Source organism: Centroberyx affinis, unplaced genomic scaffold, assembly GCF_046629955.1.
Source record: "Centroberyx affinis isolate AG114_WGS23_722 - 3 ecotype Tasmania unplaced genomic scaffold, CSIRO-AGI_Caff_v1 ptg000873l_1, whole genome shotgun sequence".
Classification (NCBI taxonomy): Eukaryota; Metazoa; Chordata; class Actinopteri; order Beryciformes; family Berycidae; genus Centroberyx; species Centroberyx affinis.
This window is the reverse complement of record NW_027279465.1, coordinates 1-72,089: the sequence shown is the minus strand read 5'-3', so window position 1 is coordinate 72,089 and position 72,089 is coordinate 1. Positions and strand designations below refer to the sequence as shown.

The 72,089-nt window shown below is 41.5% G+C and overlaps 2 protein-coding genes across 3 annotated transcripts; both read right to left on the bottom strand.

Moving 5' to 3' along the window:
- Positions 1-3,531: 3,531 nt before the first annotated feature.
- nab1b (NGFI-A binding protein 1b (EGR1 binding protein 1)) lies at positions 3,532-23,414 on the bottom strand. Its single transcript, XM_071521208.1, has 8 exons — positions 22,924-23,414; positions 17,459-18,261; positions 16,461-16,594; positions 15,636-15,687; positions 13,327-13,446; positions 10,932-11,100; positions 8,066-8,209; positions 3,532-7,260 (listed from the first exon to the last, which is right to left on the bottom strand). Exons 2-8 carry the CDS (start codon positions 18,257-18,259, stop codon positions 7,184-7,186), a joined length of 1,497 nt encoding a protein of 498 aa, XP_071377309.1. The 5' UTR covers positions 18,260-18,261; positions 22,924-23,414; the 3' UTR covers positions 3,532-7,183.
- A 22,199-nt stretch (positions 23,415-45,613) lies between these two features.
- Positions 45,614-70,997, bottom strand: LOC139645487 (major facilitator superfamily domain-containing protein 6-A-like). 2 transcript variants are annotated; one of them, XM_071521206.1, is made up of 7 exons: positions 70,792-70,997; positions 68,010-69,525; positions 63,841-63,938; positions 58,732-58,893; positions 57,928-58,026; positions 51,414-51,703; positions 45,614-49,545 (listed from the first exon to the last, which is right to left on the bottom strand). In XM_071521206.1, exons 2-7 carry the CDS (start codon positions 69,521-69,523, stop codon positions 49,312-49,314), a joined length of 2,397 nt encoding a protein of 798 aa, XP_071377307.1. In that variant the 5' UTR covers positions 69,524-69,525; positions 70,792-70,997; the 3' UTR covers positions 45,614-49,311. The 2 variants fall into 2 exon arrangements, with proteins under 2 accessions (XP_071377307.1, XP_071377308.1); XM_071521207.1 differs by having other exon boundaries at positions 70,937-70,989.
- Between the last annotated feature and the right edge of the window lie 1,092 nt (positions 70,998-72,089).

The following is a 72,089-nucleotide window of genomic DNA, read 5'->3' as shown; positions in this document are numbered from 1 at the left end:
GAACATCTTAAGAAAAAATGTCACATCCACAAATCTGGAATCCATCAGTTATATCTATATATTAAGTTATAAAGTTTGATATTTATACCTATACTCTGTTTGTACATATATATATATATATTTACATACTACTTATACCTATTTTTATGCTCTGGGTATACTTCTATAATTATTTATTTTATTTGCTATTCGTAAAATAGACCTATTCCCTAGATTTATACTTTTAAATGTTTTATATACTACTTGAATAGGCTAATTTATGTGTTGTGTTATATTTAAAGTGACCCACCAAGTCAAATTCCTTGTTGGGTCAGTAAAAGTGATTCTGAATTAAAGGCTCTAATATGATAAACTGCATGTAATGTATTGAATGCAGACCTGAGTCAGATAGTGTTTTAATGTTATTTTAGCCTCCTTGGAGTACCAGGTGGGTGGAGTTTGCCACACAGTACAAAGTAATGATTGCAAGAGAGATTACTCATAGGAAAATATTTTGTAAGTCACTGTAGTTTACTTTTCTGTGGTTCCCAACTTATCTGACCTTATCTCAATTATGGTAAACTCCACCCATCTGGTGCTCCAAGTAGGTTAAAACAAGCCAAATATTACTGACTGAGAATTACTGTGACTGATAATTCAACATGAAACGCTCATACCTCATACTCAGCATGAATTTGAGCAAAATATCTTCCAATAAATTAGAACCGCAGATACGTATCTATTCAGGTCTGGAATTAAAGGGGAATTCCACCACAGTTAACATGTAGGTAGTTATTCTGCAAAAGTCAACATTTTCCAAAAAAATTCCCATGTTTTTTCAGTTGTTGAATGAGTATTGAGTCAAGATGGAGGAAAATGCAATCCTATCATTTTAACACATCCGGGGTGGAAAGAGTAGACCTACTAAAATCACCTACTAGAACTAGGCTACTGTAACTTTTACTGAAATTTACTTAAGTAGACTTAAACTTAAGTAAATAGTAACTGATTGAAAACATGTTCAAACTAAAAATTGAGTAACTTAAAGAAAAACAGACATGATGTCATATCTCGTTCCTTCTGATATTTCCCATACAATGTCAATGACAGAGTATAATGATATTGCAAATTTTTATAGACTGTATGTTCTGCATAAAAATAACATTCTGAAATTCATGTCTTTATTCAATCTGTAATTAGAAAAACCCTGAAAATCCCATCCCTAATACTCAATTACTACACTGATTTATTATCCAGCTCGCTAGCAAGCTAGCAACAACCAAACTAACGCAAACCAATTTTAGTGTGGTTGATGGATGTTAACTAAGATATTATCAGGGATACATTTGACAGTTTTGACATTTTTACAGTTAGCTTAACGTTTCCTCCACATGCTAGCACAGGATTGATCCAGATGTAATTTAGGGTTAGCGATTGCAATACTAATGCTAAACTACAAAATTTGTATCCTGTAATGGATGTGAAATGCAATATTTAAAATAGGAAATACTTGAGGGTTATGTAATTCTCAAAACTCCGAAAAAAATAGGGGAATGTTATAATCTCTACCTTTGAAAAAGTAAAGAATTTTTCATGAAAATTCCCAAGATTTCTTTCAGTTGTTAAGTGAGTTTTGAGTCATGAAATGGAGAGAAATGCAATTGTATCACTTCAACACATTGCATAGATTAGGGAGAATTTTACAGTCTTTATCCTGTACCTACATTCAACATGTAGAATTATGCAAAACGTATTTGTTTAAATGGCCTTCCTTGATTTTGCAGGCTGATAACTAAAACTTTTTTATTCAAATTCCCAAGATGTTTCAATGAGTCGTGAGTTATGAGCTTTCAAGATGGAGGAAAATGCATGAATAGTGAAGATCCCTTTGGTAGCCTATGTAAAGTTTATTTTTTATTTTTCACTTTAACTTTTCCCTTTTCTTTCCATGTTTTTTTATTTTTCATGTGGTCATGTGTTCATTACTACATGTATGTGAATCTTTCTTGAAAAAGCAAGGTTTTAAAAAAAACTAAATAACTCAACTCGGAGAGATAACCTCTACTTTTGCAAAACAACAACCATCAAAGTCAGTTTTGGGCATAAATCCCTCATAAGCAGCTGCATCTTAACTGCAGCTCTCCATGCATGGAGGGGCAAAGCACAAAACAAAGAAAGGAAGGAAGGGAGACAAACAAGCCGATCCCTAACGAAGCTGCAGGGAGGAGAGGCGATAATTCACCAACACCCACATCTTCTCAAAAGCAGTCAGCTTCCTGCTCCTTTCAAAACGAGGGTGATGGGTGCGCTCGGCAGATCCCTCCCACGCTGCTTAGCGGCTGGCTTCCGCCCACCGCCCGTGGAGCCGCCCACCTCCAGCCGTTGCCACGGCAACACATCATCATCGGTGACTTGCAGTGGAGGAGGAGGAGGAGAAGAGGGGAGGGGAGGGGGGGAGGGAGGAGAGGCCGTCGAGCGCCGAGCAGGGCTGCCACTGCGAACAGCAACCAGCGTGGGTGTTCATGAGCTGAACTATTCTCCAGAGAAAATCTGTCTACGTGCGTGTGTGCGTGTGTGTGTGAGAGAGAGAGAGAGAGAGGAGGGCGGGTGAGAGAGAGAGGAGGGCGGGTGAGAGAGAGAGAGAGAGAGAGAGAGAGAGAGGATGATGGGAGGTATGTGAAAAGGACCTGCGTCAGAGTGAGTCATCAGCCAGTTTCACAATGTGTTGATGTGACGCTGATGCAAATGGCCTGCCCAGGGATTCATCTCAGTAAAAAAAAAAAAGAAAAGAAAAAATAAACAGAAGAAAGAAAAGCTCTTCGCTCGATAAGAAGCTGAAATCTCCTCTGAGTCTTTTGCCAGTCACCATTTTCATCCCATCTATGGTTAAACCAGCCTGCTGTCTGCCAGAATCTCTTTATTTACACAGGGAGGACTGCCAGGCACTTCTGCTCTTTTCCAGCTCCACCCTGCTTCACATTCACACAGGTAAACACATTCACACTGGGAGCAGCTGGGGGGTTCAGTGCCTTGCTCAAAGGCACCTCAACCCCAAACCCCAGATTATTCAGCAGGTTTTTTACTTTTTTGTACCTGCAGACGGAGTGCCGTGGGTTTTTCTTTGGGGAATTCATGCCTCTGCTTTCTCAAATCTACGTGACTGGCAAGGAATATCCCTGGTATATTTTCTTTTATGGGATTCAAACCAGCAACCTTCCATTCACAAGCAAGCTTCAAACCCCCACCCTGCCTAAGTGTCCATGGGCAAGACACTGAACCCCTACCAGCTCCACACCCTGACCTCTGACCTCTCTGTGGAGGAGGGCAAGTGTACAATACTTAATAAGTATTGTCATTATATTATGTTGTTATTAAGACTTATTATTAAAGGACTACTCCAACTTTTTGGGAGTTTGGCCCATTGGTCTCCTTACCCAATATCTGACAAGAGACAATAACATTATCACACAAATACAAATATACATAAAAGGTAATAACACTGTAGGTTTGAACTAGGTGTAGATGACATTGACCAGAGAACGCACCTCACAATAGAGTTCAAAAAAATAAAGTTTAATGTTTATGTGCTGTATAACAAATAAAATATATTAGTGTTTAAAAAACAGGTGCATAACTAGGTGAAGCCTAATCTATCTCTATCACTTTACAATAAACAGTGAGGAGAACGGTGAATCGATCAGAACTAGTTCAGTGAGACGGCAGGTCAGACATGCGCTATTCTCTGAAACATTGTACGACAGTGACGCTAACTAAGCATTGGAGCCAATCAGGGCAGGAAATGAACTTCTTTTTTTTTTGTCCACCAGCCACAATGGCTGGTGTCTTCCAAAATTCACCAGCCACTTTTACGATTTTACCCAGCCAACTACTTTTTTTTTTAGAATAGAACAGGACCTGAATCCTTGTTGGTTACCTGCCATAGTGGCTGCTAGAGTAAAGACAACAGCCTGGTCTCATAAAATTTTGAGAAATGAGCACGATGTCTTAAAATGCAAATAACGTACTCTGTGTGTGAAAAGTCAGAGAAATACGTTTCCCCAGCAGGAAAGGATTAGGTGGAGGAGACACAACTAGAAACAAGTAGTTCGACATTGAAATAGCATGGTGGAAAGTAAGGGGGTGGAGGTCAATTCCCAACTCATGACAAGTTTTCATTTACTGAACCGTGAGCAAAACCTGAACCTAACCTGAACCAAACTGTTTTAGCTGCTAAACTGAAGCATTAGCTAACCTTTTCATTTTCACCAACAGGTGAAAATGTCCAGTCTGATTCCTGTTGTCATATAATACTTTCATGGTGGAGGAACGTAATCTGAAACATTATTCGCGTCCACAGCACTTTTCAGAGTTCGTGCTCATTTCATGAATTTTTGTGAGACTGTGTTGAAACATTTCCCAGCTTGGTTGGTGGTTGGTGGTGATTTCCCACCCTGATGCCGATGACAGACAACACTCATTGAGCACATGACAAAATGACGGAACCATATAGTATGCAAATAGACTTATTACTTACATAAATATTGCATTGGTCTGTCATTACGGTGAGTGAGGCTAAACTATCTGCAGCGAGCAGGGAGAAGGAGAGCTAGACCAAATTGTCTGGACATTATTATCATCTTGGACCTACAGAGCAAACAGACATATTTACACAGTGTGGCGAACACGTAAAAACACAGTGAACACTTATCTGTTATGTATCTACCTCTAAACAGCAAAACACATCTTTGAAATATGCACTGATGGCCATCACAGGTGGATTAAACACTGTTAAGAGCTAAGGCTAATCAACATTATCATCTTGTAAAGCATTTTTTTATATACCAGACACTTTCACACTGTTGTATTTTTTCGCAATGACACTTAAGATTTCTTTTTTTTTTTGCTCTACATACATAAACACTGTATTGACACCAAAATCTACAGCAAAGTTACACTTGACAAAGAAAAACCCTGGTTGAGAGATTAGGCTAGCACTATTTGTTATCATGGTACTATTTACAGACCCCAGGCTGCTGCTCCACGAACAACAGCAATAAACAGGAATTTTGCTTTTTCTGCTGTTGTGGAAAAACCACGTATCTGCAATCTGTGTTTTTTTTATTGTTCTTCAGTTGAAAGTATCCATGGTCATTTATGTGTTGAGTGACTTTCATGACCCATGGGGCCTTTTGAAGCCTGCTAAAACCCTGTGGGATCATTTCAGAAACTCACAGGCGTCAATGTGAACATACGCCTTCCTTTCTTCATTCCTGAAATACTCACTTTTTTTGCAGATGCGTGGTTTTGGTCCAACAGCAGTGTTTTGCTAAATTACAAAGTGAAACGAACCAATTAGCGCGGCCTCCGGCGTGCCAGCCCGGCCATCTTGCCAAGACGAATGACAGAGGTCCCCTGCTGTTATTCCCAAACAGCTCCTATACATCCTCCATTTAAATTACCTCCCATAAATATACACAAGACAAGAGCGAGGAAGGGAGGAAAACAAATTCCACCTCTCCTGTTTTCCCATCTGAACTGAACAACAAAAAAACAAATCCACTTGAGGGCTGAATCGTAACTCACTCTCCCTACAGTACTTTCATTTTAATATTTCCCCATGATTCCCTTGTTTGCACCCATGATTTATACAACAGCGTAAGTTACAGTACAAATACAAACGTTTAAGTTAGATTTGGGAGAATGATGCAGGCTCAGAAGATGTGGGGTGATGGCCAGGGAAATGACCACAAGCCATCAGCCAAACGCTGCTAAATCTTTGGATACTGCTGGTAAGTTTGTCTACACTCCCAGACACTTGGTAAGACTGCCAACCAGTGTCTTATTCTAGTCAAAAATACTACTTAGCTTGTGAATTTTGGGATACCAGCCACTGTGGCCTGCAGACAAATAAGTTCCTTCCTCGGACCTTACTAGAGATTTAAAAACAAGGTAACACTTTCTATGTGTATCATATCTATACTGCATTATGACTAGTTATCTATCAGAGGTTTTCCCTTTCTGATTAAAAGGTTGTCCAACAACATTCAGATAGATAGCTAGTCATAAACATTCCCAAAATGCTTGTACATATAGTTCATTATCAGTTATATCTATAATGTTTTATGAGTGCTCATATAAAGCATCAGTAAGCATTATGTGTTCTTATAAGCATGGTCATAAGGCTATGAGTGCATTAGATTTAATTAGGAGTTCCCTTATAATGCACTATAGAAATAAGGTTTATTTTGATAAATTGGTTTGTTGATATTGGCCTTTTATTAAATATCAGTGTTGTCCACCTCTGATATGATGGAGCTACAGAAAAACCTTTTATTGTCTTTGCATATTTTATTCATTTAATTGTTTGTGATGTTATTTTTTTTTTTTTTGTAAATGAATTCTTAATTTAAAGCAGTAATGTATCCCATAGTTTTTGCCTTAATTAGTCTGGCTTACAATGGAGAGTTTTAGTGTCCGATGATGGTCTAAATGCTGTTTCAGAGGTTTTTCCACCATAATGAAAATACAATTATTAGGGAAACACTGAATACTGGGAATGTTTGGAATCAAAATGGAAAAATTGTAAGATATTGAATATCGGCACAAAATATCGACCATCAGCACCTTCAGTCTAAAACCATTGGCATTGGCCTTCAAAAAACCATATCAGTTGAACCTTAATGTTACTCATAGAAAGTGTTTCCAAAATCAAGACGCTCAACTCGCCACAGTGAGGCTATGCACCAACACTGGCATGTCCGCTTGCTTCAAATTCGTCTGGTCCCATCCCTGAATCTACCTCTGAGTTAAGATTCAGCCCTGCAGTCCAAAGAAAGCAACAAAAATAACACCCAGGCAGAGGTAAAAGGTATACAAATGTTTGAAACAGATCACTCTTAAATTACATGTACATCTTAACGTGTACAATTAATCAACAGACAAAGACCTGCAGAGCATCGAGGGGATCGCCCTGTTCGGCTTCTCACCATGCTCTCTAGGTGCTTTGGCAAATACCTTTTAAAACAAAAAAAATAAAGAAAAATAAATGCTATTCATGAGGCAACATTGGTTGTTAAGGCTCTACTGTGGCTGTGCTTGCTTAGTATCTATTGACGGGTAATATCTGCATACTGTCAAGTGTGAGTAGAACAGAGTGGGGGGGTACTAGGGGTGGTGGGGTGGCGGGGGGGCGAGGCGGGAGGCACTATGTGGAGTCTTCCGGCTCTGATTTGATGGTCTTCTTGTCTGCGTTGCTGGACGCCCGCTGTGACGTCCCGTTTTCTGAGGGTGAAGATAAAGAGAAAGGACGATATCATCAGCATAGAGCTTTATAAAGCCTTTTGAAGCCTGGTAGAGACTCATGAAGTAATGACTGCCACACAGTTGGAATAATTGGTCAAAATGTCTCAAAATGGGTTGATAAAGTAATAAAACCTATTAATGTAATAACTGCCAAATAATAAAGTCATCAGACTGGTATTATGATAATTTAAAAACACAGAGCAACCCTAGTAATTAATAAGCACCAGTTAATATAATAATGTATTGCAGTACAGGAAGAAAATACAATTCACAACATTGTGAAAACATCTGACGATGTTATTACATTATCCAGAAATGTATTACATTATCCGGTATTATTATATTTTTGACTCATTTAAAGAGTTGTTTTATTACATTTCAATAAGATATCATATTTGCATCAGTTTCTACATTATCAGTTGCTACAAGCCTTGATTCAACTCAACAAAACAAGTCAAGAGTGTCATTCCATGATATGCAGGTTTCATATTGTAATCATAAAGATCACATCTTCTGAAATACACATGGAACAACTTCTGACTTTATATACAAATAATTAACCTAACATCACTCACTTAGTTTAAATAATAGTAACTATCATATTGAAACTAATCTCTAAGAGTATATAAGAGTCCTGCAACTGAAAGGTCACAAGTTCAAATGCTGCAACAGCTAAAGTATGTTCATCAACAGCCATGTATCCTGTCCAAGTGTCGCTGAGCAAGGCAGTGAACTCTCTGCCTGCAGGTTTTGTTGAGTGGTTTCTCTTCTCCTCTCAACTGACCTGTTGCTGGTGTTTTGGTCTCATCTGTGTTGTTGTTGTTGTGGTTGTGATGACGCTTCAGCTCATTGGCTAGCTGCTTGCCCAATGGGAGGTCGCCTTCCTGCATGTTCTGACTGACAACCCGCAAGTTGATTGGTCGCTCATCTGAAAAATAGACGAACACACAGACAGACACAAAAAAACAAAACATTAGTACATGACTGCAAAGTCTTAATTTTAACCCACATAATTCAAATTTTATTCCTTTATTTATCAAAGTCAACTGGGAGAGCATTACTCATTCACTCTCTGCAACTACATTTTCCTAGTTGATCGTGGGATTCAAACCAACGACCTTCTGGTCACAAGCCTCTCTAACCGTTACTCTACCTCTGCAACCAAAACTTCAGAAAACAACAGAGACAAATGTTGGGAAACTTGATGAAAATTACACCCTCAGTGTTAAATTCAATGGAATCATCATTTAATTCCAGAAACAAAAGAGATGCTGTCAATTACGATTCGACTGATACGGGTTTCTGAAGGCCAGTACTGCTATTTGGAAAAGCCTTTAAACATTTAGACCATCACGGGACACAAAAACTCTCCATTGAAACCCAGGATATTGCCACTAACATATTGATGCATTCTTGTGTTGAATCTGATCAAAATGTCTCATTAGAATCAGTTCAGGTTCAGGTCTTCCCATAGACAACCAGTATAGTATTAATCAATTCTACAATAAACATGGAATCAATCAAACTGCATCACATCAGCCTGGACCAGATCCAGTTTAATATCGACCCATGTATCGGTCTAACACTAGCATCAATGTAATAATCCCTGTAGCAACAACATTTGTGTGTGTGTGTGTGTGCGTGTGTGTGTGTGTGTTGTGTAATGGAGTTAAGCCGCTGATTGTTCAGCCTTGTGTTTGCCTTTTATTCCCTTTACACTCTAAACGCACTGGAAGCCTTCAGCGCCACACACACACACGCACGCACACACACACACACACACCTCTCCTTCAACTTGAATAGGAAGCTCATAATAGCTGCTGTAGCTTTGCATTTCGTTTCCCAGAGAGAGAGAGAGAGAGAGAGAGAGAGAGGTTGAGAGACACAGAAAGAAAGAAAGAGAGAAAGATAGAGGGAGAAATATTTTTCCTGTAATTTAAATTCTTCTATACTCTTCTATACTTAACATTTACATTCATCTGTTCTTTAGTTTACATAGATTGTTATTATTAACATTATTCTAGCAGTTTCTTTGATGTTATTATTGATTACTACCAAAGATTTGGCAGTATATACTGAAATGTACTTCAGGACAATAAAGCTGCAATGAACTGAACTGAATTGAGAGAGAGAGAAAGGAAGAAAGGGGGAGGAGAGAGAAGTAGAAGAGGAGAGAGAGAGAGAGGGGAAAAAAGGGCAAGAGAGAGAATAGAGGGAGGAGGGGGAGAGGGAGACAGTAGAAGAAAGGGATGTGAGAGAGAGAGAGAGAGAGAGAGAGAGAGGGAGGAAAGAAAACAGTGAGAAGTGGGGGAGGGGAGAGAGAGAGAGAGGTAGACAGAGAGAGAGAGAGAGACGCCCCCCTCCGGGCAACTGGCTGGAGGTAAACAGGCGTGGGCGTGATAATTACAGGTGCATTGTGGGAATTGTGGGAACAGCGATATAATGAGCTGTCGGGAGTGGGTGAGGGAGGAGAGGATGAAAATGAGATGAGGCCCGGAGGAGAAGGAAGATCCTGAATAATGATGTTTTCTTTTTTTTTTTCTTCTTTCTTCCCCCTCTATTTTTGAGAAGTCGGAGCTGAAAAACGGAGATGAAAAAAACGTGACAGCTGCCAGGGCTGGGTGTGGAGAATCAGCACCCATAGGTGTTGTTTCCATCCAGAGGAGCCGAAAACGCTCCGACACACAGACACGCCTCCTGTGGCATTCCTTACAGTGTAATTTTGTTTTTTGTCATAAATATACATGATATAATATAGTTTTCTTCAAATTAGCCGTCTTAAAACATTGGTACACTGTAAAAAAAAAAGTCCCACAATGCCCCGTTGTGTCTGTCCGTATATTTAACTTTTTGTTCATTTTCAATAAAAAGGGGCTGATGATGCATCCGCTTCTGCCAGATTCCCATCCGTTTTGACGGAGTGAAAGTTCTGGACAGATGGATTTGTCACCATCCGTTTAGCCAATTAGAATCGAGAGGCGTTCCAGGGCTTGTTCTGGAAAAATGGCGGCGAACACCGACACCTTGGAGGAGGCTATCATTTTGTTTTTGTATACTTTTACTGTCAACTTTACATTTTGCAATTTTTTTTACATTTTGCATATAGCGATGATACCATTTTCTACGTTTTAGAGTGAGTCAGCGATTGTTACGTCACTCACGCTAACAAAGAAAAAAATGTGAATTGGGAAAAGTGATAGAGAATGAGACAAAACAAGGAAGGAGGCTGTAATTTTTCTAAAAAAAAAAAAAAGTGAACAATTTTGCTTGTTTTCGTGATTTTTTTTTTTTTTAAAGTGTCAATATCTTGAAACAAGGCAGAATAAAATTGATGCTTCATTCAAGAATATTACTGAAACAAGGTGATTTTTCATAGGAAACAAGTCGAATGCATTGCAACCTTTGTCACTGTGTCTTAATATTTGTGACTGTGATATTTGTGTGTTTGTTCTCTCTGGTTTTTTAAATCAGCATTTCTATTCTCTGTTCTGTTCAAAACAAACAAAAACAACACCCCCCCCCAAAAAAAAAAACTCATAAAAAAAGAAACAAACAAAAAAAAATCTATTCTCTGTTCTGTTTGTGACCCGCATGTTAAGTTAAAAAATGTTCCTTGAATAAGAATCGGACCCGAGTCGACTCGTCCCTACCTTGGTTGTCTCTGCTGGCGTCGGCGGCGGCTCCGTTGGTGCCCTGGGTGTCGTTGAGGTACTTTAAGGCGGCGGGGGGGATCCTCCAGTCCAGAGCCTGCAGCCGCTCCTGCACCGCGGCGTCCTGCAGGATCTCCATCTGCCGCGCCAGCAGACGCTCCAGCTGCATCTGCAGGACCAACACACTCATTTTACACCTGACAGTACAGGGGCAGTGAGGAAGGTTTTCTACTGTCTCGAGTCCCTATTTTGATGACTCATGACTCGACTTGGACTTCAACATTGATGACTTGGACTTAGGTTTGAATATTGATTACTTGGACCTGGACCTGGCTCGTGCCTCAACTCAGGTTTCAATATTGATGACTCGTGACTTGACTCGGACTTGAATATCAATGACTCGGACTTGAATTCAGGTTTGAATATTGATCACTTGGACTCTACTGACTCGAATAATTATGACTTGTGATTTGACTTGGACTTGAATATTGATGACTTGGACTTAGGTTTGAATATTGATCACTTGGACTTGGACTCAGGTTTGAACACTGATGACCTGGACTCGGACTTGAATACTGATGAGTTGTGACACAACTCGGAATTGAATATTTATGACTAGGACTTAGGTTTGAATATTGATGACTCAGACTTGGACTTGTGTTTGAATATTGATGACTCGAACTTGGTTTGAACTTCAATATTGATGACTCAGACTTGGACTCTGACTTGAATTGTGATGACTTGTGACATTACTTGTATTTGAATATTGATGACTTGTGACTTGACTTGAGTTGTGCGCTGAGGACTTGAATTTAAACTTGGGACTCGATCGCCTTCGACATCTTTTCAGCATTGTCCTAAATTTGATACCAGATCATGTGTGTTACAAAATCTGCTTCCGAGGCATGCAGCCTAAATGCGACTTGTATTTGAACACCTAAATAGGAATTTCCCAGCGTTGCCATGACAACAAGTAAATCTGACATCATCCACCTGAGCCAGGTGTCACTGAGCCAGGTGTAGTCAGCTTGTCTGATTAGCAACGAGACAAACAGACGACTTGACGCCTCAATTCAGTCCAAACTGGAGCTGAAATGTGTTGAAACAGAAACAGATGTGACGTCTTTTGTTATTGTTACTCTGCTCATCCCTGTCAGTTCATATTATTATGGGATATTATTATGGATTACATCCTACACTACAGTCATCCAAAAATATTAGATATGAGCAGGAATTCAGACTTGAAATCCTGCAGTGTGAACGGAGCCATAAGAACCACAGCTTTGGAATCTGATGTCAAAAATTACATTGAAATAACAAGTGCAGCTGCAGCCACAGATACTCACAGATATACAACCAACATACATAGGAAGAGGCATATGTTCACACACATACAAACAAATGAAGGAGTATGCATTCACACACACACACACACACACACACACACACACACAGAGTTAATGTGAGCCTGCTGGATGAGTGGGTCTGGGTAATGAGTTATCATAAAGCTCTCCTCCTACACTCCGGTCCTAATTAGGAACTAGCCATGGCAGCAGCAGCAGCAGCCAACATGGAAACCAATAAAAAACAAGACTGGGATCAAACTGGATCCCTGCAGCACGCTCATCTGGAAACATCTGCTGACACGCAAATCTGTCGGCGCTCGGCGACATATGTCAGCAATATGGCGAGAATCCTTTCAACACAACGGGAGGTTACGGATTCGGAGTGTTTTTGCACAAACAAGATATCGTAACTTCGTTTTTCGATACGTTACATTTGCCGCATTTGTATTTTTGTGCGACATTTGTTTTCGTTACATAAGCGCTTATACAAACGCAGTATACAAACTCGTACTTTACCACTCAAATGTTGTCAGTCTGCCTTGTTTACAATGAAACAGAATGAAGCCAGGATTTATTTTTTTTGTTTGTTTTGTTTAATTGTGTTTGAATTCAATTTATTTTATTTTTTAAATTCGCTCTTTGTACCTTGATTTGAGTCTGCAGTATTTCTTCTTGATTTTTGTGTTTAATCCCATTTTGTTTCCATTTGTATTTTTTGTTATATTGTATAATGTTTCAGGTGCGGTTTTGCGTTAAGCCTTTGTGGGTTTGTTTTTACCTCACCTGCACAATATACTTTTTCTTAATTTTAACTGCCTTTTCTAGTTCGTCTTCTTCTTTATAATGTGTGAATATACTAAACATGTGAATGCTTCCAAGTTGTAGCAACGAGACATAATCCCGTTCTTCCACTTCTTACGATACGACGTTAACGCAGCATCAGAATGTTTTAGCTATCTGGATCATTTCTGCTTTAACTAATAGCTTATACCACTGTAAGAATATTACGGGTGGAGATTTCTAGCCGATATGAGAGATCGTCTGTTCACCTGCAGGTTTCGCCCGACTGTTTCCTCTCCTTTCGACTTGGCGCAGGCCAGCTGCTCCCTCAGCATCTCCTGCCGCATGTGGATGGCCTGCAGCGCCTCCTGGATGTCGAAGAAGTTCTCCTGAAGGTGTGGAGGAGAGAGAGAGACACAAGTTTACATCTTACACCTTTAGGCATTTAGCTGACGATTTTATCCAGAACAAGTGACGACTGAGCAGGTAGAGGTTCAGCGTCTTGGAAGTCATCGGTGAACTTTCTCTGTAACTAAAACAGTACATACATGAGGGTTAATTAGGTTAAGAGTGATAGAGTTACCGACTGATTTATCGATTTTTTTTACTTATTAACTTTTTATTTATCCAGGGAAGGTAAGCACACATGGTCTACACCCTCAAACCTAGAGTTCCCATACATTTCCAATCATTCATACTGGAAGCTGCCCAGTACAACCACAGTCTTCTACTGGTGGCCACTGAGCAGCAGTTGAGGATGTTGGTAGAAAGGAACTTATTCACTTTCTTGGCCAAGAATTTGATTGATAATCATTAGCCATGAACATGGACAGCAGTAATCCGATATCAACCCGGTTAAGACAACAGTCTGAATAAGAAATTGCCAAGTAAACATCATTTTCTAATCACATTAACCTGAATATGACATGTGGTGTATTCTGGTTTCAGTCTCATTATTGAAGCGGTTCAGACTGTAAACACCTGGAACCAGGATTCTGACGCTCCTCTGCCTTCACAGGCTGAACTGGTTTCCAGAGGAAAACGAGACTGACAGCAGAAAACAGAAGAAGAGGCTGAAACTGAGCATGCTCAGGATTTAGAGGGAAACGGAGATCATGAAGTGGACAGTCACTTCCCTGTATAAGGAGCTTATGGTAGGAGAATCAGTATTATTTTTTAAAATCACTTCTTAAAACATACTTTCATCGACTTGCTTTTGCTTGTATATTTTTATCCTCTTAATTTTACAATGACTCTGGTTTGTAACCTCTGTTATCTTTTTATCTGGTGGTGCCTTCTTGTTTTAATGTATTATAACTGTATTATTATCACTTTTCTTTATTTATTCATTTATGTATTTATTTATTTACTTATTCATTCACTTATTTATTTAAATCTACTTAGTTATTTACCAATATTTAACATCAATTATTGTAATTATAATAATTATTATTATTATTCATAGTAATAGTATTAGTATTAAACATCTAGAATTTTGTTTTTGATTTTTAATTGTCCTTGATCTGATGAATTTAAAACACAAAACAACCAGAAAGAACAACTGGAAATTTTAGGAAAATTTCTGCTTCTGCAGAACAGCATCTTAACTGAATTTGGCTGGAATTCCCCTTTAGGAGTCCAGAGTAGTTTTGCTGAACAGGTGTTTGTTCATCTGCATCTCAGCTGAAATCCCAGCAGAGTTTGCAGCCACACGTGTTTTCGATCATTTGTATACGAACTGAGAGGAGCCATTCAGAGCTTAAAGAAAACCTGTGATCAGCCAAGTGTGTCAGGAGATTAACACTGAGGTCGCTTTGTACTCCGTTCAAGGCTGTTATGTTGTTTCTGTTGATCGACTCACTTTTAAAAACCTCAATAAGAACTTCATCTGTGAATGCTGTATCTTCACATTTTAGGTGTTTAACTGATGCAAATTTATCCAGGTTCCAGTGAGTAGAAACAGTAGAATCTGCTTCAGTTCCAGGTTCACCAATATTACAACCAACCAAAACCAAGGAGGTCAAGGGTCAGAGGTCACACTGCTCACAATTCGTCTTTCTATCTGATTCTATTGGTCTTGTCTTTTTAATAATTGTACAAATAAATAAACTCAACTCAAAATAAGATTTTAAGACTCAGTAATAAATAAAATGCTGCCTTAAGATGGATGTTTTTCTAACATGACAGTAGATAGAATTTGTTCCTGGGCAAATTTGTATGTCATTGTTCATCAAATCACAGTATTTTTTCCACTGGATCTTTTTTTAACTGCATAAAGTAGCCATCTGTTTTCTGTAAATACTTTCTGCCAAACTCCAAGATGTGTATTCCATAATCCATAAATCATGTTATAAAACTATCTAACCCACTAAGAGTCAACACACAACACTACATCACTGTTTTCTGACAAAAACCATGCAAGAGGAGAATGCTGATTTTCTAATGGACATCCATGGATTTTGAAACTCACTCTGCACATAAATGACCATGGAAATATTTAATTTGAGTAAAAGAAAAACATTAATATCGCAATTACATGGTTTTAATCTGACTGCAGTAATATTTCACCTGACCTTACCTCTGTTTTAATCCTTTTGGGGGACGGTTCGTCTCGGTCTCCACAGCGAGACCTGGACAGAAAAACACAGAGCAACACAGACAGTTCATATAATATATTTTTATAACTAAATATATTTTTATATTTAGTTATATGCTACAACTGAAAGGTTTCCTTCCAAAACGCTTCATATTCGTTTTTGTAAAATAAAAAAATCTTATGTGATGCTCAATGTTGAATATTACAAATTCTTCTAAATTGTCACTTTTTTCCAAGTAAACATTTTGGGGTAGCTAGTAATTTCATGAGATTTATTTTCATGCCGGCAATTATATTGTCACAGTAGGTGTCACATTTTTCAAAATGTTGCTACAATATCTTTGAAACAAAACTCTTCAATTACGGTATGGGAGGAAATATATTTGAATAGGAAATCAATTATATTATAATGACAGTAAAATATTCTGTTGACCTAACACATGATGGGAAATGGAACAGTATTGATAATAATTGGTCTAATTGCTCATATAATGATAGCTGTTATATGTTGATGTCTAATTTTGATCATCATCAATCATCTCTGACCCCAAAACAAGACAATTTTGTGTCTTTGAATTTCACCAAACAAGACCTTGAAGTAGGCCTACTTGTATGTATTTATATATATATATATATATATGATGTATTATGTTTATTAAGTTGATTGTTAATTGTCCTGCACCTGTCAATGACAACCTAGCCCATATGTAGCCTACTGGTAATTTCCATGAACGCTGCTTTGAAAAAGGTCTGTAACGGAAACGTTGCACTGAGATTTGGAAGTAGATGGTGTTCCTCAGCTCTTACTTGCTGGTGCGGTAGGTGTATTTGTAGGTGACTTCTCTGGAGATCTGGCGGGCGAGTCCGAAAAGCTCGTCCCGGCGGGTCAGCAGAGCCATGTCCCTCATGCACAGCTGGGCCGCCGCCTCGTTCACCGTCAGCTACACATGACAGACAGACACACATCCTGGTCAGGTTAGATCAGACCAGAGGAGACAAGACAACTCCTCCAGCATTACAGTAAATACATTTGTTTGTTGACTATTCACAGATTTACAGATGATTGCAGTTTAAAGATTAACACATTTATATTTCACTGCAGGAGCGTAAATACAAGGTGTGTAAAACTGCATTGTTGGCTATCCACATTATCAGATTTAAAGAGCAGGTGTGCAAATGTGCATCTTTAGTTCTTCACATAATCAGATGAGATTTGGGGTAAAAATAATATTACGATAATCATAAGAAAACATTTCAATATCATGTTAAATAATCAAATTGATCACATTTAACTGCATGGTAATATAAAGTGTGATGAAACTAATTTTCAAATAATATTCCCAAATTTGATCTCATTTCGTAGGAGATTTTAATTAGTATTTGCTTTTTAGCAATAAATTATAGGACAAAAATGTTTAATATTTTAACTCTATCCTCACCATCACTCCTGTCTTATCAGGATAACTCAATATCTTTATTTATTATTTATTTATTTCATAATATGATTCTATTGAAAAACGATATAATATTGAATTATTGCCCAAAGTAGGGCTTTGTTGAAAAAAGGCAGGAGTGATGGTGAGGATAGAGTTAAAATATTAAAAATGAATCTATTTTTGTTTTATAGAATAATGATGAAGCAGAATAAACCAAATTCTTAGCTGGTATAAATACTAAATATTGTCTGCCTCTGTTTCACATCTTACGCCTGGCATTTCATTTATCTTATTCTTTTGTTCTATAATTGTTTTATTGCCTGTAAAGCACTTGAAAATTCGAATAAACATATTTTTGTTGCAGACAACCTCGTGCAGCGTCAGGTGTTTGCCGTCCCTCCTCTTGGAGTCGAAGCGTCCGTAGATGGCGCTGTATTTGCGGATCTCCTCCTCCCTCCTCGGGTCGTCGTCGCTCATGTCGAAGATGTGGCCGATCATCTTGGCCAGCTTCTTGTTGCTCTTCAGCTGCTCTTTGACCTCGGCCGGGTCGGTCTTGGGAAGGCCCGGCGCCATCCTGTCCACGCACTCCAGCACCGACTGGACGGCGGCGGCGTCCAGGGCCTCCAGCCCGTCCCGGGGCGAGGACGGGGAGCCGAGGTCGGAGGGCGACAGGCTCTGCTCGCTGTCGTTGCTGTGGCCCGACCAGAAGCGAGCCTCGCTGCTGCCCTGCAGGGGCGACCCGGCCGACACTTTGTCCCGCGCCACGTCCAGCTTCCCGGGGTCCGAGCAGGCGGCCGCCACGGCTTTGGGCATCTTGACGCTGCCGGCGTTGGCGCGGTCCTGGGCGTTCAGCAGCGTGGGCGAGCCCTCGGGCAGCTTGTAGACGGGGATGCTGCAGACGGGCAGCGAGGTGAGCGGCTGGTTGAAGAGCGCCGGGTTGGTGACCCAGTCGCGCAGCGCCTTCTGCAGGCGGCGCACGTGCAGCGGCTTGCTGGCCATGCCCACCAGGGCCATGATCTCCAGGAACTCCTCCTCCCCGGCCTCGCACAGCTGCTGCACGTCGTCGCCGCCCTGCTGGATGAAGGCCTCGTAGTAGTAGAGCAGGTTCGCCCGCTGCAGGATCCGGTAGAGCTGCAGCTCGCCCAGGGTTCTCGGCAACACCGCCGCCATACCTGGAAGAGGACGCAACACAGCAAACGGTTTGTAGAAGACCTTGGATTTACAGCAGATGTGGGGAAAAACATATTGGAAAGTGGCTGATGTCCTGTTTAACTCAGTGAGAAGAGCATGGTACAAACACTGCCAGGCTGAGGGGGAACCTTTCTTAAAATGCGTGCACTTTTGGTTCGGAAAGACACTTTGGATAAAACTGCCCACCAAATGTCACATGTATTTGCACTTTAAAATATTTGCATAACTTCAAGAGCGTTTAATTTAGCTTGTCTGGTAGTTGAACAGTATCAAAAGTGTAAGTGGCAGATAAGCCATTTGGTGAACACAGGGTCTGACAGTATCACCTGCCGGTAAAATTAGTTCAGTTTGAATAAATCACCGGTAACTTTACAGACGATAACATTTGAACACTTCAGTTATATTCAGTCTTTGGTTTTGCCTGTTTCCAAACTTTGGCTGGCCACCGTACACTCTCTCTAACTGTCAGCCAATCAAATCAAAGCAACACAATGTTTCTGTATCATACAGGCTCCTGATTGGCTGGCTGGCCACCGTACACTCTCTCTAACTGTCAGCCAATCAAATCAAAGCAACACAATGTCTCTGTATCATACAGGCTCCTGATTGGCTGCCTGTTACGCTGCTTTACACAAAGCAGTAGCGTCCGAACTTCATGTTGTTCCCATGTGGAAACAGCTGGAGTGAGGCCACTAACAAGAAAAAACATTCTATAAATTAATTAGTTAATTTATTAATTAGTTGTAAATTTGTTTTACAACTAATTAAAACTCTAAATCTGCTCATTCTTTATTGGATGATTCACACAGAACCTGATTCTACAAAATAGCACCGAATACAGGTAGGGTGACCTATGACAAATGTATTAATTGGAACTGGAATTTCATATTATTACATTCATGTTATTATCAGCCATTGGCAGGTGACAAAAAGTTAATTTCAGGCACTGGGTGGACGACGTTATTGACAAAAAAAAAGTGCCTACACTTACACAGTACACAGTATCAATGGCACCAGTGGGAATTGAACCCCAAACCCCGGCAGTGCCTTGCTCTACCTATGGAGTTCCACATTTTGTTATACAATATCACTTCTTATATGAGGTGAATGAAGCTCTCCTGATGTTTCCCTGCCACAGGACGGTTTGTAGTTTTGTTTTGACCTGTGACGTTTATCCCATACATAAATCAAACCATGCTGTTTTTTTTAATCTCACACACCTGACAACATGTACATTATCAAACAAAATCTTTCACTTGGTGGAGAAGGAACAAGATGAAGGCTGTACGCACTCTTCCCAACCACAGGTGGCAGCACTGAGCGCCGTGTTGCTCGCGAACGCCTGGTTTTGGGGTTAGTTGAATTATGTATAGGATCGGATGAGCAGAAAAAGACTTTGCATGGGTCATGAATAAACTACAAATGCACAGTCCTGTGACAGGACTATCCTGATGTTTGAGTCTCTGATATTCCAAGCAGATTAATAAAATATCCTGCAAAAGTGATTCTGCTGAAACAGGCAAATACAGGACTGGATGCCATGCTGCCTGAAAGCTGAGTGATATTTATAATCTACTGTCTATATATAGTGGTACAGTCTACTGTCTATATGTGGAGTGATAGGTATAATCTACTGTAAATACAGGTTATAACTATGTATTTACACCTTACATATACACTTATACTGTCCTGTTGTTCCTGTATCATGTGTTTCATTATTGTGTTGCTATTTTAGTCAGTATGTCTCTGCATCAGTGCCACCAAGATAAATCCCTCTACATTCACTGGACTTGGTGAATAAAGTGTCTGGTTGGGATGTTTGGCAGTTTGCCGTCCTGACAGCCCATCTGCTCAGATTTGATTGGTATTTATCTGCGAGAGCGCCGCCGTCATTCTGCCTCCAGCCTCGGCCCTTACGATGCAAAACACTCAATCCTGAGCCACACGAACACAAATTACGTGTCATTTTCCGCCTCGAGACGACAGGGAGCGACAAGAGGAACCGAGCGCGAGCGAGCGAGCGAGGAAGAGGCTTGTTTTTGACTCTGCAGGCTTCAGTTTTCCCTTCCTACGTGCACGTGAGGCCCTGCGGAGGCCTGCGAACAGAGGAGTGGCAGTCAGCAGGCCTGGGTTGCTGGGAGGACCACATGCCTCTCTCCACCCCTGCAGGATGTGTAGGTGGCGGGCTCGCCTCGCCCAGAATAGGCCCGGCTAGCCTCAACCAGGGAGCCAGGCCTCGGCCCGGCCAGCGGCAGGCTGACGGACCTGGGAGACTGACGAGGGAAATGCTGCCTGAGTGAATATAGACACTGAATGAGTATCTGTATGTAGACTGATGTATAGTCTACTGTTTATATCAAGAGAGATGTAGTATACTGTGTGGAGTGACAGTACAACTAATCATACTACTACTACTACTACTACTACTGCTGCTATAGTACTACCACCACTACCACTACTACTACTAATAGAGGTTTTGAAGTTGCTTCACCAATCTGCTCTCAGCAGCTGAGTCTCCAACATGGAGGAACATTGTAGAACTGTGTGTTAGTTAATAAAGTGTAACCAGCTAGAAGCAGAGAGCAGCTGAGTCAGCTTGTTGTGGTGTGGCTGTAGATCCATTCAGTAACGTTCTCAGTAAAAGTGAATAGTGTGATAAGGTGGATTTGTTTCCAAATATAGGTTACTGTGACACAGTAAACTGTCTTGTCTTTGGCCCTAGTCTCTACTCCAAAACATGAAGAGTTGTAGCTTGAGAAGAGTCAGCTCAGTTAACCTGAACAAACTGTTAGCTAGCTAACTAGCCAGCAAACACACTGATGTTAATGTGAACATGCTAACGCTAGCTGCTACTAGATACATTAGCTAGTGTGCTAATCAGATGTGTTAACAACAAGACAGTGATGGTTAGCTGACCAGATGCTATGGTTAGCTAGCTAACAAGCTGACATTATCTAAACACTAAATCAATCAGATGGATCAGTGATGAAATGATCAGAAACAGACAGAAATTAACTGTCAGTCAGCTGTTCACAGAGCTGAAGACCTCCAAGATGGCCGCCGGAGGGAACGTTACTTCACTTGAAAGCTACAGTCTCATGTGTAGAGTGACATTTATTCTAGTGTCTGTCGTCCTCCATTCCCTTTGTTCTATATGAGTTCCCATTATCCCTGCATCATGTGTTTTAGTAGCCATGTTAATATGTATTGTGTTAATATGTAAGTGTCTCTGCACCGTTGCTGCTGAGACAGATGTCTGTACGTTTACTGCCTCTGGTGAATAAAACGACTCTGACTCTGCAGCAAGCTGAGCTCCGTCCATTAGCTCTGTCAGCGCCGCACTGTGAGTATCTACTGCAAATAGAAACCCTGGATCCATTCAGTGCACATGCATGGTCCGTAACAGGGGAGGATACCCATGGATTGTTATCGACAGGGAAGAATATCTCATGTCATCCTGTTAGTTCACTGGTAATTCAGCTTTACAGCGCAGCCGTCTGTGCAAACACACCCCGACTCATGCCGATATCAAACAGCCTCCCATCTTACTCCAGTTTTATCACAGCAGATGTGTGTGTGTGTGTGTGTGTGTGTGTGTGTGTGTGTTATGGGTGTAATAGCCGGTTGTGAATGCAGGCCGTAATTGAAGTCCTGCCTGCAAAAGCTGTACGGCAAAAGAAAAGCGAGTTTGGCGAGTTCAGCTTTTCACCTGGATAGGAGAAGCGAGAGGCGTGCACTGCCACACACACACACACACACACACACACACACACACACACACACGCGCACTGGTGTACTTTTCCAGGTGAGGTGGCATGCAGCGGGCCAGGGGTTCCCCCAGAAAAATACATGAAGAATAGTTTTATTCCACTGTGATTTAATTCAGTAGAAACTAGCTCTGCTATTAGATAATGAAATATCTAAGTAGAGAATGAAATTAGAGGATGACTGTTGTAATCCTGGTTTTCAAACAACAAATACAATCCTCTCAGAAAGGGGGGGTGAGGGGTGGGGGTGGTCCTTGAAAACATTTGAAAACCCTTGAACTAGTCTACTTACTAAAACAAACAAAACTACTGAGTGAATATTGCTGAAATGAAACAGTTTCATCACAGAAATGACAATAACACAGATATCACAACTGACAAAGACATACAGCTTATGGCAGAGTGTGCAAAATCACTGTATTAATCCTATAATATCCCTAGAGGGCCTTATAACGTGTCGTATGGCGCTCTATAATGACTTTATAGAGACATTTTGCATTTCTATCTTCTATAGTAATGCTGTAATATTCCTATAATATTCCTACAGGGACTTACAGTGTGTCTATGGTACCGAACTGTGAGTTTAGAGTTACATTTTGCCCTTGTGTTTTTATCGCTTATGGTATCGCTATAATATTCCTATAGCATGTGTATAGCTACTCAATAATGAGTTTACAGTGAAATGATGATACTCTATGGTATTTTTGGTTTATCTCCTATGTTGTCAGTGTACTTAAGAGTTTTGCGGTGATATTTGCATATTATCTTTGTAAATGGATTGAGAATAATTGAGAATAAAAGCAGCAGCAGAGACAAAGGCTGTCGGCTCGCACACATAACAATAATACAATCTGATTCCAGTCTGAACGGGCCTACCTGGACACTTCTGGCCCCCTTTGGTCCGCCCTGGTCCGCTTCTCCTTCTCCTTCTTCTTCTTCTTCTTCTTCTCTGTTTGTATACCGGGTGAAGCAGAGCCTGGCTGTCAATGTCTGCAAAAACCCTGGAAGACGAGAAGTGTAGATCCAGAAGCCGGGTGTGTAAATTAAAATAAAATAAAGTAAAAAGAAAATCAGAGCGAAAGGAAGATAAAAAATAATTTCCAAGACAAAAAGCCAAAGTGCGCTTGCTCGACCCAGCGCCGCTCCTCTCTCTCTCTCTCTCTCTCCCTCCCTCTCTCTCTCTCTCTCTCTCTCTCTGGAAACTTTTTCTTTTTCTTCTCGGTGAGAGAAAACGCAGAAATTAAAGCGCGAGAGAAGAGAGCGATCTGCGTGCGTCGCGTGTTTTTTTGCGTGTGTGTTGCGTGTGTGTGTGTGTGTCAGTGTGAGTGTATGTGTGTGCGTGTGTGTGTGTGAGTGTTTGAGTCTTCTCCCAGTCTCTCCACTCCCCTGCACCCTCCACCACTGTCAAACCAGACACCATACACAAGGCCACTTCCCGTTGTGGATTTCAAAATAAAAGCCACGCTGATGAGCACGCATGTTGCAGCAAGATAAGTGAAAATAAAGGTTGTATTTAAGGTGGAATCTGTAGGAAATTAAATTAAAATTGTTCTATTTCCTCACGATATCATTTTCACGGCAATAAGGAATAGTTAGGCCTATATAGTCTGAGTCTACTTTGGCAACCCAAAATACCACAGAGTATAATAATGTCACTGTAAACTCATTATTTACCATGCGTGTATTCATATAGCCTACAGTATAAATATATAAGAATACCAAATATACTCAAAGACTCAGTCTATATGGCTGTGTCTTTATGCTATGGAAATGCCATTTTGGGGAAAAAACTACTATTTTATTCCACCTTAGATACAACCTTTATTTTCACTGTAATACTTTCTATTATAAACTCAACTCACTGTAACATGTTTGTAGTAACAGTGCTAAAATTAAATACACAAAGAATTACAGCACTTATATTCAATGACTTAGATGGGCTATCTTAAAAAAAAAATTTTAACACACAGTTGTCACACAATAGCTCCTAACGGCTGTGGAAGCAGGTTTATAATTTTTTCAAATCATGACATACAACATACTGTATATTTCATGTGTTTGGAATATTTTCACACACACAGAAATATTCTGCCTCTTTTTTTTCATGGTCTTACCAAGTTGTAGGCTACTGCTGGTTTTTTCCCACCCTCATCCTGCTATAATTCAGACTTTTTCTCATACTTTTCTTTAATAGATTCTATTGTTAAATAGAATAGAACGTTCTAGTGTTGGACTTATCAGTTGTGTTATGCTTAAATTCCCTGTATTTGCTCTATTCGCATTTATAATCTTTTTTTTTTTAGCTACAGTTTCACTCTGGTTTTAGTATTTTAATATGTTTTATTACTCGGCACATCCCCAATACTTAATGTTTTAAGTGTCTGTTTCTGTGGGCGGTTTGTTAGTCTGTTTTATTGTAGGAACCTTTGTATTTTCTTATTTTACATCACTTGTATCCAATAACTTTTGTTTTCTCTCCAGTTGTGTTTTTAGTGCCTAAGGACAAACCAAAAAAAGCTAGTAAACATGCAATAAAAAAATAAAAAAAACCCCACCGACCTTTATTTTGGAGTCCGCCTCGCCGCGCTTCCGGTGTGTCGCGGGCTGAGTGCGCGCAGCTTGACGCATCAGGGTAAAGTGGGATATTCCGCGGTTGCCACAGAGCTTCTCTCTCTCTCGCCCACGCTGCTCCCTGCGTGACGCAAATCCGCGCGTGGGCGGACACACGGGGCGTGGGAGGCTTTCTGCACGGAATACCAAACACAGGCAGGTTCAACACCCACGGAGAGAGAGAGAGAGCGAGGGAGAGAGAGAGAGGGAGAGAGAGACATTAGATGCGTTATAGATACTGATCAGTTTGCATTATTATGACACGGTAGCCTACATGTTCTCACTGCAAATACTTATCTGCGTTGTAGATATTGATCACTTTGAACTGTTGCACCGTACGTGTTTTCACACAGAATAACTGATTATGTTCTCAAGCTACATGATTAATATTTTGTATTATTGATCATTATTTGTTTTCAAATCAAATCATAGCCTAAATCAGTTACTGTATGCATATGTATACGTCATATGTGTAGGCTATATGAGTATTTCCTCTATAGGCTATGCTATGTATTTATGTATATTTTCTTTAAGTGATATGCATAGAAGTATATTTTCTCTATGTATATTTTCTCTGTGATATATATGTAGCCTATATTTTTTCTATGTTCATATTCTGTGATGTGCTTATTTATATATTTTCTCCAAGTGATTTACATGTATGTATATTCTGCCTATGTGATAGCCTATATACACTATACATATGTCTAGTTTCTCTATATAATAAGAGTATATGTACATTTCTTCTGTGGGAAATGTGTAGGCCTATATAGCCTATATGTCTTTTCTCAATGTAATATAGCCTATATGTGTATTTTTTCTATGTGATAAGTAGTTTTTATCACAGTCTGTTTGAATAAAGCATGTTGAGTTTCTTTGTGTGAAAAGTGCCACACAACTTTTCAGGCTTTTCACCTGACTTTCTTGTTTTGAAAAATTAAAGGAAAAATAAAAAAAATTCAGCGACTCTTTGAGAACAATTGACAAATCTTAAATATTAAAGAGCAACTTGTTTCGGCTGCAACAGCCTGCATGAGGCTCACAGGAAAACTATAATCAGTGACAGCCAGCACGGCGTTTTTTTACCCTTTTGTTTTGGAAAATTGACATTTTGCAATTTTGTAAACTGCTGTGTCAATATTGTTTCTGACGAACAGTCAAACAGGAAGGTAAGTGAAGAGAAAAAGTGATTTGAGGAGAAGAGAAGAGAAGAGAGAAAGTTTCCGTTTGCATTTCAGCAAAAAACTTTTAATGAGTTTCTTTCCATATCGGAGCTGTTTATACTTCTGATGTTGCTTCTTGTTCATCTGTGGTGTTTTTTTTCATTGCTTCCTGATGTTAAAGTTGCTCTGTGTGTCAGTTTAACATCAATAAATTATAACCAGTTTGATTTAGAGATATTAGTATAATTACCATAAACAAACCAGACCCTCAGCCTGTCAGCCTCTCTCAGCCTCTACTCTGCATCCTCCATTGTTTCTCCTTCACCTGGTGGATCTGGAGGGAAATCTGCTGGATCGCTTTACGGCACAAAACAGGAAGAGGTTCTGTTCTTCCAGAGCAAAACGGAGCTAAAGCTGAAAGAGTTTCTGGCAGCAGATGGTGGAAGGTACGACAGGAAAAAAGTCATAATATTATGAGAATAAAGTTGTAATTTAGAGAAAAAAGTTGTAATATTTCGAGAAAAAAGTCGGAATACTACACAAAAGTCGTAATTTTACGAGAATAAAGTCGTAACATTTCGAGAACAAAGTCAGAATAGCAACTTTGTTAGTAGACATGCTTAGCGTTAGCCTACCTGATGTTGTAGGGAAATTGTTTGCTAACTATATTATTGATTAGTGTAACGTCACCCCACAAAGAAAAGAGAAACACTAGAACTAACAATACTGCTGCTGTGAGATAGAGACCAATCGACTCCAACATGCTCTCATCGGTTTACAGTCATTAGACCAAGGTAGAAACATTAATTTGACAATGATATATGAATGTTTAAAAATGCTACACATAGCACCTTTAATAATACCACAACAGGTATTGCTTTATTTAAAGTACTGCAGAGTGTGTCAGCCCGGGGCAGTAAATGGAAAATGACACGTCTGACATGTATACGTTTGTCAGAAGAGAAGAAATGCGTCAGTGAAGCAGGTCAGCATGCAAAGTTTTAATTCTGATTTCACAATTTGGCAGCAGGCAGTGATGATGACAGCATGCAAATGAGTTCCAACGCAGGGAAGAGAGTAGCAGGAAGCCCTCCGTGTGTGTGTGTGTGTGTGTGTGTGTGTGTGTGCGCACATACAAATATTAATGGTGTATTTTTGGCCCGTCTGCTGCTAAAACTGACAATAGTGTTTCCCCAAATGTGACTTTCACACCAGAGAGAGAGAGAGAGAGAGAGAGAGAGGCTTGTCTACTTCTCCTGAAAGGCAAAATAAGCAGAGCCATGTCTTAACTCATGTTTAACTGTGTGTGTGCTGTGTAATATTACAAATGAACGCATACATGTACTATACAAGTATAGTACTGTGTTATAGGATCCATAATACACTTGTATATTTTCTTTAACTTGATCATCTTCTGTTCATGATCTATATTTATATTGTGATTCCAGGTGTTTCCTGTCTGTCTGTTGTTTTCCCTCTGCATGCTTTAACAGAGAGAGAGAGAGAGAGAGAGAGAGAGAGAGAGAGAGAGAGGGTGGTAGAGCGAGGTAGAGACAGTTGAGTGGACAGCTGCTACTACTAATACTGTTACTACTACTGTTACTGCTACTACTACTACTACTGTTACTACTGCTACTACTGTTACTACTAGTAACAGTAACAGTAGTAACAGTAGTAACAGTAGTAACAGTAGTAGTACTGTTACTACTACCACTACTACTATAACTGTTACTACTACTGCTGTTACTACTCCTGCTCTTATCCGTAGCGACCTGCAATAAGTACAACAGAAGAAGAAAATTCAGTTCGTAGATCAGCAACATTACAAGCGACCGATAGTAAGGAGGTGAAAGGTCAGAGGTCACAGCAGGGGGAATACAGTCTGGAGTGATCATGGATGATAGAAGTACAGTACAGAAAAGTAATACTGCAGTTACACATCGGTTATCGTGCCGGCTGCAGCGCTGTGAAGCCAGGCGGAGGGCCGAGCGCAAACACACTCACTTCTGGGTGGAACTTCAGTTTAATATTTGCATGTAAAACTAAAAAAAAATATATAATAATAACATAAATGGGAAAACGGCTTGGTGAGCGGAGTCTCCTGACAGACTGCAGCTCTGCTCTCAAGCCTCCACAGCCCCGCTCCGCACCGACCGACTCTCCGCCTCATTCTCCATCAATGAGCTATTTTGGGGAATTAGGCCAGCCGACACCAGTGTAACACCCCCGGGGAGGAAACCAGAAGTGCTTTTACCCCCCCCCCCCCCCCCCCCCCCCACCCAAACCCCACCCCACCCCACCCCACCACCCCCCAGCCCCCACCCTGCCACCCTGAACACAACAGCACCCAAAAAAACCCCACAAAAAAAGTCAAATTTACACTCGACGCTGCAGCTTTTCTCTTTTTATGCTCCAGTGAGTCTCTTCAAAAGCCCAAATGATGAGAAATCTAGTGTTTTTGTCAAGGAGTGTGTGTGTGTGTGTGTGTGTGTGTGTGTGTGTGTGTGTGTGGTGGGTGGGGTGGGACTGCTTGCTTTTCAGATCCTCTAATTAATTTCAGGAGGAAATTAAACAAATATCACAGCAAAGCTACATATTAGGCGATATATACCTAAACTATAGTGATACCAGAGGAGATAAATATAACTATATAATAATAAATTCACTGTTAAATACAATAAGTCCCCGTAGGAATATTATTGGAATATTATAGTGATATTATGGTGGTATCACAGAAGACAAATACCCAATAATAAATGCCATAAATACAATAAAGTCACTATAAACTCACTATTGAGCAGCAAACTAGTCCTTATTATTATAGAGATACTATAGGAGATAAAACTACTTTAAAGCACAAAAGGTTACTATAAACTTACTATTCAGTACCACAGACACACTATAAGTCCCTATAGGAATATCAGAGGAGTGTGTGTGTGTGTGAATGTGTGTGTGTGTGTGTGTGTGGGGGGGGGGGGTTTACCGGCTTTTTTTCCAATAAACATTAATGATGTGTTTTCCAAACGCTGCACACATGGAGCAGACAGGCAGGTAGGCTCCCGTTTCCACTCCGCCCACCCCCGACCTCCAAATCCACGTCTGGCTCTCTCTCTGTCTGTGTGTGTGTGTGTGTGTGTGTGTGTGTGTGTATATGGGTGTGTGTGTGTGTGTGTGTGTGTGTGTGTGTGCGTGCAGACATGACCTTCCCAGGCGTTCCCATGGATCGGCCTCGCAGCAGAAGTGAATAAAATCAAATTTTTGAAAGTAAACTGGGAGAGAAGGAATCAGTTCTGCATCTCTCTCTCTGTCTGGATCCCCCCACCCCCCCCCCCACCCCCCCCCCCCCACCCCCCCATCCACCCCCACACCCACCCCACACCCAGTATATAACAACAAGAACCAACCGGGAACAAATAAAAAGCAAAGCGCTGGCAGGAAACGGGATGTCCACCCACACTGTTAGGTAGGTCGACACCCAGCCGGTTCCCACAAGTCCCATTTTCCCATTTGGTGCTGTGGGAAAAGTGGAATTTAATGCCACTACTGCCCCCACCCCCCCAACCCCCCCAACCCCCCCATCCCACTCCTCCACCCCACTCTCCTTTTTACATATGAAGACCTCCATTTCCAAAATCCAAATCTCTAAAATCAGGAGGAAGAAGCAGTGAAAGTGCTACGATTTCACCCAGCAAAGACTCAAAAGTTCCCTTCTCTCCTTTATAAAAGTAACGGAATTTTGTCGGGTGAAAAACTCGTATCTAAAATGTAAATGTAGAAAAGAAGCCTCATTTCAAGCTTGACCACCAGGCAGTTTCGACTTTATCCCAATAAGATTTTAAATGGTTTCATTATAAAACCGACGCAGGAGTTTTCTCATGCAGTCCTTCAATTAAAGTGAAAAAACACGAAAAACCACCAAATCTGGAGTTAGGAGGTTTTCGCGCGGCAGCAGCCATTTGCTTTCATGTCGGCCTGTCAATCATCCTCCAGGAGTGGGCGTCACTTTTTTCTCCCCCCCCCCCCCCCCCCCCCCGAACGGTGGATCTCTCTCATTTGGCAAGGAACCTCTTCAATTTTTCACTTTTCAGGAGACGCCTGTTCGTTTAATTTCTGCAGCGGCGGCTTGCCTGTTCCCTCCTCGTCTCGTCTTTTTCTTTTCTTTTCTTTTCTTTCTCTTTTTCTTCCCTGCAACTTTTCCCTGCTCTCACTCTCTCTCTCTCTCTCTCTCTCTCTCTCTCCCCCCCCGGAGTAGAAACACATTTCAATGACACGCCCACGCCTGGGCCTGTCAGCCCCTCGCCCTGTCAGAGCGCCCACGCTGCTCCGCTCCCCTTCTCCCTCCCTTCCTCCCTCCCTCCCTCCCTCCCTCCCTCCCTTCCTTCTTCTTCTTCTCCTCCTCCTCCCCTCTCCGTCTTCTTCTCCTCCTCCCCTTCTCCCACCAACCCACATCCTCACACTTGTGCTCTAAAAAAGCAGCTCGTTTTTTCAATCCAAGTTCCTCTTTTGGAAGAAGAAGAAGAAGAAGAAGAAGAAGGGAAAAAAAAAAGAGAGGAGGAACAACAGTGCGGCGTGATTCAGTCTGCAGGCAGTTGGTGCTTGTCATGGAGTGTCCCCCTTTCTGGTTTGGAGGAATATTGGTTACAGAGGAGAGATAGCAAAATGGAGACAGCAATGCCAAGAGCAAGGACAAAAAAAAAAATCCCTCCCCTCCCCTGGAGTTTGGTGCCTTGTGCCTCCTGCTGTCGTCTCCACCCAGTGTCGTATCGCCGTTTTGGGTGGCAAACCCATTTCAGAAGGGCGTGGGTATGGATCTGATTGCTTGTCTGCGTTTTTTTTTTTTTTTTTAAGAAACCTTTGAAATGTTAATAAAAATCAGGAAAGTCAAATTTAGTCAGAAAGGGGTTTCCGCAGCGAAGCAGGCTTTGTCACAAAGCAACAAAGGACATAAACACATAAGAACAAACAAACATATCTCAGATTTTATGATACTGTATGAGGCCACAGCTGTGTGTATTCAGTGTGTGTATTCAGTGTGTGTGTGTGTGTGTGTGTGTGTGTGTGTTTGCAGGGCTGAAACCGGTGTGTTTGCACAGGCTCTCTGGTTAGCAGAGTCTTACTTTGTGTCTGTTGAGAAAGTGTGGGATGGTATGAGCGGCTTATGTCTGACTGAACACGTGTGTGCCTGTGTGGGCGGGGAGTGTGTATAGGGGCGAACTGTGTGTGTGTGTGTGTGTGTGTGTGTGTGTGTGTGTTCACGCACACATATACTCGTGTGGGTGTTTTGGGCAAGGATGTGTGTGGGCGTTTTGAGCGTAGGCGGAGGTTATGTGACATACAGATAGAGACTGCAGTGTTCCTGCAGTGTTTATGCGTGTGAAACTTTACTGCAAAATGTAGATTGAAGAAGCGGCTATAAGGCCCTGCTGCCTCCAGCCTGCCGGGGAGGAAATACACTCAGTTTACTCTGAAGAACAACTACTTTCAGTCAAAATCAACTCACACTTAAAATGTCTTGTGCGCAACTAGTCACACCCATGTGCCGAAAAGGACAAATCTCGTTTTCAGTGGGTCTTTAGATCGGGACAAGAGACGTTTGAGTCACTTCAGTACAACACACTGTGCATTAAAGCTGCGCTATAGGCAAGAATTTTACGTAAAAAAATTAAAAATGCAGCCGTCTTTTTTTTTTTTTTAAATGAATTAAACTCTGTCTGCTGTCAGTTTGCTCACTGGTGGGAAATCTTCTCCACACCAGCGTTAGATCTTTGGTTTCTTTGGGTATAAAGCAGCATAAAGCATCGCAGACCGCTTCACTGACCTCACAAAGTCCTCACAATTCAAGCAGTTACCTCTCGCTGCCATTTGGGGCCGCCAACGTGCGGAAATTCACAGCTTTGATTAATCTGAGTGGGCGTTTGAGGACAATAATAGAAGCAAGTCCCGGACTATTTCGTACAATCGTTGCCATTTTTGTTTTTCATCTTCGGTGTCTTATGAAAATGTATATGGATTTGTACTAAATATTTTAAATGCAACTGGTTAATATGTAGCCTATTGACAGGAACTCACTTGATATCTATATAATTTGATTGAAGACTGGCCATTTGGGGCCACCAATGTGCCAAGTTTCCTATTTTAGCTTTAATAACAACAAATTTTGACAATATATTTTATAATTAACATTTGTTGTGTGTAAAAGTAGCGAAAATGTGTGTTGTCCCAATCTAGAGGCATGTTAAATATATGACTCATACTTTTCTAGTGGTTTCCAGTGGTTAGACAGACTGTACTGTCACTGAAAGGTCAAAGGTCAAACTGCTGCAGACGGCAGCCATGTTTCCTGTTGAGACGCTGAAGCCCGACTGTTCACTCCCTCCGTCTGGAGAAGAGCGACGGCTGAACGGCTAAAATGTAAAATATGTAGTTCACCAATTAAAACCACATTTCCCATAAGCCCCTTTTCCTCCTGTTGCATAGAGGATGTTACTACTTGTCCTCCCTCCCCGGCGTTGTTCCATGTTTGTTTTGAAGAAGAAGAAGAAAGAAGAAGAGCCTCGATTTCAGCTAATCTCCATTCTGACCAGGTAAGCTAACGTCAAGTTGAAACTCTGCAGTTAGAAAAGTGGAACTGGAATAGAGTCGTGAATTACTCGCTAAGTAAAAAAAAATAAAAATGTAGCTCCGTTTGCTTTGGAAGAACAGAACCTCTTCCTGTTTTGTGCCGTAAAGCGATCCAGCAGATTTCCCTCCAGATCCACCAGGTGAAGGAGAAACAATGGAGGATGCAGAGTAGAGGCTGATAGAGGCTGTCAGGCTGTTTATGGTAATTATACTAATGTAATGTATACTAATATAATTAATGCGGTGATGATTTATTGATGGCAAAATTACACACAGAGAACCTTTAAAGATGCAATTTGCAGAATCTGCACTTTACAGATTTCTACAGAAGTAAGATGTCGAGGATTTTGTGCAAAAGGGGCGTTTTGCATTTTGGCCGAAAATTGTTATGATATATCATTGAAAAACTCTTGTTGAGCTCTATCTGAAAATCTGTATTTATCTGAAAATCTGTATCCATAAACAAAATTAAAACAAAGAGGAAAATCCGGAAGACCCAAATGAAAACCTTCGATTAAATCTGTCGCAAAAAGGGCGCAACTGCACTTAATAGCTTTTTATAGAATTTCAGTTTTCCTCAATCTTAATCTCTGTAAAAGTATGAATGGTTCCTCTCATGTTTTGAATGTTTTGTTTTTGCTCTGCTATGACATCAGGAAGAGGTCGCTCAAGGCCGCTTCGCTCTAAACCCTCTAAACACGCACAGAAACGTCTAGGCGTACAAACGCGCATCATTTGCCCTTCAGCCGTTCAGATTTGCCGATGGAAGCGCCGGGCTCAGAAACACGAACCAGTCACTGATGTGGTAATGATTAACCGGGTGCTGAAATGCCACGCGCGGCACCTTCACAGCCCCGGCGGGAAGCCTCGCTGCTCCTCGCCGTCTGGTTGTGGATTGACTTGGAGGGGATTTGCCCGTCCTCGGCGGCCCCGCGGCTACGCAGCTCCCAGCGACCCTCGCCGCCCACGGCGTCCTCGCCCTCGGAGCCGCTGACGTCGAACACGTCTGCTATCTGCAGGCGGAGGCTGCGCTCCCTCCGCCACGACCACACACTGCACACACTACAGTCAGAGGGAAACCAGCCGGCCTTCGGTGTGGTGTGTGTGCGTCAAACGTCTGAAGTTTGCGCTTATCTGAGGGTGTGATTAATCTGCTAAGTGTATTAGTTTGGCGCTGCTGCAGAAAGGTCACGCACTCACCTATCAGATCGCCTTCAAACCTCACGGACGGACGGGAAAAGATGAACGCAAGCGGCTCGTCTTGGGGGAAAAATTCCCTACCAGGAGAAGAAGAAGAAGAAGAAGAAGAAGAAGGAGGAGGAGGGGAGGGGGGGTGAAAAAAAAACTGGTAGAAATGATGAAACAATGCGAGCTACAAGGGTGTGAGCAAAGTTGAGGCACGCTTTGAAGTGAAGCCACACATTTTGCATGATTATTGCTGTTAAGTTTTTGATCTGGAGCCAGCAGGCACGAAAAACAACAGCAGCTTGGGATTAGTCTCCCCCCCACTCGCACGCCTACCTTGCCAGCATAAGTCCCTGACTCAATTAGAAAAAAAACCTCTGCAACTTAGGGCTCCTCACGCACAAGTACCCACATCGGCCTGCCCACGTCCTGCAACACATCACTACCAGAAGCATTTTAACTGACAGTACAATGAGTGTACAGGGATTCGTCTTGGTGACATTAATGCAGAAACACACTGACGACTAATATACATACTGCTAAACTAACGTACGGAACGATTAACGAATGCACGTACTGATAAACTAATGTACGCGCTGCATTTAAGTCTATTATCGAGTCCTAAAATCTGAATTTTCTTAAAACTGAAGAAATCTTCCAATGCGGATGACAGGATTTTACTTGTTTCCAATGCAAATCAACTTGTTTCAAGAATTGTGTGGCCTTGTTTTGAAGATACTGACACTCATTTGTAGGAGATTCCCAGAACAAGTGAAGCTGCATCAGAAACAAGTGGAGTTATCTCTCCTCATTTGGCAGAATTGTTCTATTGGTTTAAGAAAAAGATTTTTGAAGGCTGAATATGAGACTGAATGACTCAGATGTTAAGATGGACGTTTTTCTAATCAGTGCAGAGCTGGTATACAGAGACAAGAAAAGGCTGCAGTGAAATCAGCTCTTCATCTAAAGGCAGTAATGTCTTTAGATGTTTCTCTACTGATTGACTCGGAGTGGTGAGTCACTCTGCCTTGAAGAACTTCATCAGTCTGGGTTTCAGTGGAGAGTTTTAGTGTCCCATGATACTGTAAATCAGTGATTCTCAACCTTTTCCATATCAAGGAGCCTAATATAGGCCACATTAGAGCCACATTAGAACCCCATTTGATGAGATTTTGTCTCTCGGACCCAAATCTGAGAATATTTTTATTGTCAGATATGATTTTGTCCAGAACTCCATGACTGTCTGTATTGCAGGTAGAGAGATAACAGAGAAACTATGATCAGAACAGTCATTCTTCTACATTCTCTAACTGTGTAACTTCTTGTGAATTAAATAACGCTGAAGTTTAACAATTCATCATTTTGCTGGGGACCCCCTGGAACCTCCTCAAGGACCCCTGGTAGTCCCCGGACCCCACGTTGAGAACCACTGCTCTAAATGTTTCAGAGGCTTTTCCACCCGCACAAGAAGAAGAAGATTCTGGGGGGAAAACACTGAATACTTGGGAACGTTTGGCATGAAAACGGTCAGATTCAAAGATATCAGCCCAAAATATCGGTGTTGGCCTTCGAAAACTAATATTGGTCGAACTCTAATCCGCATCACGTTCAGTTCGGGATTCATTTTTGATGGGAATTTGATACAAATCAAATTATAATTGTGGACAAAATCGGTGTCAATAAGCACCAACGAATGACACATTTCTATCCAAACTGCCTTACAGCATCATTAAATGCATATATTTTTAATATGGGTCACTCCAGTGGGAATCAAACCCGTAACCGTAGCGATGACAGAAATAATCACTCTCATTTCTTCTTTGTCTTTCATTTCTCCTTCTTTCTCAGATCTGTGGTTTACCCCCCCACCCAACAACATCAATAACAGAAGACTGAACTTTCGTTTCACCTCAGAGCTTTTTCATCTTTCAATTCTATTTTTTTCAATTTTCAATTCTCATTTATCAAAGACATTCACTTCCCAGCTTGCCAGAATTTTGGCCATTTTGCACTAAGTCCTACTGGTTTCTTTTAACGTAGGTGGTCTAGGAATTGAAGCCTATTCTACTGTTGTCCTTATTGTCAGCGAAGTGAGTAAAATCAAAATGTAAATGTCCTCAGGTCTGGCTGTTTCTATTGTTGGTGATCAAGGAATTTAATCTCATTCTACTGCAGTACTCTGCTGTAGATGAGAGCGTCGGATAAATGACTAAAGTTTAAATGCAAATGCACCTAATATTGATGCTTCTAATGTTGGTGATCCAGGGATTTAATCTTATTCTACTCTTATACTCATCAGTCAAGTAAATGCCTAAATTGCAAATATAAATGTCTTTACTCCTGCTGATCTAAGAAGCAGATCTTTTTCCGCTGTTGTTCTCATTGTAAGTCGTTCTGGATAAAAGTGTCAGCTAAAGGTAAACGCCTAAACTCCCACCCACTTTCACTACACGGCCTTCACTTTTATCTGCTGTTCTGAAATTCATCTGGGCTTTTTTTTTTTTTTTGTCTGTGGAGATTTGGTTATCTCTTCCATTTAACCTCGTGAAGCATTCTGAGTCTAAGATGCTAAATAAATAAAGCTGACTTGATTAAATCGTAGGTGTAAATGTCCTCACTGTTGTTTACTTCTGATCATTTAGGAATTTAATTTAATTTCACTCTACCTTTCTCTCTCATTGTGAGTCGCTCTAAATAAGAGCAGCAGCTAAATGTCTGAAATGTAAAAGTTCATTCTACAGACTGAGGACAGGCAGGTGGAGTAAAGAAACACCTTCTTGTGCGTCAATGGAAAAGACAACTGAACATTTTTAGGGAAATTTGTAAGGAGATTCTGAGGATCTGTCATGTTCACTGAAACTTTACTGCTGACTAAAATCTGTGAAAAAGTCCATTATAAACCAATAAAATTAAAATTTTGAAGAAATATATGTCTTTTGTTGTCACTGTTATAACCACTACTATTATTATTGCTATTACAAATACTTTTTATTTTCTGATTTCTTCAGAGGAATGGGTTTACAATGCTTATTTGCATTTGGCAAGTTCTGTTATTTTAGAATTGCAAATAGAAAATCAATAAAAGCAATGGTATGACCTGGTAAGAGTGTAAATACCTAAAATGCAAAATGTCCTTACTGTTGTTTACTTGATGATCTACGAATTTAAAGTCACAATAAAATAAAAAATGACTTGTTAACTAAATTGCCATGTCATAATATACACATATAAATATTTATATTCTTGTATTTTTACACTCCTTGTCCTGCCTGGAAAACAGAGTATCTTTAACGGTGACATCATGCTGCACCAGGAGGAGGAAAGAAAAACTCTGACCAATAAAACATCACAGATGTTTGAACAGTCCCGCCCCTCTGCCCCTCCCATCCAATCCAACTGCCTTTCTCTCCCTAACTGATCTCCCATTGGTTTACACTTCTGAATGATCCCTCTGTGCGTTAAGCCCCGCCCCCAACATCCTGTTTCAACAGGAAATACATCACGGTCAGGAAGGAAGACGCTCCCAAAATGCCGTTTGATTGTGATTTAAACGTCATTGTCAGCCTCTGCATCGCGGTGTCAGCTAAATGCTTTCAGATGTAAACAGTAGTGAATGCAGCGCTGCAGCTCCTGCGGTGCGGTGCGGCCCTGCAGGCCGCGGGGGCCTGAGGGGGAAGGGGGGGGGCGGGGGGGCCGGGGCCTGGTGGGCGTCATCTATGGACCAATTGATCCCAGAGAGGACAAAGTCTCTCTATTGTCCTGCTGCTCACCCACTGGAGAACCTGAGGCTGCTGGGAGTCACTCTGCTGGGTCAGTTCATATAGTACTACAACTACTGATAATACTACTATCACTATTACTACTACTATCACTAGTATTACGACTACTGCTACTACTAATACTACTACTGCTACTACTACTGATACTGCTACTGCTATTACTGCTCTGCTTGTTCTCAGCTCATTTAGTAATACATCTACTGATAATACTACTATCACTAGTACAATCACTATTACTATACTATCAGTAATATTGCTGCTACTAATACTACTACTACTGCTATTACTACTCTGCTGGTACTCAGCTACTACAACTACTGATAATACTACTATCACTAGTATTACTACTACTACTACTACTACAACTACCACTGATACTACTACTGATACTACTACTACTGCTACTATTACTACTCTGCTGGTACTCAGCTCATTTAGTACTACAACTATTGTTAATACTACTATTACTATCACAAGTACTACTACTACAACTACTGCTCCTACTAACACTACTACTACCATTACTACTACTAGTATTACTATTACTACTAGTACTACTGACACTGCTACTGCCATTACTACTCTGCTGGTACTCAGCTTATTTAGTGCTACAACTACTGATTATACTATTATTATATTACTATCACTACTACTACTACGATTAATACTACTATTACAACTACTGCTCCTACTACTATTGGTTTATAACTTCCATTTACACTGTAGTCATTTAGCTGCTGCTCTTATCCAGAGAGTCTCAATTCAGCTCCTAGATCAGCAACATTACAACCAACCAACAGTAAGGAGGTCAAAGGTCAGATGGAACAAACATCCCTGTGACTCCGGAATGATCATGGATGAAAGAGTCGCGATGGGGAAATAGATGAATCTACACACGGTACTTCAGTTTCCAAGAAGTTTACAGTAATTAGTGCTGTTGTATGAGACGACTGGGCTTTGAATAGAGGAGCTGTGAAAGCACAGGAGGAGAGCGAGGTGGAGAGGAGGTAAAGTTTCTGTAGAGTACGCGCAGTGTGTGTGTGACTTTGGTATTACGCCAGTCTCTCCGCCTTTGAAGTCCAGGCAGCGGTGCGGGGAGGCGGCGGCCGTGGGTTCTGTGGAGGTGTTCGCCTGGAGAGGGGGAAAGGTCACAGCTACATAGTACACATCTTTTACACTTCACAATGCACATCAGCGCTAAGCCGCACTGCGTTTATCAGGAGCCGCTAGAGTGGAAGAACCATGTACATGCAGTTTAGGTGCTACTTGAAGTGAAAGTTGACGTGGACATTTACACGTTGAGGGAGTTTTGTTAGTGTTAGGACCTTGAAACCCGCTAAAGCCGCATTGTATAATCGCAAAGATACATGGGTGTCAATGAGAAAATAAGAATTATTTTCTTCTTTTCTGAAAAACTGATCTTTTCCAGATATACACTGCAAAAAAACAAAAAAACATTCTGTCCAGTGATTTTCTCTTGTCTCCAGGCCTATCATCTTATTTCATGATATTTTTTGTCAAATTCTCTCACTGCACTGAGCAGATAATCTGCTGGTTTCAGTAAATTTCTCTTGATTCATGCCAATATGACTTCTTCTGTCAAGAAATCATCATAAAACAATGAAGAAAATCTGGAAACAAGAAACTTTCTCCAAGACAATTTCACTTTTACCAAGAAAATGTCCTGAAACAAGTTACATTCTCCTGGGAAAAAAAAGTCACATTTGTTGAAACCAGTGAAATTATTTAGATAATTTCACTAAAAAAATCCTAAAATAAGCTTGATGAGTCTGGAGACAAGATGAAATAACTGAACAAGTCTGTCAGGTTTTGTGTGTGGCTTTTGTCAAGCTGGAAGGCTTTATAACATGCTTCATGGATCACAGATGACACGTTTTGGATGTTTTTTGTTGAAATGGGAACAAGGTGTAGCATTTACACAGACGTCAGTGAGAAAATACACATTCCTCCCTGAAAAACCTACTTTTCTGCGGGTGAAGTTTGGTCTTCGTCCGACGACAGCATCTGTTTGAAGCGTCTGGGGAAATTTGATTTTGCCGTAATTAGTCCGGCGAGTCACACTTTACCGTGTAGTGCTGCTCACCAGGCTTCATGACCACAAGTTCTTTATAATCATGGTAATCACAACATCATAAAGCTACAATACTGTACATGACAATATGATTCATTGATTCATCATGCATGTCAAAATAAAAGCACACTGTTCTTGCATTCTAATAATCATAATCAGGATATGATGAAACCAATACACAGAAAAATGAATAAAGTGATGACGGTATAAAAGAAATGCATGTTTTTATTCACGTTATGTAATTCATCCTGTTTTGCATCTGTTTGGATGTTCTCCTTTGTTCCTGATGTGGATTCCATCTCTATTCCTGATCTAAAACTACCACACACACACACACACACACACACACACACACACACACACACAGTATCTAACCCTAACCCTAACCTAAACCCTAACCCTAACCCTATTAAAACTGACCTGATCATAATGTATTATAACACATATCCATCATAAACATATTACTGTACATAAACACATTGCCAGTGGATGGTAATCATTGTAAACCAGATGGCATAAAACCACTATACACACACAGTATGCAAAAATGAACTGATTTATCATCTATTGTAATCAAAATAGAAAATCAGCGAGAGCCGCCAGCCAGCCAAACGCTGGTAACCGTTTGGCTGGTAACCACCCAGCATGCAGAGGATCTTTCCCATTCCCAAATCATATTTGGCTGCTGCAACAGTGAAAGGGGTCTGGTACATTTTGGAAACCTTCATCCATTGTGGCCGGTGGATGAAAATGTTAATTTCCTTCCCTGATTATGATGCATGTAATTTTCAAATGTGATTATACAAACAGAATAGTGCATAATATGCTTATAATGTGCTTAGGATGATTTAAAATGCACTTCCAGTGTTGTAATCATGCCTGCACACTGTGAAATGTGAGAAGCCTTTGAAGAGGTGCAGGGCTTCAGGGGTTCTTCAGATTATAAGGGGAACCCCAGAGGGTTCCTTGAGGAACCCCATCATTACGGGTTAATGAACCCTAATGGTACTCCCAGGCGTCTCTAACATATGGAGGTTCTTCAAGAAACCATTTAGGGATATTTTTTCTAGTGAGGAACCCAGAGGAGCTTACTGACTCCCTCTGGATCTTACAAGAATAAAAAAAAACAATTTTTTTACAGATCAGTGCTAGCCGACCGTAAGCCTTTATATTTACAAAACTACATTCAAACACAAAGGTCTGATCAATAATATGATTATAAAGCCTACAATACTGTAACCGATCAATATCATGATGGTTATAATGCTGACCATGATGCTGGTTCCAAACAAAGTCTCCTTGAGCAAGGCACAGAAGCGTTTTCGTATCTGGCAGCTAGCAGCTCTTAGTGTTTTCAGTGAGGAATGCTAACATGATATTTTTCTGTTTTTGTTTAACTATCTGTCACCGGGGCAGTTAACACATGTAGACTTGGCAGAAGCCTAAATGTTAGAGAATTTACCTTGTGACAGGAAGGTTGCCAGTTTGAATCCCTGCATCACCTGGAGGTGCCATTGAGCAAGGCACTGAACCTCCAGTTGGTCCAGTGGAAACACGCAGTAGCATGCGGCAGTAGAAGACTGGTTATACTGGGCAATGTGTTAGCAAAACACTTCCCAGTCTGAAAAAGTTCCTATTAATCAATTAGCTGTCATGTCAGTATCATGTCTATAGTCAGTGTCATCTTTTAAATCACTTCTAAAAACACACTTTTATCAAAAAGCTTACCTTTAATCCTGGTAATAAGTTGCTTTTAAATTTTCTAAAAGATTTTTATTTACCGTCATTTGTCTTTTTCTCTCTTTGCTGTTTATTTTTACAGTACTTTCAGTTTTTATTTTTGCACCACACGATTTATTCCTTGCACTTGTTCCCTGTTGTGAAGCACCTTGTAACTCTGGTTTTGAAAAGTGCTCCATAAATAAAGTTTACTATTATCATTATTATATTATCTATTTAAAACTAGACCTATTCCCAATGAGCCATTCACAGCAGTGTTATTCATGGCCAGGTAACACTGCAGCTCCTTCACTCTCTGTGTGAGGAGAGGAGAGGCTGCATGACCACAGCCAGTGGGGTGATGCCAGACAGACCATGACAGCTGTCTGCTCCTATACATCTTAGCCTTCTGCACCCAGTTCACACTGCAGCACTCTTACTGTTCTGCACCCAAACTGTGGACCAGTACAGGTACTTGGTCCTGTCTTAACTCAATATAGAGCAAGGCACTAATGCTGCCAGGGTTGAGGGTTCCAGTTCCTGTGGTGCTCAACAGAGGCTTTGTAGTTTCATCACCAACCTGCTCCCAACCAGCTGAGGCTCCAACATGGAGGAACACTGTATAACAGTTAGTTAATAAAGTGTAAATCTGTAGCAAGCAGCTGTCAGCAGAGAGCAGCTTGTTGTGGTGTGGCTGTAGATCCATTCAGTAACGTTCTCAGTAAAAGTGAATAGTGTGAAAAGGTGGATTTGTTTCCAAATGTAGGTTACTGTGACACAGTAAACTGTCTTGTCTTTAGCCCTAGTCTTTACTCCAAAACATGAAGAGTTGTAGCTTGAGAAGAGTCAGCTCAGTTAACAAACTGTTAGCTAGCTAACTAGCCAGCAAAAACACTGATGTTAATGTGAACATGCTAACACTAGCTGCTGCTAGATATGTTAGCGAGTGTGCTAATCAGATGTGTTAACAACAAGACAGTGATGTTAGCTGACCAGATGCTATGGTTAGCTAGCTAACAAGCTGACATTATCTAAACACTAAATCAGTCAGATGGATCAGTGATGAAATGATCAGTTCAGTCAGAAACAGACAGAAATTAACCCTCTGTTCAATTCTGTTGAGACGACAGAAACACAGTCAGCTGTTCACAGAGCTGAGGACCTCCAAGATGGCCGGCAGAGGGGGGTTACATTATCTGATAGCATAGGTAGAGTATGGCACTAACACTGTAAAGGTTCAATTCCCTGTGTGGAGCTTCGCAACATGACCAAGGTTGAGGGTTTCCTTTTCGGTGCCCACTCATTTTATAAATATATGCACTTATGATACTGTAAGTGCTTTGCCAGTAGCCTATCATACGTGTATACCAAAGCGCTTTTGGTACACATGGTACTGTAAGGGGCGGTAAAGCATCCACCAAACGGCATGTTGCATTGTGGTGACGAGCAGCTCTGCCAACTGTACAGGATGTCGTGCTCAACCTGTCCCAGCACATTTATTTTAAGAAAGCTTTGCCATGTTTTTCTCAATCCAGGGTATCAGGTTACAAAACAAAGGAGAATGAGTGGAATGCAGCCATGTGATGTTTAGTACACACCAATCCTGCCAATGAAACGACTCGCTGTGGCCTTGAGTCTTGACTCAGACTTGACTCAGGTGGTCTTGACAACAGCGCTGCAGGAGGTGTAAACATGGTAATCTGGGGTTTCCCAAAAGAACATCAGCGTCAAGCTCATCTTTAACCGATAACCTGCTCCATTGTAACTCATTTACATTTTAGTCATTTGACTCGGTGGTCTCCAGTCATGTGCCTGGGAGGGCCAGAGCGTAGGCAGAATCTGAGTGGGTGCTGTGGGTGCCTGACGCCCACGGCCAGCAATGTGAAGAATCCCTTAGAATGAAGTAATGATTGGTCAAAATGACTCAGAAGGTAAATAAACATTATGAACAATCATCAACTACTTTTTGTCATTAATTGCTTTTAACTGCATGAGATTTTACTACATGAACTGTGTTGTCTTTTTATGTGCACTTATATTCTTATATGTACTGTATTGTATCTCTAAGTGAGCTGTGCACCAGCAAAAGACAAATTTCCAATATTGCCTGCACTAATGGACAATAAAGTTTTCTTGAATCTTGAATCTTAATTCACTCTGAAAACCTTTATCAATAGTCATTGTAAAATTTGCAAAAAAGAAATCTAGAAAAATGAATTTGTAGGATCGGTGCAATATGACAGAATTGGAAAATAAATGATATTTGATGTTTGATGTTGCTATGATATGACACATGACGTGAATTGGTAAGTAAATATACAAAATTTTGTCTAAACGCTCATGTTGTTTTGACAAAATCAACTAGTGCTGCATTTTCTGTAGCAAAATAGGTGTGAATTTTACCTTTAATTTGAGGTTGCTGATAAGTGATTATTTTTGCCCTTTTAGACCTGCAACACGGCTTGGTAGACAGACTGCAACTATAGTTCGCACCCATATGCATGACAGGCAAGCTCCGCCGCTGAGTCTGCAGGTTTTCATTCTAACCAAACACCAAACCAACTTATTTCACCACTTGGCACGCCTTAAACCAGAGAGGAGGCAACAACAACCGACACAGAGCTGAAAACACTCAAAACAAATCTGACTCCAGTTCCTGTAACTTTATCTAAGCATGATGGACTTGTCTGTCTCTTCTTCTGTGGTGTTCATACCAGTTAAGAACACTTGAAGAAGAAATAGTTGAATATGAGCATCATTCCAGACTTCATTTTGTTCTGCTAGGCTTTCCAAGCGTCCGTCTCCTTCTGCCCATAATCCCCTTGTGTTTCGGGGTGGTTTCCTGTAGTTGCAGTTGCAGTTCTCTTGTTAGAGGATTCTCGGTGCCGTTATTTGGTGCCACCAGAGGTCAAAGGTAATTGTTCTCAGCTGGACAAACCAACTGAACTGAGGGAGGAAACACTGCAGAGTTCAGATAAACCGATCAGAACATGATGGCTGTGAATTCGTGCTTAACTGCATTACAATCTCATTTTTTGCTTCATTTAAAGCAGGTAGGGGTTCTATATCTTGCTTGAAGCTTGACAGGATCATGGCCGGTTAATGAATACATTGATAGTTGCAGGGAATCTAGACCTAGAAACTAGACCGAACTCAGCTCGGCTCGGTTTGGCTGGCTCCGGCTCGGCAGTGTCGATGAGCTCTCCGAGTGTCTGGGAGGACCAGAGGAGCCGTCATCACCTTGACTCAACAGATCCTGCCAAGTCGCCTCCTCAGGGCATCTGGCTCCCGACTCCATCACAGCAACGGAAAAAGAAAAAAAGGTAAAAATAGCGGCAGGGTGTATCTGGGCAGCGGCTGGCCGGGAGAGACCGATTAGCATAAGATTCACTGCTTTTTAATATTGTTGATAATTGGGTACAATTACCAAAAAGGACCCATTACTCTCTGGATGGGACTAATATTGTCTTTTGACGATCTGGTGACAGCCATTTATGAAATATTAGCATCAGATCTGAATCATTTTGATGGCCAAGTAGAGTAAACGTAGATAATAAAAACGTTCGATATGGCACCTGGTGATTACTTTGGCTGCGTTGGCTCAAAAGCACAGATCAAAAACAAAAATCAAAAGAGAAAAGGAGCCAGTTAGAGCATCAAGGACAAAAAATATCATACTAAGAAGCTGAGACAGTAAAAAAATGGCCTTAATGTGCTTTTTTTTAAGGCTTGATGCCCTAATTGGCTGATGCACAGGCTTCTTTTCCCTTTTGATGGTGTCTTTGAGCATTAAATGTAGAGCAAATGCACAATATAAAAAAAAAAAACGAAGGTACATGAATCAGAGTGGACTTGGCACTCGGTTTTCAGAAGCAGAAGGTCCAAATATTGTTATTTATAACCAAGAAAGGCACATGGAGAAAGCGTCGGTACAACTGACTCCATGGTTTTTTTTTTGCGGGACGCAGCGGTTAGAGAGACCGTCCCGCAAGTGAAAGATCACAGGTTCGATCCCGACCACGTGTCCTTGAGCAAGACGCCGAAGCCCTTCAGCTAAATGATTATTAACATGTAAAATATAAAACCGTGCTGCTCAGATTCCCCCTAATTGAAAGTGATTGCAGGTCAGCGTTGCAGAAATCGAATCTGCAATTTCCAGAGACGTGTAAAAGAATAAAAGCCCCGTCTTGCTGAGCGGCGACTCGGCCTTGCCCTCCGTGTCGTTTAAATTGAAATCTGTATTATTGCTCGACACTCGCGGTCATGACGCCTCGAAGAAAACAACACTATTACACTGTTAATTATTTAGCTCCACGCAAGACAAATAAAACAACATAGGGGCTGATGAAATTTCTCCACGGATATCAGACAGGCTGAGTGTGCCAAGATGTTGCCTTTTTATTTTTTTTATTTATTTATTTATTTTTTACGACGGCACATAGTCTAGTTTTTGAGGAAGCCTATTACTGTCCTCCCACACACACCCATCAGTAGCAGGCACACCACGACCTCAATAACCCTCCACACACACACACACACACACACACAGACACAGAGTACTAGTTTAGTCCATTAAAGACTCCATGAATCCACCATGTCAATGTTCTCAATACGCTACTGCCATCAAGTGGCCGATTTCACACAAAACATCTGCAATTTGGTCGATGGCTTGATACAAAGAACCTTCACTGCCAGCAAGACTGTCGTGGGATTTGAACCCCCAACCCTTGCCATGGTAGTGCCTTGCTCTACCCATTGAGCTACAGAGGGAATTGAACCTGTAACCCTGACAGTGTTGGTGCCTTGCTCTAGGAAACTGAACACATGTAACCCTGGCAGTTAGGGCCCTGCTCTAGGGACTTGAACCCCCAACTCTGGCAGTGCTAGTGCCTTGCTCTAGGGGAACTGAACCTTCAACCCTGGCAGTGTTAGTGACTTGCTCTAACCTTTGAGCTACAAAGGGAATTGAACCCTCAACCCTGGCAACATTAATGCCTTGCTCTAGGGACTTGAACCCCTAACCCTGGCAGTGTTGTTGCCTTGCTCTAGGGACTTGAACCCCTAACCCTGGCAGTGTTGGTGCCTTGCTCTAGGGACTTGAACCCCTAACCCTGGGAGTGTTGTTGCCTTGCTCTAGGGAGTTGAACCCCTAACTCTGGCAGTGTTGGTGCCTTGCTCTAGGGACTTGAACCCCTAACCCTGGCAGTGTTGGTGCCTTGCTCTAGGGACTTGAACCCCTAACCCTGGCAGTGTTGGTGCCTTGCTCTAGGGAATTGAACCCCTAACCCTGGCAGTGTTGGTGCCTTGCTCTAGGGACTTGAACCCCTAACCCTGGCAGTGTAGGTGCCTTGCTCTAGGGAATTGAACCCCTAACCCTGGCAGTGTTGGTGCCTTGCTCTAGGGAATTGAACCCCTAACCCTGGCAGTGTTGGTGCCTTGCTCTAGGGAATTGAACCCCTAACCCTGGCAGTGTTGGTGCCTTGCTCCACAGAACTGCAGAGACAAACTCAGTTGATTTTGTACAAAAAAGTGATTTAATCCAGAGCATTAATCAACAGGTTAAAAGCCGCTGTAATTGTTGACGTTTGGATAAAAGAGGCACAATAAATACAGACTCTTCTAGAAGCTGGTCCCACCCCCTTTTCTACACTGAAGTGCTATTGGACGTTTACAGCTGTCAGTCAAACGAGGGGTAATGAGGTTCGTTAAAACAGTCAGATTTTCTAAGTACACGTTAACATTACAGAACAACTATCAGCCAGAACACACACACACACACTTGTATTACTATACTTGTGAGGAGCTTCACTGATGACATTCTCAACCTAAAAGTAATCCGAATTCTAATATTAACCCTCAATCCCAAGTCTTAAAGTCACAATTAAACAAAATTACTTTTTTTTTTTTACCTCGTTTCCATGTCATAATATACACCTATTTATCAACAAATTTATGCTAAAAAAATTATGAAAATTTTAGATCAAAACCACATTGGTGTACCAGTAGGCAACATAAAAATTCCAACCAATAAAACAGATTTCTTTAACAGTCCTGTCCCTCTGATCAGATAAAACTGCCCTTCTCTCTTCAACTGATTATCAACACTTTATGTCCCGTCCCAACTTCCTGTTTCAACAGGAAATATGTCAAATTACGGACCGAGATGCTTTCAAAATGGCGTTTCATTGTGACGTTAATGCTACTAAACTAACCAGACAAAATGTCCTCACACTGGTTCTCACAAGGAGAGTGAAACAAGTACACACACACACACACACACACGCACGTAAAGCTCAATCTACACTCAAAAAGAAAGTGTCATTTTCAACTTAATATAAAGTTAGGGTTAGACCGATATATGAGGCCGATATTTGTCTTTTATTAAATATCAGATATCATCACCTCTGATATGATGGAGGCTCCTCCTGACCACAGATACAGAAACACAGGCTGGAAGTCACCTGCTGTGACTTTAGTTTTTAATTTTATTCTTCAAATTACGCTAACCCTACATGAGCTTCATCAGTCTGGTTTCAATGGAGAGTTTTAGTGTCCCATGATGCTCTAAATGTTTCAGAGGCTTTTCCATCCTGACACGAAGAAAAGTCTCGGGGGGGGGGGGGAAACACTGAATACTTGGAATTTTTTGGCATGAAAATGGAAAAACGTCGAGATATTAAATATATTAAATATTGGCAGCTTCAAAAACACTGGAATCGGCCTTCAAAATATATAAACAGTCAAACGTTACACATGATGCGTTGAAAATGACAAATCCTAATGCAGGAGTGTAGTAAAGGGATCAAACACCGGGGGAATGTCAGCATAGAGCTTGTGTTGCCTGTAGAACAGGCTGACATCTTAATAATAATAATAACAATAATAAGAGGCATGTTTAAAAGAGGCACTTCTTTAACACCGCTTCATGTTCCCTGTGTCCTTCGGTAAATCTTACAGACACACAACAGATAAACGTCCATCTCAACAAGCTGGTTCGTCCTGTGCGAGTCTTAAAATCGTATTTTTCTTGAAAGGAAGTGAAGAAATCTGACAGCAGCTTGACATCATTTCACTTGTTTCCAATGCAGCTCGACTGGTTTCACAAATCCTGCATCAAGTGACGATATCTTGACTCTAGTGGAGTGATGTGTCTTATTTAAAGAAACTGCTTTGGAAACAAATCAAATTCAAGAGTTTACGAAATTCATCGAAATCGTTAACGCTACATGACAAAAAAATCAATTTCTTAAATTCATCTTTTAAAAATCCCTAAAATATAGAGAATCTAATCTGGAAAACTGTCATTTTGTCAACATAAAACTTAAGTTGCCTACTAAGATATAAAAAGTATTATAAGTTGTTTTAATTCTGTGCAATCGACCATTTCGTAACAAATCTCATTTTGGAACCAAACTCTTCAACTAGATTGACGTCTTCGCAGATTTCATCGCTTAAGAAAATGAAGATTTTAAGACAGAGGATTAAATGACTTGTTAAGATGCACGTTTCTTTTTTTTTTTGCATCTGCAGGATTTTCCTTCATACTCGGTAAAGGGCAGTCATGTAGTGCACAGCGCTCCGTGGGGGTGCGTTTGATTCGACCTCACGTTTCTTCCAAACATTCAAAACCAGTTCCCATAAAAACACTGCAAAAAATATCCATCTCAACGAGTCTTAAAATTGTATTTTTCTTACATCAACTGAAAATATCTGCCATTGGTTTAAGATAATTTCACTTGTATCCAATACAGATGAACTTGTTTCCACAATTTTCTTGAATTAAGAGACATTTTCTTGATATTAATGGAGTGATTTGCCTTTTTCTGCCTTGTTTGAAGATATTAACGCTTGTTTCTAGAACAATCCTGACACTAGTGAAACTGCAGTGGAAAGCAGGCGGATTATCTCACCCCAAAGGCAAAATTTTTCCCTTGATTTCTAAGATTTTAAGACTGGATGGAGACTAAATGACTTGTTACAATGGATAGTTTTTGCAGTAATAAAATGTACAGAGGTTGAATCCACTGAACGGCGCAGCTCAATGTGCGTAAACTCCAAACAGCGCTACTAAATTAAATAGTTTCTAAATGGATCGTCAATCTGTGTTTTCCGGTACGAAGGCTGGATTTTCTGTAGGTGCTCCTTGGTCTACGGATGGAGGCGTTTGGTTTCTACCCTCATGTGAGTCTGTGGGTGCTGAGTGGGTGGTGTTAGGTTCTGCAGGAGATTCCGGGGCGGTGGACCCTGGTGGCTCTGTGCAGGAATCATCGGGGTTTCCGTGCGACGTCGCCACCGCTCGGTACTCCGCCGACGGCTGCTCATTAGGCACCTAGCAAGGAGAATCAACAATCCTATTGGTTGACAGGTGGCCAGTAGAGGCAGCTGCATCACAAATCTCCTAGCAACCACATCTGGCTCCATCATGGAGGAACATTGTAGAACTGTGTGTTAGTTAATAAAGTGTAGATCTGTAGCAAGCAGCTAGAAGCAGAGAGCAGCTGAGTCAGCTTGTTGTGGTGTGGCTGTAGATCCATTCAGTAACGTTCTCAGTAAAAGTGAATAGTGTGATAAGGTGGATTTGTTTCCAAATGTAGGTTACTGTGACACAGTAAACTGTCTTGTCTTTAGCCCTAGTCTCTACTCCAAAACATGAAGAGTTGGAGCTTGAGAAGAGTCAGCTCAGTTAACCTGAACAAACTGTTAGCTAGCTAACTAGCCAGGAAACACACTGATGTTAATGTGAACATGCTACGCTAGCTGCTACTAGCTACGTTAGCTAGTGTGCTAATCAGATGTTTTAACAATAAGACAGTGATGGTTAGCTGACCAGATAGCTAGCTAACAAGCTGACATTATCTAAACACTAAATCAATCAGATAAATGATCAGAAATGAAGCATCTGTTCAGTTCTGTTGAGACGGACAGAAACACCCTGACCTCCGTCAGACTGGAGGTTACATCACCTGAATCCCTCTATAGATCATCATAACAAAAGATCCTGACACACTTTGAGTAGGCATGCACTTCACATGACGTCATGACACGGGCGTGGGAAGTTCACACACACACACACACACACACACACACACAGACGTATGCATGCACGTACACGCCCACATACCACACACACGCGTATAGATGAGTCACTTCATCACCCCATGCACCACGACACAAAGAGAAAACCCTCGGCCGGCCCCGGTACTTTTCCATTGACCTTCACACGTCTGAAAACGTCTCACCTTTCTTCAGTGTGTGTGGAGGCAGCGGATTACAGGAGGAAGTGTTAGAAAGTGCAAGTTAGTTAAAGTCAAGCCAAAGAAGAACTTTTTTTTCCTACACAGTTATTAAGAACACAGACAGGCATTTTAAATAAACACTGCATTTGGAAAGCGTATTGAGTTATATTATATACACACACATCCATTTTCACTGCATTTTTACCGTTATGGGTCTATTTCTCTGTGTACATGGATATGGTTCAACCAAAAAAAAAAACTGTACCTAGATAATTCAATTATTATATTGCAAATAAAAATGGAAATGATAAGTTATTTTCCAAATAACATTCTATTTCCATTTCAGAAAAATCATTACCTGAATTCAGTATCTCTAAAATCTGTAGGATCCAGTCTGGAAAAGTGTCTCCTGTGTTCAACCAATAACTAAATTTACCCATTAGGCTTTAAATAGTACTGTAATTTGTTTGAAAATCAAATTATAGCAGTATTTGCCACTATTTTCAAACAGTGGACACCTTATTTTGGAAAATAAACTCAAAACACTGTCTTTTCTAGTCTAGATTTAGGTTTAATCCATGTATAGTATACTGCAAAAAGATTTAATCTTGTATCTAGTATTATCCAAATTATTCAGGATATTTTTAGCCAAATTATCTCACTGTATTGGCAGAGTTTCAGTAAGTTTCAATAAATTTGCCTTTTTCCAGGACAACGTAACTTATGTACTTGTGAAAGTGAAACTGTCTCAGAACAAGTTTCATGTTTCATGATATTAGTCATTGTTTTGTGATGATTTCTTGAAAGACGTAATGTTGAAATCACCAAAATAATGTTGATCAAGTGAAATCTGCCAGTGCAGTGAGATAATTTGACTAAAAATAACATTGATAGATCTGGAGAGAAGATCAAATCACCGGACAGCTTGTCTTCTCTGTTCATCACTCTGCAGTTCACTGACCTGCAGCGGTTGTGTCTCCGGAGGCGGGCCGCCGCTCTTCGCCTCGCTCATCATCTCCCGGATCTGGACCAGGGCGAAGGCGATGGTGACCCAGGGGGCGCCGGACAGCACCCAAGCCGGCCGGGTCACGTCCTCCTGCTCCTCCTGGTGCTTGGTCTTCTTGATGGGCAGCGGGGCGGCCTGGTGGCCGGCGGCGGGGCCCGCCGCGCTCTGGCTCTGCACCAGGTCGATGGTGGCGATGGGAACCGGGCTGGACGCCACCGGGATGTTCTCCGCCAGCATTCTGTCCTCTGAGGTAAAGACCAGATGAGACAAAACTTTACGGATCGCACTGGGGAAACCGGGTCGCTGTCGGGTGAAAACCTCACATCTTCAAACTCTTTCTGAACTGAAACAGGCTTTTTAAGACTGAACACCGGAGGGGAAACTGGGTCACTGCAGCCGCAAACTGCCGCTGTCGGGTGAAAACCTCGTATCTCCAAAATGTCGACTTTACATGAACTAAACCACAGGCTTCTTGTGTATTGTTGGGTTTATCCAAAAATACACCCAAGTTCATAAATCCCAAGTGTCTTGGTATTTTGTCAGTTCATAGAGGAACCTTGTAATCCTTCACTTGAAACAAGAAAACCACAACAGCAGTTACAACAGCAAAATAGTAATACGATACAGCAGGGAAAACAAGAAGTACATATAACACAAGTGAAAACAAGCAATAAAAACAAAAGCTGTGGGGTTATATCAATATATAAACATATGCAGTAGGGGTGTCACGATTCTCCAAATCCACGATTCGTTGTGACTTTCGATTTTAAGGTCACGATTCGATTTTCGATTTAAACATTTTTTTTTCAGGTCTGACGGCTATGCCATTGTTAGACTATCGAGTCTCGATTTGTAAAGATCAACAGATCATTGGTTTTATGCCCTGACAACTGTCATTTACATTTTCAAATTCTTCTTTAAAAAGATGGGATCAAGTGTGATATAACTGCCATATTTTTTTTTTTTGGAAATGTGCCACACTAAGGCCATATGGTCAAATTAAAATAATTTATTTAAAATGTAATAACAATAACTTATGCAGTATAACAATAACTCACACTGCCAAAAAAAAAGAAGACAATTCTAATCCTGGTGGCTTTTTGCAGGTGAGGAAACTCAAGCTGTTGTAAAGTTCCCTTCTGCCACCTAGTGGCTCATCTTTTAACTGCAGTGTGCACTCTTCACATCAAACAGCAGCAGGTGCCATTCAAGCTCTTGACAGCAAAAAATTATGTAGAGGATACTGGCATACTTAACAAAAGCATAATGATCAAACAGCCTGATTGTAATATCCAAATGGACTTTGATAGAATGATGTGACTTAAGAACCGCCATATTTTTCACATTCTTTGATCAGTTAAGAGCTTTAACAAACTATTATCTGAGTAATAAACAGTTGAACATGTTTGTACAAGTACTATTTATGCCCTGACAACTGTCATTGACATTTACATTTTCAAATTCTTGTAAGATGAGTATGTTGGAGAGAGGGCCGTCACAGTGTCCCCTGCTGTTGAGAACACTCTCTCACTTGCCACACTTGTGAGGAGGGTCCAGCTGCAGAGCTCCGCTGTCAGGCCCGCTCCACGCTCAGGTCTCTTCTTCTTCGTCAGTTATTTTGAACTCCCAGTTCCCTCTCAAGCTGAAGTTCAGTGAAACTCGCCACATTTCCAGTCTTGTCGTCGAAGCGCATTTTCTTTTCAAAATAAAAGCCCCGCAAGGCTGCCACAAAAAACACGGCTGTGAGCGGTGAAATCTCCCTGATTAATGATTTAGCAAAATGTTTAAGGGGACGACGTAGGCTGTTTCATGACTATCTTATGATTTGGGGATAGTGCTAACCGGGAGAGATGAAATATCAGAACAACAGAAGTTGCAGGAGATATCTCATCCTTCCCCTCCGTTTCTAGCTAGTGTTTTCATTAATTTTGTTTACTGCTTGTTTTCATTCATTCATGCATAGTATGCTTAATTATTAACACGTACAAAAAAATGCATTAGACACATAATTTCAAACAAAAACATTGATTAACCGACCTACAACAATGTTGGTTGAGTCATTAAAATTAGCTGACAGAAAAATATAGTAGTGGCACTGTCCTGACAGCGGAGGTAAAGAGCGATTAAAGAAAACCAACGACGGGCTGCGTTTTGCTGACATTGAGGGAGAGGCTGTTGTCCCGGCACCATCCTGCCAGGGCACTGACGATTGGGCTGCGTCATTAGAATGAGAGAAGAAGAGACCTGAGCGTGGAGCTGGCCTGACTCTTTGGCCTGACAGCGGAGGCCTGCAGCCAGACCCTTTTGACACTCGTTGCTTCTACAGCAAGAGAACGTTTGGAGAGCTTGGACAAACGTGGGTACAGATGCTCATTTTCTTGCCACCATTTCAGTGGATTTTAATCCAGAGGGATGACTTTTGCCATCTTGTAGAGCTGCATCTCCTCTTCCACAACATCAAGCCAAGGTTTGGGTGTTGACGGTGCGGTGTGGTTACCATGCGAGGCAGCTGGATAGGGAGATCACGATCACGCGAGAATCCATCTTGCCAGGCTTCAGGTTATGCGTTTGTGGCCGAACCACAGCGGTGCGGACCAATCAGCGTCCTGTGAGGGCAGCTGGGGGCGTGGCTTAGGTGTGTTGACGGTGAGAAGCGACTGTTCCTTCACAACAATGGCGGCTCCTAAAGAGGCTAGCCTAGATGCAGCTACATCAGTTATTTCTGAACTGGAGAGTATTTCTTCATTGAAAGAAGAGCAAAGAACGGCACTGAAGGCTTTTCTGGATGGAAAAGATGTTTTCGCTCTTCTCCCGACCGGCTTCGGCAAGAGTTTGTTTATATGGTTCGTTGATCTGATTGGTTGAAGATAGACAGATGGTTCATCCAATCACCTGCCAAGTATTTTTTGAAAGTGCCTGCCCTTTTCCAAACAGTTTCCAAGGACGACTTCCCAGATGGTTCTGTGTAACAAACCATCTGGTGCGTCAGGTTAGCGGTGTGGGTTGTGCTGAAGAAATCGCCAAACAGTTCGCTGAGCGCTGTTTTCTCTGGTGGGGGGGGGGGGGGTCTGTGTCACTGTGACTCATAGATGTCAGGACCATGTGTTTGAGGGGAAGGACCTCATTATGTTTTTTTCTGTGAGCGAAGAATAAATAGCAGCATGTCATAGGTTGCCTGATATCAGACAGAACTGTCAACTCGTTCCACTCCACTTCCATCTTCAGTCTGACACTGCCTCCACTCTAACCGATTTCCGTGGGGGAGGGGGATTCGATTTTCCCTAACCGATCACTAGAGACCGACGTATCCGCCTGAATCTAACGTCATTTTAAGTCGACACTGATGCGTAGCCATGACAACACCAGAGACGGTTCAGAAAGTATAGAGCATCTTTGACGACACGGAGTAAAAACAAAGTATTTCGGATTTCAAAGTAATTGGTACTTTTAATGGATTCAGAACAGCCTGGATGGCAGCGTCTGTCTTGTCTATAGCGTCTCCATTGTTGTTATTACTCCTCCTTGGTTCCGGCGCACAGCTTGACAACAGCTTGACGACGGTGTTAGTCACGCCCGTGGCTCTGATTGGCTAATCGTTAGTCCCCCCCCGGCGCTCATTGACCGATCGTTTTTCAACCGAGAAACCGCTGTCTCATGTCACGATGCCAGACCAGAATCAGCCAACTCACTTTGTGGAAGTTTGACTCTACATGAGGATGGAAGAGTTGCCTGTGCCAATGTTTTTTTCCCAGTCAAATCTATTTCTTTGTGATGCCTGTGAATATGTCCTGCCATATGGGTGGAAGTATGGGGAAAGAGTAGAATCACAAACAACAAAAATATGGAGATATATACAGTATCTATCTATCTATCTATCTATCTATCTATCTATCTATCTATCTATCTATCTATATATGTGTGTGTGTGTGTGTGTGTGTGTGTGTGTGTGTGTGTGTGTGTGTGTGTGTGTGTGTGTATGTGTATGTATGTACGTATTTGTATTTTGTATACTTTATTATCCCCGTGGGGAAATTTGTCCTCTGCATTTGACCCATCCTATACACACACTAGGAGCAGTGGGCAGCCGCAGTTCAGCGCCCGGGGACCAACTCCAGTTCTTTTGCCAGTGCCTTGGTCAGGGGCACTGACAGGAGTATTGTATATATATATGTATATATATTCTCAATTGCTACTTCCATACTTAAGTATGGAATACCAAATATATGTATGTATTTAGCACATATTTCATAAGTATGTGCAATCAAACAAAAATATCAATATATATTAAAAAGCAGAAATGTGAATTTACAGCAATATTCATCATGTGCAAATGTGCATCATATTCACATTAGCAGGTCTACAGAAGGAGGAATACATATGTACACAAAGTGTAGAAAGCTTCTAAAATACTAAACACCTCATGAAATATATTAACTATAGATGCTGATAGTATAAGTATACTACTACTACTACTGCTACTACTATATTTTATTCGTACAGTGCTTTATGGACTCAAACACATTTCTCATCAAAAGCAGCCTGGCTGTGTTGACAGGTGGAGGTTTCACTCACTACAAAGTGCTGCAGCTCAGTGTGTTTCTACTTCCTGGTCTGTGGGTGTTGGTTGGAGCGTGTTAGTTTTCTACCGTACTGCCTGGACTACGAGCGCACGCTGGATTTCCCCTGCAGACCGTAATTCACCTAAACTCTGAGCTTTTGGACATACAGCACTACAATGTGACTTCCTTCCCATTTTTGCTCATGCACCTTAATGCATGTTGTTTGTCTGTACCTTTCATATTATATTACATTACAAGATGCTGTTTTCATATCTTTCTTTCTGTAGAAAGAGATTGTTAATCTTAACGGGACTACCTAAAAATAAAGTAAAAGGGTTAGTAAATGGACTAAATTGTAACTATATTGTAATTTCCGCAAGACTTTCATGAATTTGCATTCTTGTAATATATATTTGTATATCCTTCATAATTTGTTGTATCCATTTAACTCTTTGTTTTCTTTACCACACTTTAGATATATTTAGACTTTTTATACTTTTTAGTGTGACTTCAGCAATTGTGTGTCATGATGTTGGTTTCTTTCTTTGTCCACAGGGGTACCTCAAGGGTCAGTGCTTGGACCCCTTCTCTTTTCATTATACACCACCTCATTGGGTGCAGTGATCCGCTCACATGGCTTCTCATACCATTCATATGCTGACGATACCCAGCTCCTCCTGTCGTTCCCGCCAGACGACCCCACAGTCTCGGCGCGGACATCGGCATGCCTCGCCGACATCTCGGCTTGGATGAAGGAACGCCACCTTCAGCTTAACTTGTCAAAGACTGAGCTCCTTGTCATCCCAGCCAGTCCCTCTGTACAACAACAGATCAGTATCCAGCTCGAATCAACTGAGCTCATACCCACAAAGTCTGCCAGAAACTTGGGTGTCATGATTGATGACCAGCTAACCTTCAAGGAGCATGTGACTTCTGTTGCTCGGTCATGCCGATTTGCTCTATACAATATCAGGAAGATCAGACCCTACCTGTCTGAGCATGCAGCACAACTCCTGGTACAGGCTCTTGTAATATCACGCCTTGACTACTGCAACTCCTTACTGGCAGGGCTCCCGGCCTGTACTTTCAAACCTCTGCAGATGATCCAGAATGCGGCGGCGCGTCTGGTCTTCAACCAGCCCAAAAGAGCACATGTCACTCCGCTGTTCATCTCCCTCCACTGGCTCCCAGTTGCTGCCCGCATCAAGTTCAAGTCCTTGATGCTCGCCTACAAAACAATAACCAAAACGGCTCCGACCTACCTGAACTCCCTCATTCAGGTCTACGCTCCCTCCCGCTCACTACGCTCTGCCATGGAGCGGCGCCTGGTGCTGCCACCTCAGCAAGGCCCTAAGTCTCTAGCCAGACTCTTCTTCTGTGGTTCCCCGGTGGTGGAACGAGTTGCCAAACTCCATTCGATCCGCAGAATCCCTCTCTATCCTTAAGAAAAGGCTAAAGACCCAGCTCTTTAGCGAATTCCTCCTTTTATAAAAAAAAAAAAAAAAAAAAAAATTTGATGCACTCTATGCATTACCTCATAGCACTACCTTGTAGCACTCCCTCGTAGCACCGTTGTATGCAAATCTCATGTGTAAGTCGCTTTGGATAAAAGCGTCTGCCAAATGTGAAATTGTAATTGTAATTGTAATTGTCATGACCCTGAACTGGTTGTAATTAGGCTCATAAATCTCTTTGTGTTGCACTGTTGAATGAAATGTGTGACATAAATAAACCTTGATTTGACTTTGCACTTGATATCCTTCAGCACACTTGTGTTCTCCGCTGCTGCACTGACCCAGTTTCCCCTCGGGGATCAATACAGTCTTCCTCCTTATCTTATCAGCTCTGCAGCAGCTGAATGAGCAGGAGGGAGGCCGTGTGTTTGGATGCAGGAGGTTTGTTTTTCTCACCTTTCTCCTCGTTCTCTCCGGCCAGACACTGGATGAAGGAGAAGATGAGGAGGATGATGAGGGAAGCCATGCCGATCCCTCTGAAGGTTTCTGCAGCGCCTGGGAGGGAAAACAACCAAAACACTCATCAGCTGATTCATACAAGAGATGAGACTAAAAACCAAGATCCAGTGGAAGAATATTGTCATTTGCTGGACAACTAAATACATTTAGATATTTGAATTTGTCCAGGAACACAGGAATATTTCTTGCATTTACTGTCTGAACGCTGTGCATCTTATTTTAGTCTCATATTCAGCGTTCAAATCTTATTTTTCTTAAAACAAGTGAAATCTCCTACAAATGGGAGAGAGATTATTCCACTGGTTTCAAATGCAGCTTCACTTGTTTCTGGAGTTTTCTACAACATTCAATATCTGAAAACAGGCAGGATAGGCAGCTTTAAAATGCAAAAAAATGCACAAATAAAAGACAGTTCAACAAATCAAATACATTCAATCATAATGTATGTGTTACTATTACATGTTCTGCATCAAATACCACCCAACAAAAGGTTAATTTTCTGAAATTCTGTATTGAAAATATAGAGCACTATGTGTAATCTCAGATATGTGGTGAGAAAAAACTAAAATAACATGGAATTTCACAGAATTTCATTGAATTCAACTTGAAATTCTAATTCAATTCCAATTCCTGTAGGTTTTTTTAAACTCCAGTTCCTCAGTTGAGTTGGAAGTGATGAGTTGGTTCACAATTCGGCCCCAGGCCCTGACAGAAGTGTGACGATGATGCGACCCGTCGTACCGAAGTAGTTGACGAACACGCCTCCCACCATGGCTCCACAGCCGCGGCCCAAGCCGAGGTGCAGGCCCTGCAGGATGCCCTGCGCCGAGGTCCGCAGGGCCGGGGGCACCGCCGCGCTCAGGTACGAGATACAGGCTGCCCAAACCGAGGCGTGGGTCACACCTACGGGACACACGGGGACAGACATGGGTCACTCCTACAGGACAGACATTCATTCATTCATACATACATGAAAAAAAGGTTAAAACACCATTCAAGGTTTTAAAACACTTTGGGCCCGACAGCAAGACTGATGCGGAGGCTTCCTCTCCTGCTGCAGTGGATAAGAAAACAATCAAGTATTTAAAGGATAAGTTCGCCAATTTTGGACCTATAATTAGATCCCTGGAGTACATGGACCCACGGACAATATTGGCTCTACTGTAGAGTCAAAGTCACCGAACTTATCCTGTAAAAACGAGAGACGAGAGAAATCAAAAGAGAAGAAATAGGTGGGAAAATACATAAGAAACAAGATTATTAGGTCTATATCAAGTAACTAAGGAAGAATTTAAATTATTCTGGCTCCTGGTTCGGACGCGATCCCACATGTTACCTGGGACGTTTTGATGAGATTGTTTAAAGATGAAAAGAGATGCACTGTTTGTAATATATAAGGGAATATTGTTCCAAAATGTGGTGCAACTGTATAAGAGAGATCCAAGCTCATAATTGTTGTTAAATCGTGGGAAAGGATTTTCACTCAAGTGGCTCAAGTGATTTGCGTTTGTCTCGTGGCTGTAAAGACGAACACGAGTCACGCCTGGAACGCGAGGACGGACACGGATGATGATGTGTTCTCGCTAAAAAGAACGAGGAGCGTCACTTCGCCTGTGAATTTCCGTGTCCAGTCATTGCCTCGTTTTATATGACGCATCTTTGGCTGAACGCGGTGACAAAATGAAAAGAGCAGCGGCGAGGAGGACGGCGGTGAAGAGAACTTTACCTGCAGGCAGATACAGTCTGACAGCATTTATATGAGGATTTATTTACATTCACTGTTCCAATGGTCTCCCTTACAGGAAAAAAACAATTCAATCCTTTCGGTCCTTTCTGTCTGATTCTCAATGGAACTGGCCTGGTGTCCCATTACAGATTAATGGATGGGACAGGGTCTGATCTTGTTTCTGGCTCAAGGGGAAAAGAAGGCTGCGTTCACCAATACAGATTGATTTGTTTAAAAATGCAGCAAAAAAAGCGTATAATTCTGCGGTATTCCACTTCAACGCTGAAAAGAAAAAATCGATTCCCATTACACTAATTCAACCTTACTTTTGCTGACAAATCATTCAGAGTCAAGTTGTTGTCGTCTTTCAACACAAGAACGTTCGTTTGCTTTCGGTTCCAGTAGAGCAGCAGCAGCAGGAAGCAGACAGCGGTTTGACAGGAAGCACCACCAGCCCAGCCGTGTGGTGATAAAAGAAACTTGATGCTGCCAGCTGTTCAGTTTCTGTTCAGAAATGAAAGTTTCTCTCCTCTCCTTGAAGTGCGTTGCTCACACACATTCATTTTGTGAAATCTGCCTCCTCGTCTCTCCTTACAGTCTGAATCCATTTCCTTTAACTATGAAATGATAAATAAGGCTGTTTCTTCTTTGAATTACCACAGAAGGGGGACGCTACAAAACTGACTGACCAGACAGAAACAGATGAAATGTGACATTCATGTACGGATCTGTCACTTTTTGAAAAATGGCGGCTGCATAATCTGTAAATAAAGAAACATGGGTATCAAGAAGCGCAAAATCCTTGCAATTGCCGTTTTCGTAAAGCTACTAAAAATATTAATATCAGGATTCACAATTTGAATTATTTGGCTGTATATGCATTTTACTGTGTTTCAATTTCTTATTTAATTGATTTTGCATTTTATTGTATTTGCTTGTACCGCTCTACATGACCATTGTTTATATTTTGTGAAGCTCTTGGCGGCTTTGAGATATTGGGCAATAAATAAATAAAACTTAAATGATTTTTTTGTGCTAGTGTCATTTTTGCATACAACCCGAAGGACCAGTCGCTGCACTAACACTACACCACGCCATGAAAGAGAGAAGACGAGCTCCACCTCTGTTGACAGATATTTATGTATACTGCCATCAGAAAAAAGTTCAGCTGGTTTCAACTTTTGACGTACGAAAAAATACAGACAGCGCTGCGTAAATAAGACGGACAGTCCTTCGTTTTCTCCATCATCCGTCAACGTATTTTGACACAAAATCTGTCTGGGCGCCTCTTTAGTCTCCGCCATTGTACAAAGGACAGATAAACTAACCATACAAATGTTTATTATTCCTACATCTGGTTTGCATGGCTGGAAATGTGAAATAAGCCAAAAAATAAAAAAACAAAAAAGCAGGAAGAGACGATCAACCATCCAGACACTGACAAAGATGTAATATTCCAACGTTTGTCTATTCTCTGTACTGAGCACTATTTTTATTTATTTTTTGCCACATTTGGCGCTCTAGTCAGGCTTTGGCGCAACAAATGCCACAAAGTGATATTTTGCATCTCTGCTCCTGTGAAAGAGAAGCGGAGTGTCGGTCTCCACGTTGGTTTTCTCGAGTCTTTTGGCTGAAATTTCAGCGGTGCAAATCACACTTCCTTTGTCGGGGTTAGTGGAACTGAGATCACACCTCTGTGTTCCTGAGATCTGCGATGGCAAAACACCGCTCACTGCAATATAACACAAAGAAAAGCACAGTACTCTACACTTTACTATGAAGCTGCAGCCACACTGCTTAGACACACAGCTATAAAATGAATGTATGGATGTATATACTGTATCATCGCTGTTGAGTAAAACCTTGCAGCTCCCAATAATGTCAACTTTTAGTAAGTAAAAAAAGAAGTCTTGTATTCATGCATTTTTGAGTTACAGTTTGTGAGATTTTTTTCAACCCACAGAGGATCAGGGAATCTTTCAGTTGAAGTGAAAACAGGAAAACCACAAAAATGTGAGTTACAGTGTTTTCACATGTACATGCAAAGTGAAATGTAATCAGTCAAAACTAATTTCAGTCCAGTGAGGACCTTTACATTTCGTCGTTGTTGGGTGAAAAACAATTTTGATTTTCATATATTAAGGAACACATGCTCCTCGATGGGTTGAGAAAATTCTACAGCGATTTGGCTGATGAAACCTTTTCAAAACCAATTAAATAAACTTAAAAGTGCATGGTGGTCATATATTAGTGTCATTACGGTAACTGAAACTCAGTATATTAGTGTCATTACGGTAACTCAAACTCAACATAGGGGAAAACACTTTTCTACCTTGTCTCTTCCTCCCTGGCTCTTATTTATTTCCTCTTTGACCTTTGACCTCCTTACTATATTTTACAATCCACTCCTTTTATAACTGCCACTTTCATTTCTATTGTTTTCTGTATTGTGCTTTTAATTCTTGAACCCGTGTTCAGTTTTGTCTACTATATTTTCCTGTTTTAAATCTGTGTCTACCTTGATTTTTTTTATGACATTTTGCCTTTTTCACGCTGCGAAGCACTTTGGAACAAATGTTTTAAAAAGTGTTATACAAATAATGTTTATATTATTATTATATGCTTGTAATGTTGGTGATCTGGGCGATTGAAGCTTATTGAAACTGAAACTGCGAATGTTAGCTCTCCAATGAAAGTTAATTAATTTCAAATTAGAGTTTTATCAGTTGAATTATCGGTTATTCCTGCATTTGTTGCAGTTGTTGAATGTGTTGGATTTATTCTACAAGATTTATGCGTTGATCATTTCTAAATGAAATAAACAATTTTTTTCACTCGCTCAATCAGTCAAACCTGCAGTGAAAGTTGATGTTGGCTGATCTGTTTCCAGCAACATTAAAGCAGCACTGGTGTTTCACATGTTACTATGAAACACAGGTGTGTCTCCTTCAGGGACGGCTGCTGTGTTTGACAAAACCACAAAACCTGCAACCGTCTGCCACAACCGCAGCAACACAGACAGCTCACTATCTAAACGACCGAGCTGCTCTGCTCCAACAAAACCGGTTTTTCTTTTTTCTCGTGAGCCGTCTACATCTGTCACAAAGCATCCGGTCTGAAGAGGAAGAGTTTCAAGAGCCTGCTGTGTCCCGTTTCTGCACATCTGATCTGACTGGAGTCTCTCTGGATAAGAGAGTCAAGAGAAATTATTCTTTAACTTCTTCATTCTTTTGGCCCCTTGTCTTGTTCTTATTGCTTTTGTTTTGTTCCTTCTGTTTTCACGTAAAAAACACAACTCTGTTTTTAGATAAGAGCTATATAAATAAAGTTTAGTTTTATTACTAGATGTTCACAAGCTATGGGCGTTTATGAACTCAGCATAAGACTCAGTGTAAGTCTTTCATTACAGCTGATTGTTTGGTAATACGTTCACAACACAAATATAACTTTTTCATTATTATTATCATTATTATTATTGTTGTTGCTTGTAATATTGGTGATCTAGAAACTGAAGCTTATTCTCATTGTAAGTCTGGATAAGAGAATCAGCTAAATAAATAAAGTGCATACTGCTCTACTGCAAGATAGTAATATTGTTAATTTGATTGATGGGAGTCCAATATGTTGTGTAAATATATTTGAGTAAATATCAAGTCATTACAGTAACTTAAACTCTGTATAGGAGGAAAAAAACTTTTCTACCTTGTCTCTATCTTCCTCCCTGGCTCTTATTTATTTCCTCTTTGACCTTTGACTATATTTTACTATCCACTCCTTTTATAACTGCCACTTTCATTTCTATTGTTTTATCTTGCATTCAGTTTTTAATTCTTGAACCCGTGTTCAGTTTTGTCTACTATATTTTCTATTTTTTATAAGTTGTGAGTGTGTTATTTTGCAGCACTATGTGACTTTAACAAACATCCTGTACAAACAAGTCAAACTATTGTTTCTGGTAGCTTGTCCTGCAGCTGAACGTCAGAGAGGCTCTGAACATCCTGCTGTGCTGCGGCGGGCCGGCGGAGGGGAAGGGCGTTTCGATAAGCGAGCTGCTAGACAAACAGCCGGTTCCTGTCCGCTCTGCTCCGCCGGGCCGCTCAGGGTCCTAGCTCCCCCCACGTTACCTTGCAGGACTTCCATGGGCAGGACGATCCAGGCGTTCTGCAGGTAGGAGATGTACAGGTAGCGAGCCGTGTTGCAGGCCAGGCCGATGTACAGCACTCTGCAGGGAGAGGGAGATAAAACATCACACTCAGCACTTTAGAAAGAGAGATCACATCTACAGTTTGTTTGCTTTGGTCTGAACCAGAGAGGAAAAGTTGACTTTGTTGTAGTTTTGTATTTGGTTTGTTTAGGTTCAAACAAACAAACACAAACAAACAAAGGTCATATGACTCACAACCAGATCGTTTATTGGACAGAGTTTGAACCTAGACTTCCTGTAACTTTATCTAGCATGATGGACTTGTCTGTCTCTTCTTCTGTGGTGTTCATACCAGTTAAGAAAACATCACTGAAAATATGACGACTTTGAAGTACATGACACCCGATTCAGTAATGGGATCTCTTTGGTCTTTTATCCAGGGAAAAGCCACTTATTCACATTTCACTTTGTCCAGATAGATTTTCCCAGATGATCCAAGGATTCAAACTAGCAATCTTCCGATCACAGGGTCAAACAACACAAAGTCAACATTTATCAGCTGCTGTGACAATTTAGCTAACTCCAAAAAACAAACAAAAACAAAAGCAGCATGTTAGTGGCGTTAGCATTTCCCATTGATAACGATAAGAGCTGCTAACTGCTAGATAAAGCTGCTAGCTGGTGGCTAGCAGTGCCAGTAGCTTGAACGAGGAATGCTAACAATGCTAACACAACTTTTGGTGGTTAACTAACATGCAAATACAAAAAAAAGCCCCCCCACCCCCACTTGTAATGAACACGCAGAAAAATAAAACTACTCAAACTCTCTCTGTGTTCCTTTCATAAAAACAATTCATAAAAACATTTAAAATGAGAACACTGGGCCATAAAACAACGACCTTTAACACTAGAGTAAGACCAGTGGATTTTCAGGGTTTTTAAAGAAAACAAGCCAAGTTAACTGAAGAAGGTAAATAAAATTATAACTTTTTTCCCGCTCTTTCCAACAACACTGATTTGTCATTTTAAAAACAGAGACATTTAAATTCCAACATCCAAAACAGCAGCAGCAGCAGCTGGCCTTTTTACTGTTAACAGGTGATTTCACACAAAAACCAGGTCAAACCAGGACACAAACAGCCGACTGGAGGGGAAAATCTGGGCTGGGGAGGTGAATTATTAACCCTACTTCCTCTCTTAAGGACTAGACAACTGTCAAGGTGCTGATGAGCAAGGCACCGAACCCCCAGCCGCTGTAGTGGAGCTGCTAGGCTGTAAATATGCATATACGGTCTTCTTAATGAAGCTTTAAACAAAAACAGACATCTACTGTGCGTACAGTAAAGTGAGGAGGCGTGTATTCACCCAACATCACATTATTCCTTATGACATGGACAGGAGGCTATAGTGTACGCTTTAAGATAGGTAAATGTCATTTCTAATGTAAATATAGGAGATAATGGTAATGAGTATTGTGTGGAGGGAGAAGCCACAATGTGCAGTCAGCTCCTGATAGGACTATCTGCTGTAACGACACCAGGCCAGCTCACACAATATATTGTACCGCCTGTTTCAAACATACTGCCCGTCAAAAGTTTGGACACACCACATTTTTCGTGGATTGGTGGTGTAGGTATATATTTTTATTTACATCATTAATACTCTGCGTTATTTAACATTTTTCCTGTTTCCAGGGTCATGTATCAATTGAATGTTGAATTACTTTGTTAAAAATCGACTTGTGAGGCTACAAATAAGTAAAAAATTACACATTATCCAGTTTGTTTTTTATTATTAGTTTGAATACAGGTGTACGTACTTTTGAAACACACAGTATGTTATGTGTGTAGATTAGGAGTTTCCCCAGGTAAAAACCTGGTCACAGATCATAATAACAAATAACTAATAATAATCAAATAACTGACAACTAATATACTTATTGGACTTGTTATTAAACCAATGGAGGCAGCAGAGAAGGCTTGTGACCAGAAGGTTACGGGTTCAAATCTGTAAAACTTGCCTTTACTTGATTTTTTATTATTATATATTATTTTATTCTTCCTACTTATGTATCATTATATTGCCTTCTCTTCAGTTTTATTACCATTATGATTCTTACTTCTGTAACTGAACTCTTCTCCTTTTCTCTGCCGTTTTTACTGATTTTCTGTTTCATCTGAAAAGCATTTAAATTATTCAAAAAAAAAGTGCTACATAAGTGATGATGATGATGATGATGAGAAATGTTTTATTAAGGGGAAAATTAAGGGGTTTGGTTTCATAGTGATCCTCAAGAGCTACTGCCGAGGCAAATGTTTAAATATTCCAGTAAGGACCATGGTGAGTGATCAATATGAAGCTTCTGCTCATCATCAACCTTCCCTTTCAAACACAGCAGGGTTTGTGATGAGCAGAAAGGTTTCACACACCAGGTTTGGTCATTTATGAACTAAACAGGCTTCTGAACAGCCTGAACCGTCCCTTTAGCCTTATTTTCAGGGTCTGCCTCTCCAAAACGCAGGAGCTGTTGAGTGTTTAGTGTTCAGTTTGCCTCCCAGCTGAAACCTAACACCTCGCTCTCAAATGTCCCCGCTGAGTGCGAGGTCCGGCCCGCCGCTCTCTCGCTCTCTCGCTCTCTCGCTCTCTCGCTCTCTCGCTCTCTCGCTCGCCGCCTCACACAGGAAGCCTCGCATCAATGACATCTTTGTTCCAGAGAGGGAAACTCACTCTTCGCCGCCCGGCTAACTGTATACAAACCCTCCCTCTGCTGCAGAGTGGGAGGATTAAGAGGCTCAACCTGAAGCTCGGCTCATTTCACACACACAGCTACATACGGTAGTTTGTTATCAGGCCTTATTGGAGGAAGTGACACAGCTGCAGAGGAAGAGCAACTCAGTGATGAATTATGGAGGCTAGGGCTGAAAGATGACTTGATTTGACATATTTAAACTGCGATTCATATCATCAGTTTTTCTTGTCATACATTTTGTAGAACTTTAAAATTGTTTAAAGTGATTTTGTTAAAATAAATAGATGTGAGTGTGCAGATTTGAAATTTATTGCAGCCTTTGCGATTTGGAAATTGCAGAAGTTGATATTGCGATTTCATTTTTTTAAAAATTAATTGTGCAACTCTAATGGAGGCAGATCAGACGCTTTTCTCTCTCTCTGTCTCTCTCATGCTAATGCTAACGTTTTTCACTCGATGCATCGATGCATCTATTAATTTTGGACATCAAAAAATATTTTAAACCAAGGCAGCATGGACTGCTGAAATGCTGCTTTAAAAGATTTTTTGACATAAAAAAAATAAATCTATGCAGAGCCATGTGCAGTGACCACAGAACCTGAATGGATAGAGTGGTCATTCCCATTCAAATCAACGTTCCTAGACGGTCGGAGCCGTGGCCATCTTGCTGTGACCCGTTGGACTAGCTTCTGTATAAAGCGACTCGCAGCAAGTCACTGAGCTGAGAGGTTTGACAGCAAGAACCAAAGCAGCTTCTCTGTCTCCTTGCTGCCATGGATTGCTAACATGCTAATGTTGACTAGAAGAGCTAGAGAGAGAAGTCCAGTCTGTGATGAAGCTACGATAGCCTCATCGCTAACATTAGCTTCCGTCAAAACGGACGGAAATGTGACAGAGACGGATGCGTCATCAGCGCTGCCCGGACAACAGACAGCTCTCATTGAAAATGAATTGAAATGAACGGAGACGGAAAGACACAACGGATCAGTGTGGCTGCGGCCTTAATGTCCAGACTTGTGTTGTCACCATGGCAACTGACACTTACAATTCCATAATCGCCATTTTATGCTGTACTAGCTAAAGTTGACGTTGACGTGTAAAATCTGCTTACTTCCCTTCAGGAGCTGCAATCTTTTCTCTGTCTGACACTGACGTAAAGCGCTGCATGGCTAAAGCTGCACCATGCTCAACTTGGAGTCCAGGGCAAAGACACAAAAATCACCATGTCCAAAATGCCGCAAACAAACCATTCAAAATAAATGAAAAAAAGGCACAGATGTGTTAAAAAAAAGCGTCCGATGTGATCACAGCCTAATGGGAAAATAGGACATGAAAATGTGCTATTTGTAAAATGTTATGATCATGAACTTTAGGTAGAATAACGGAACTTCCTGTCTCACCTGATGTGTCCGACCAGCTCGATGAACTTGTGGCTGGTGAAGTAGGCGGCGAGCTCCGACACGTGGCTGAGGATAGAGCAGACCCCGAACAGCGTGGTGGTCCCCTTCAGGTCCTCCAAGTGCCAGTACAGGAAGGTGAACACGAAGCCGTAGCCGAAGCCCATGAACCAGGCGACGAACAGGACGGAGCTGTAGCGCACGCTGCACAGCAGCCGCAGCAGGTCGCTGTAGTGGAACTCCTGAGCGCCTTCGGAAGCGTCGGAGCTGCCGGGCGTCCGGTCCGACGGGCCCGACTCGGGCGACGCCTCCTCTGCCGCCGCCTCCGCCAGCTCCTGCCGGTAGTTGCCGCCTTTCTCGAAGTAGAACTGAGTGGCCACGACGAACGCCACGCCCATCAGCACGCCGAAGGCGATGAAGGCGATCTGGTAGTTGTGCAGCCGGTAGTCGGGCAGGATGCAGCCCACGCCGTCGATCACCACGGTGACGTGGGTGTGGTCGATCCAGATGCCCACCAGAAGCATGGCCAGGCCCCAGCCCAGCGAGCCCCACATGCGCTGCAGGCCGTAGCGGTCCCGCGCCTTTCCCAGGTACTGCAGCGTCACCGTGTCCACGATGGTGACGGCCGGCGCGCTGAAGAACTCGCCCACGATGATGACAAGCAGGATCAGCAGGAAGATGGTCTCCACCTGGTCCTTGTTGTAGATGATCTGGTACTCTTTGGCTTTGGTGGGAGCGGGGGTGGTGGTGGTGGTGGTGGTGGTGGTCGTGGTTGTGTTTGGCGTTAGCTGGGTGGTGTTGAGCAGCTTAAAGGGAGCCGATGTCGCGTTGGTGTCGGCGCTTCGCTCGTACCTGCGGCGCCCGCTGTGGGAGGAGCCAAAGGCGCTGAGAAGCACATGGAGCTGGAGGAAGTCGTCCAGGCTGCGGTGCTTTCTGGTGTGGTTGGTGGAGTTGCTCGGTTGCGTGGCGTTGCTGTGGGGAAGAGTCGTTACCGCGGGCCCCACGGTCGTCGTGGCGGCGGCTCCCTTTTCCTTGCAGCTCATCTCGGCCGGTTTGACGAAACCGATGCCGCTGTTGAACACCAGCCAGCACAGCACCGAGAACAGCAGGACCGCCTTCCCCTTCTTGAAGCGGTCGGCCACGACGCCCCAGAACGGCGCGCTGCAGAACTCGATGAAGTAGCGGATGCCGACCAGCAGCCCGCTGCGGCTGGCCGACATGCCCAGCTGCTTGTAGTACACCGCCAGCAGAGGGTGCAGCGAGCCGTAGGCGGCGTAGAAGAAGAAGTAGAAGATCTTGGAGATGAGGAGCTGGCTGTTGACGCGGAGGCACATCCGCTCGCAGCAGTCGATGGAGTCGGGCGGCGGGCCGGGCGCCGCGGGGGGCGTGGCCGAGGCGGAGCTGTCCGGCGTCGAGCCGTCCGGCGACAGCGTGTTGAACGGTTCGGACAGGACGTACTTCCTCTTCTGCTCCTCCTCGTCGTCTGTCAGGATGGCAACTTTGTCGTCAGCTGCCATATCTGGAAGATAAGGAAACGAGTCGAGTCACAGAGCAGCTGGGCGGTTACAGCAGGGAGGAACAGCAAACAGATGATGTAAGATTCAGAGTTCAGCTCCACCAGACTTTGAGATTTGGAAATTGCAGTTGATTTTTTTTTCCCTGATTAATTGTTCAGCTCTAAGTTGACATTTTGCCTGCATGGAGAAAAGGATTTTCCCTTCCACAAAATGTTAATGCCTGAAATTCTCCAGTCCATATTTGAAAAACAGCTGATTCTCTCCTCATTAACATGAATCATGAGGTGTTTTTTCCTCTCGTTACATGTGGCTTGTTGTGTCCGGCTTCATTATTGTGGAAATTTCAATAAGAGTACCCTCTTTAGTCTGGTATTGATCCAACGGTCAGTACTAATATTGATTTATCTCTCTGTAGAGGGAAATTTGGTGAGCGTCAAATGTAGATGCACAAGTCTAATTTATCATTCACATATGTAATACTTATTAGAAGCAGGATTATGGGATGTTACAGAGATGCTTACTGTCCTATACATTAAAAAAACAGACACGCATAAAACAGGATATTTAAACATTTTGGCATCTTATTGAACCGCAACATTAATTAACCAGTTGATCCGTTTGTGGAAAGTTGACAGTTAAACGAGAAATCTCTATCAATCGCAATCTGGGTGATGGGATCATTGCTGTAGTCTAGTCTAGAATCATAAACTTATTTTTAGAGATAACAGGTGGAGGTCAAATAAAATCATTTACAAATTCAACTTCTTCTAATTTTACTGGGGACCCCCTGGAACCCCTTCATGGACTCCTAAAGTTCCCCAGACCCCAGTTTTGGAACCACTATTCTACTCCTCTACTCTATGGTCAAAACAGTCATTTTCCACATTCTCTCATTGTGATAATTTCTAATGAATGACACAACAGTGAAATTGTACTATGGACCTCCTGGAGAGCCTTCAAGCGACCCCCGGAGGTCCCCGGATCACAGTTTGGGAACCACTGGGTTCGGCTGCTTTTGACGACATCTGTCCGTCACTGACTGTCCTATGCGGAAGTATGTGACATGCCGAACATTACTTCAGTCTGTTTTAAAGAGAAAAACACCAAACTGAATGGATTTAGAGGGAGAAAATGAACAGAAGCGACTGGAGACGATGTTGCTGATTTAGAAGCGACAAATAAGCAGGTGCTTTCTGCAGGACATGAACCACATAAAGAAAAGGCTCGACTACCGTATGTTGAAGACAAAATAACATTCATTTTCTTACCTGCTCAAGTCACCGCTCCCATTAAACTATGACTACGCAATTTCTCGATTATTTATCTCTCTCCGGTGAGGCATTTCTTGTAAAAAACCCCAAAACAAAACCCGATAAATATTGCTTTTATTTCCCAAATATTGTTAAAATCCACCTTTATCTGTTCATGTTAAATTTAAATGCGACATAAAGTCGCTCTCCGGCTCGTCCCGTGCTTTATTAGGAACAACAGCAGCTCAATCCCGTCAAACCGGAGCTCCCACCTGTGCGTAAAACACCAACGTCAAGTTAGCCAGAATATACGGCTTTATTTCCGGGTACAGCTTTCAAAATAAAGGCCTTATGACCAACATTCGCTGCAACTGTTTTTGTTTTGTTGTGATACCAAACACCAAAGTGAAAATAAAGAATATGTGTGAGGATTAATTTGTTTAATTGTGTGTTTAAGCCATGAAATAAAACAAAAATTCTAGCCTTAAATTATTCCAACCATCCACACCACTCTGTGATCAGGAAATACCAATATGCACCTTAAAACGATATTATGTTTTTAGTATTTATATATTATATTTATATTTTGGTCATAGTACATGGTAGGTGTATGAAAGATATATATAGGGCTGCCAAAAATACACAAAGAAAGACTCAATCACAAAATATATACCAGACAAATTGGAAGCATGTCTACTACTTTAACCCATATAAAAGTTTTACTACAAGGCTACTGAATAGGAGCTCAGATCATCTGCTGTCAAATTAGTCAAAATAAGCCATTATTAAAATGCCTTCTAATTACCAAAATACATTAACAAATACTAAAATACCAAACTTATACCAGACAATGTGGAAGCTGTCAACGAACTTAAAAAAGTTATTTTTAACCCAGCTGTATAGTTGTTCCAGTGGTTTCACATTACATTCTAATCATTTTAGTATCTACTTTACAGCTGGGGTTTCACTCAATATTCAATCTAATAATTCCACCAACTATTTCGATATGTGTTTTGTAGCCTAGTTCTGTACATATTTTTTTCTTTCAATTGACAAATTCCATGCTTTTATTTTGACAACATCCGGTATTAATTCTGGCTAAATCTGGGTGTTTTGACGCAGCTGGGCAGCAGCGCATGACGTCTCCAGTGCCTCAATTAAAGGGGACTCCTCCATTCATCACAATGAAAACCTGCTACAGTAATCCTATAATAATTTCTAAAAGGATTCTATAAAACTATCACATTAAAACTACACCGATTTATCGCATCCTTTAGAAATATTATAGGAATGTTATAGTGATGCTTGAAAGTCAA

Coding starts and splice junctions, on each gene's coding strand:
- LOC139645487 (XM_071521206.1), bottom strand. CDS start 69,523: ATGGCAGCTGACGACAAAGTTGCCATCCTGACAGACGACGAGGAGGAG. Junction 63,939..68,009: donor GAGCTGGTCGGACACATCAG/GTGAGACAGGAA, acceptor CTCTCCCTGCAG/AGTGCTGTACATCGGCCTGG. Junction 51,704..57,927: donor CGGAGAGAACGAGGAGAAAG/GTGAGAAAAACA, acceptor TCTTTACCTCAG/AGGACAGAATGCTGGCGGAG.
- nab1b (XM_071521208.1), bottom strand. CDS start 18,259: ATGGCGGCGGTGTTGCCGAGAACCCTGGGCGAGCTGCAGCTCTACCGG. Junction 11,101..13,326: donor CAGTCGGGCGAAACCTGCAG/GTGAACAGACGA, acceptor TTGGTCCTGCAG/ATGCAGCTGGAGCGTCTGCT. Junction 7,261..8,065: donor GACCAAAACACCAGCAACAG/GTCAGTTGAGAG, acceptor CTTCACCCTCAG/AAAACGGGACGTCACAGCGG.